The following is a 72089-nucleotide window of genomic DNA, read 5'->3' on the forward strand; positions in this document are numbered from 1 at the left end:
ATAATGTACAAAAGAACATCAAAATAAAATTGATATAGTCATTATCCAAATTGAATAATACAACATTATCAATAAAGTTGAAAACACTGATATACTCTTCCAGAATTGAATCTCTCTCCTTGTTTTGGGTGAACTAGTACCCTGATTCTAGGCTCTTAATTTTATTCCACTGGTCTGTTTGTCTATACCTGTGCCTATAGTATATTGTTATACTGTCTATATTTTTATATTAAACCTAGATACTTGGCATTTAAATCATCTAATTATCTTCTTTTTCCCACAAATTTTGGCTATTTTTGGTACTTAAATTAAGTTTTTTTATAAGTTTAATAAATTTTATTGTAAATCCTTTTGAGATTATGTTTGGAACTTCATTGAACCTATAGTTTGCAGAAAACTGACACCTTTATGATATATTAAGACATTGTATACATGATATGTTAGGTCTATTTTTTGATGACTTCTTCCTTAAAGGAAATGTGTGCCTTTTTAGACTTATTTCTAGGTACTAAATTCTTTTATTGTTACTATAATCAGTATTTGTTTTTTAATTACAATTATTTTTAAAATATATGTTGCAGAGTATAGTAATAAAATTGGTTTTATATTGTGCTAATATTCAGAAACTTGTTAAATTCCTTCATTAAATCTAAAAAATTAAGTTCAAAAAATCCTGGGTTTTTAAAAATGTGAACAATATGCAATCATATTATCTATACATAATGGGAAGTTAGAATATTTTAGAATATTGAAACAGCTTGAGTTCCTGAAGTAAATTCAGCTTGGTCATAATGTACATAATTTTTAGTACTTTACTGGATTTTACCAGCCAATATTGTTTTAAGTATTTATATACACATGAAAATGAAATTTGCGCAGAATATTGTTTTTAACTGCCTTTAAACAATTATAGTACTAAAACAATTCTAGATTCTTTAAATTATTTAGGAAATATATTTTTCCCTATTCTCAGGGAATTTGTATAATATTGATATTTTATTTTCCATGAAATTTTGGTGGAACTTACCTGTAAAACTAGATTGTTACTTTTAATGAGTTAGCTTTTGGATAATAATTTAACTTCTTAAGTGATTATAATTTTGTCTGGTTTTGTCTTTCTTACATATCAGTTTTGTTGTTATATTTTTCAGAAATATGTCTGTAGTTATTACATTTCAAATTTATTATCATAGATTTTTTGGTATTACTCACTTGCTCTTAAAGATAACTCATATTGTCTGTAACTGTATTACCTTAAATTTTCATACTATTTTTGCCTTCTATTTTTTAAAAAATCAATCTTGACAAATATTGGGTATTAACTAATCTTTGCCTTCAATTAATTTTTGGCTTTTTGGATTATCTCTTCTATTTTTGCCTTCAATTTTTTCCCCTTAATTCTAATGTCTTTGGACTAATTTTTGTTCTTTCTCCAATTTTTTTGAGTTGGATGGTTAGCTCATATACTTTATATTCCTTCTTCCTTTTTTACTATAAGCATTTAAGAATATATAATAATAATAAGTAATATTTTATAAGGCTTTTAAAATACCACTATAATTTTATTATACAAACCTTGGATTTAGTATCATTTTATAATTATTACTATCTATGTATATATTTTCAAAATTTTATTAATGTAACATCTTAATCTGTGAGTTATTTAATGAAAAAATATTCCATATATTTGGAGAGTTGTTTCTTAATTCAATATTAATTCCACTGTGTTGAGAAAATGTGGTTTGTTCCTTTTACATTATATTTACGGTCATTACTAATATTTAAAATTAGCTTTAATCATATTATCTTATGCTTTGTATTTGTCTTATTTTCCTTATTTTGCTTCTAAATTTTTTGGTCTTATTTTTATTATTATTTTCCTAAATTCCATTTTTTTTTCTTCTGGAAATTATATTGCTAGTCGCATTTCTTCAGTGCGTGTTCTTAACCTTCTATCATGCACACACAACGTCTAACATTAATCATTGTAAACAACCTGGCCTATGAGGTTAAGGAAAACAAGCAAACTGATGCTACCCAAAGAGATGTACATTTTTACTTGGCTGTCATCATATAACATTTATTGTAAAGGCAAGTGTATAAAAACATGAGTATAAGTCCTTCTTCTACAATCTGATGTATCCTCCTACCCTAAGTGCAAGTTTGCACATGAGAAGACCCGTAACAGAAAACACATCGTGCTCTTGAGCACAAGAAGACTTTCTCCTGACCCCTCTTCCTACGTTAGAGATGCTGTCATTTGCAGTGTTTTGTCTATTTTGTTTAGTTTTTATCATCATTAGCTTTTGCCTTACTCCTAAAATTGAGTATTATGACAATCCTTTGCATATCAGCAATTACTAAAGCAAATTTTTCTTCCCTTAGAAAAGTTTATATTGCACTGCCCTTAGGCAAACAAACATTTTCAAACATTGTACAGTGGTGCCTCATGTACCATCAGTTACACAGTTGAGTTCCAGTTGTTCTGCACCCTCCCCAGTATTTGATATTGGAGTCTTTGTTTTTTACTTAATAGTAAATATTCAAGTAGATGTTTAGAAGGATCTTATTTTAATTTTAATTTGCATTTCCTTAGTGCTAATGTTGTATAATATTTTTATATGATTAATCATCATTACTGTTTACTATATACCTTCTTTGGTGAAGTATCTGTTTAATTTATTTAATTAGGTTCTTTGTTTTTCTATTGTTGAGTTTGAGAGTTCTTTATATATTTTACATACAAGGCCTATATCAGAAATGTAATTTGCAAACTTTCTGTTTAATTAAATATCTTACAATAATTCAATCAAATATGCTGAGAACTAAACCTTAAATCCAGTCTTTAAAACAATGAAATTTTTGCTCACTGCAAAAGTGAGAGAAACAATGGATCACATTTCCCAGCTTCTCAGTAGAAATCCAGGCACTAATGAGAAAATTCAAATAGAACACGCTTTATCATAGCTTCGATATCTGTTTTTCTCTGTATTTTTTTGGCAAGGGAGAATTGCAAGAAAATAATAGTTTTCAGATAGTTTCAAAGGCTTCAGTTAATTAACTTCATCTTCCCCATTTAGAATTCAATTGAAGTCGCTACAACTGGTGCCTACATCTCATTGAAAATCAGCTGGATTGAAAGATGAGCTATCTGCTATAATATAAAAGTGCCCTGTGCACTGCACATCTAATAACTCTTTTCATTCCTTTTGAGCTACCAATATCATTGGAACAGTTTCTTATAGGACATGAAAATGTTATTCCCGTTCCTTCTAATATCATCATCAGTGTTTTTATTTTCTTCTTTGCAATTGTGTAGTTCCTATGTTTTTCAAGGTCTAATTCTGCGTAAATTTATGAATACTGGAATGATAAAATGGCAGACAGATGTAACCTCAGAGATATTCAGATTTCCTTCTTTCCTTTGATGGGAGATGAAACAGACCCTAGTAGGGGAATGCATTGCCTGAAATCAGAAACAGGTATCTGGAATCATTATCTGATTTTGTTCCATTCCAACATACAAATCGTTCTAAATAATTTTCGGTGATCCCCAACAGACAGAAATTGTTGGCATGACTTGTCATAAGTGGCCCCAGGAAGTGAGAATATACTAAAAATGTACAGGGTGTCAGTAGAGATTGGACCTTCAGATTTTTGTAGCTGGAAAGTTGCCGGTTAAAAAGTTTCAAGCAGCTTCTGCCTTCCCGGTCATGGGTTGGCATTGTACTTTGAAGAAGCTGACTCCTTGTTTGGGGAAGACAGAATTGAGTGTTCCTTTTGGCAGTGAAGATTTAAGCATATCTTAAACTTGTCAGGGACCTGGGTTTATGAACTGTCCATGCACACGGCAAATGGCCCTCCAACCCAACGTTTGCCTCTTGTTTCGCACAGGTATGTACCCGAGAGCAACAGACTCATGTGGGAGCAGAGTGCCCTGACACTGATGTCTTCTTGTGATGAAAAGATACTAGGGCACACCTAAGGGCCAGTAGCTCCCATGAAGACCATATGACAGGGAAGGAAAACCAGAGAACCCATAGGAAAAATTCCTTAAGCGAAAGAGGAAACCAGGAACAGGCCAGGGAGAGAGAAACTGGTTCTTTGCACATTTTTGCTTTATTGATGCTGGACCCTGACACTACTTGACCTCTCCTTGCTGTGTTTGGAAATGTTCTGGAGAAAATGCTGTGTCCAGGTATACCGATAGTACCCTGTGCAGCACTAAAAACTGTGAAGCTTGCTTCCCCTGCTGTTTTGCTGTGGGACACACCTAAGTGAACATGGATTTGAAAGGAAAATGCTCTCACTCTGAGTCTGGGTGAGCTGGCAGCATCTGCAGAGGTGATCAGGTAGAGAGCAGGACATATTGTCAGCAAGAGCCAGCCGGCAGCTGGCCAGACCCTGCCTGAGGAAGACCCCCAGCTTCAACATGGCTGTCATGACCTCAGGGTCCACAGCCCAGTGTCGCGTGAGTGGGAGAAATGGTAGTGGAGGCCAGCCACGTGGTTTGCTGAGCTCAGCCATTGTGGAGCCCACCTAGCTCCTGCTTCACTGACTGACATTGGCTGGTACTCAAAAATGAATTCATGAACAAGTTTAAGTAATCCTTGTGATCTGGGAAAGGAAGATCCTGGATAAAAACTGGATTTCCAGCTCATTTATAAGATGAGAATGATTATCATAATATTTTTAGTTCTCAAGAGGAAAGTGATTTTATTGCCTTCTCACCTTGGGTAATAAAGCCTCAGATGTGTATTATAGAGCACAATGAATTTTCGCATATAATAATTTTTCTTACGGCATCTTTACCACAGGTGAACAACACCACGCACACAGGCTGCCCCCTGACGCAGAAAAAGCTCTTTCTTCAGCACAGATATCTACCTGTAAAAATTGGAAATTTGGAAACAGATCCGAAGCAAATAGCTATTGACCCTGCCTCACGCAAGCTATGAATGTGCTTAGGTTACATGAAGGCACAGAAGACACCAGTTCCCAGTCTGGTGGAGACCGTTTAACTGCTCACAAACATTTACTGCTCTTTCTATGGGCGGATCACACTTCCCACTCCACAGTGAGGGGTTTACTGTGATCTCCTCTCCATGGCATCTGAGGTCAGGGTAGCGTGATAAGCAATGAGTCGCCATTAGTTTCCATCTCTGGTTGACATTAATGAGCACAGTCTAGGGCTTCCCTGGTGGCGCAGCGGTTGAGAGTCCGCCTGCCGATGCAGGGGACGCGGGTTCGTGCCCCGGTCCGGGAGGATCCCACGTGCCGCGGAGCGGCTGGGCCCGTGAGCCGTGGTCGCTGAGCCTGCGCGTCCGGAGCCTGTGCTCCGCAACGGGAGAGGCCACAACAGTGAGAGGCCCGCGTACCGCAAAAAAAAAGAGCACAGTCTCCTTACTTGATTTTCCTGCAGGAAAAGAAACATGAGTTGAAAGATGCTGAGATGTTGATGCTCCTTGTTTCCACAGCGTTTCCTGATTGAGGCGCTCTCAAAGTGGAGATGACGCTTTAGCAGATATACACGTGACAGCAGGAAAGTGAAAAGCTAAATATGAATAAACAGAAGTTGATCAGGTAATGCGGATCCGAAACGGGGCAGGAGAAAAGCGGGTTTGCAATTGCAAATAAGGGGCACTCATGGTAGGCCCGGTAGGAAGGTTAGGTTGAGTAAAACTTTTTCTTCTAGGGTTTAAGTAGAGCTGTGTTACCGCCATCCCTAAATGTTCGGTTATACCATCGTATTTTAAACTCAGTGTTCTGTTTTTCTCCTCTTACTTGCCTATCCTTTTTGTCCAAATCAAATACACGTTGGACATCTACCAAGGGTCCAGCTGACGATGTGCCAGGCTTTGGGGATGATGGACGAGACAGACAGGAACCGTGTGGTCCCAGCTGAGGGCCAGAAGCTGGAGCAGCTGTTCTCAGGCGGGCTCCATTGCATGGGATGCTGAGGTCTGTTTCCAATCCCTGGTCACTCAGGGACTCTGACAGCTGCTCCAGTCCGTGTCCCCCATCACCATCTGGTCCTCAAGACTTAATTTTTAATTGAATAAAACACCCCCGTGGTGACTAGGCAAGAGTCACCCTGGCTTTGCTCTAGTGAGTCTGAGTGTAGACGCTGCTCTGCCTTTCAGTTCTGTCTCAGGCAGCCTCATCTAAACATAGGCCTTCAACATCTGCCCTGGAATTCGTTACTGGTCACGTTCTTATTCACAGTTCACACCTACACAACCCACGTGGAAGAGAATAGCCAAGTGCTCCGATGTTCCAGGAGTGAACTTGATTTTACTTCCTGCATGCATTCTGCTTGGTGGCAGAAACATAATCGCAATTTAGTCCCTTCTCTGGGGATTTTATATAATCCTTTCGCTGTCCCCCAGGCAGGCTGGGACCCCGGGAATCTCCTGAGGCTCTTTCAGGCTTGTTGACTAAACCGTTAGTCAATAGGCACAGCTGTCTTCAGGAGCAAGACAGGTGAGGTGGGCATGTGACGTAGCAAGGATGGGTGGTGAGGATGTCAGGGGGGAGGGGACAGAGCGAGAAGGAGGCTGCAGACCCGAACGGGGCCAAAATCAAGATGAAACACGATCATTGCTAGTATACAAAAACACAGCTGATATTGTACATTGATCTGGGATCCTGCCACAGTGCTGAAGCCCATTATTAGTTCAGATAGTTGTTTGTGTTTGTTTACATGTTTGTTTTGTATGTATTTCTTTGGATTTTCTATATCCAAAATCATACAAATAAAGATAGTTTTATTATTTTTTACATTCCTTAAAAAAAAAAAAATCAAGATTAAACAAACAGATACTTTCAGTCCAGGGGCTGAAACCAGGAACGCTGGTGCCTCCTGACAACAAAGCCATTTCTGCTGTGAGTCTTGCTACGTGCTCAGAACCCTTCTCTGAGGAAGGGCCCGCAAGGTCCATCAGCGCTACAATTCCTGGACCGACCTGGGCTGCCGCCCTCCCATCCCTTCCCTCAGGGTTCCGTCTGGTTGGAGACGCCAGGGTGCCGGGCCATCTCTCAAGCATGTTAGGATCCGCACATTTCTAATCCCCTTCAGACGTTCTTCCTCCTCAACCCTGGGACCCACTTGCCCTTTGTCTCGTGTGTATGAGGCACGTAGGGTATTGCAGGGAGCCTCGTGGGCAGCCCTGCCCTGACTCTAGATCTAACTCCTAAAATGTGTACCCAAACCTGACAGTCTCCATAATTCTCTCTGAATTTCTGCTGATCCTTCCCTTCCCCAAGGAAATGAATGCACGATTCCCCATCCAGATTTTACAGAGTGTGAGCCAAGTATCATGTGTGATACTAAACAGCTTCAGGAAGGGATTCAGACTCAAGGCATTAGGTAGCAGCCAATCACATTGAGGAAAAATCATTCTTTTTCGCTTCTCTATCATTCCTGATTACATCAAAGCGAAAAGTTTTCTCCTCGTACCCTAATGTTCAAAAACTCACCTGGATACACACACGACCACTCTTTTTAACAGAGGTTAGGGGCACGCTCCGGCTTTCGCAGGGAATAGAATTTAGACAGAGCTTAAGAGGTTCAACTTCGTTTTCCTGTTGTGTATTGTACGCTTCACTTCTCCTTATAGCAATGTGAGATGAGCTTACCCTTTCAGTTTGGGTTAAAAAGTTTCCTGTTTGAAATAATTTTCCATGAAATTATTTATTAAAAAATACATTGGATGTAGAAAACAAACTTATGGTTACCAGGGGATGGGGCGGGGGAGAATTAAATTGAGAAATTGGAACTGACATATACACACTACGATATATGAAATAGACAACTAATAAGAACCTGCTGTAGGGCTTCCCTGGTGGCGCAGTGGTTGAGAGTCCGCCTGCCGATGCGGGGGACGCAGGTTCGTGCCCCGGTCCAGGAAGATCCCACGTGCCGCAGAGCAGCTGGGCCCGTGAGCCGTGGCCACTGAGCCTGCGCGTCCCGAGCATGTGCTCCGCAGCGGGAGAGGCCACAACAGTGAGAGGCTCGCGTACCGCAAAAAAAAAAAAAAAAAAAGAACCTGCTGTAGAGCACAGGGAACTCTACTCAATACTCTGTAATGGTCTATGTGGGAAAAGAATCTAAAAAAAGAGTGGATACATGTATATGTATAACAGATTCACTTTGCTGTACACCTGAAACTAACACAACATTGTAAATCAACTATACTTCAGTAAACATTTTTTTTTAATTTTAAAAATAAATAAAATAAAATATTAATGGGTGTATTTACATTCTATGCAACACCATATTATTTTGGGGGTTATAGTGTTATATTTGTTAAACGTCAAAATGAGCTTACAAGAAAAATATGGGGAAAAAAAATACATCAATAAGTGTATAGGTTGTTCACCAAGATGGTAAAAAATAACGTATGTGAGGAGGAAATGACTAATGTTCGGGCAATGCTGCCCCAACTGCCTATCTTGGGGAAGGCAAGCAATGGAAGGAACTTCAGGGATCTATACCTGCAACAGCATTTCAAAATAGTACCTCTCCACAAGAATAAAAGCAAATTTCCTTTCTTTGAGAAGGGAAATATTTTAAACTATTAAGACTTTCAAAAAATTCTTTTTTTGTTATTCAGAAAACTTTTACTTATCCTCGGCCAGCTCCTCCACAAATTTGCTCAGAGATTGTTCCAGACCTTCAACATTTGCTTCAAACTCACCTTACAACTCACGTTAACCCAGTCCTAACCAACTCTTCCATCATTAAGGAAAGCAGAGCTGACCAGACCTGGTGCCCCCCAACTCCCCCTGCTCAAACTGACAGTACATATACCTGCCCAGCCCTTCCACCAGCCGAACACAGAGATTCTTTCTTCTTTCCCTTCCCCCAGTATTTGATTTCACGTTTGCTAGGAAGTTAATTAATTAAATATTCTCTCATTCTTTTAGTTTTTTATCCTGTCTCTGCCTCTTGGTTATTTTCCATCAGTCCATGCTTACATTCAAATAACCATTAACCTGGTGGATGCCTTCCTGTGACGGTGCGTACCCTCAGAACAACGACCTGATTTTCTCCTCTCCTGCTCAGTCTAACTTCCTAGAAGATTTATCTGTATCCACTCTCTCCCCTCCCTGAAAAGGCATTTTTACACAATTAGGAATGGTGAGAAACATTAATATAGAATCTACAGGAAGACATACAGGCAGAAAAACTTCATGGGGAAAACATTGGAAAGATAATAACTATATACCTACAAACACTCACACTGGAAAACAAGAAACATGTCAGATTGATTCAGAATCGCACATTAATAGTCTCTATACACAGAATAGAGGTTAAAGTAGGAGGCTTGGTTTATCTAGAAACAGATGCAATAGCTAAAATAAATGCTCAGTATTCACAATAAAGCTCTAGAGAATAAAGAATATAGAACAAAACAAAACAAACATAAAGCAAACAAAACAAGGTGGGAAGAATTTGACCTTTGATGGACAGTTCTTATTCTGTGAATTGAGTATTGATTCACTGAAAATACCAGAAAATATTTTTAAAATGTTCCTGCTACTAGCTGTGTGACAGGAAAATCTTCCTAAATTATCTGAATCTTTTTTGTCTTAAATTTAAAAAAAATCTCCTTCAAGGGTAAGTTCTCAGGGATACATAGAACATATATATCATGTACTGTCAGGAAGCATCACTCAGAGTTAATTCTTACTGTAGTTTAATGACGGAGAGTGAAAAGAAAAAATCAGAAATCTCATACCTTTCAAAACTAATCTGGCAAAAAAAAACCCTTTGCATTTAATACAGAGTGTAGCAGACTTTTTCTGTAAGGAGCCAGTTAGAAATATTTTTGGTTTTGAAGGCTATATGGCCGGTCATAATTATACTATTCTGCCATTGTAGGACAAGAGCAGCCAATGTGTATATGAACAGGCATGGCTGTGTTCCAATAAAACTTTAATTTACAAACCAGGCCAGGGGCCATATTTGGCCTGCAGGCTATAGTTTTCAAACCTCTGATTTAGTAGATTAGAAGGTACAAATGTGATTCAGACTTTTTGCAAGAGAAATTCTTACATTCTCTTTCTTTTGGTTTAATAAAACTTAGCATCCTATTGGTAATTTTTTTTCAGATAGGTTACTGCCCGTAGTTTGGAAATAAAGTCACATGCTCTTTCAGTATATTTCTAGAGAGAATCATGAGTTTAAGTGACTCCTATAAAAATCAGTTGTCTCACCTAGAGGGGTGGGATAAGGAGGGTGGGAGGGAGGGTGACAAAAGAGGGAAGAGTTATGGGAACATATGTATATGTATAACTGATTCACTTTGTTGTAAAAGAGAAACTAACACACTATTGTAAAACAGTTATACTCAAATAAAGATGTTAAAAAAAAAAAAATCAGTTGTCTTTTGTTCCAAACGTTGTGTCTACATAAACATTCAAAATGAATGAAAATTAAGGTCATACGTGTTAGGAAAACAGAATTCTGGCTTTGACTGGTCATCACTATTTTTCTCTAGGGAACTAAGAGCTGGAAAGAAAAGGAAAGATAGGCAAATTCCAATAATTCCATAGCTTGGAAAGGCAAATAGTTTATATTGATCAATAGTTTCCAAATTCAATAAGAAACATCCAGCAAACCTTAAGTAAACATCCAGTGATTAACTTAACCTTACGTCATCTACCACAAAGAAACATTAAGTGTGTTATGTATTTTTTTCTGCTTATTTGCCACCAAAAGGAAAAAAAAATAGTAGTTTAAAACTTTTAAACTATTCGCTCATTTTTTTATGTATCATCTTTCATTTAACATTTTGTTTTGTTTTGTTTTTCTCTTATTCTAAGGAAACATTGCTTACCTCTCTGACTCTGGAATTGGAGTCTTGTGCCTCTGACCTATAGCACATATATGTGATGAAACACGTCATTCTTCCAGAGTAAAAAGCAGCCTATAAGGACTAGTTAGCTTTTAATAATTCCCCTTAGGACAATTCTCACATGTTTCCTTCATACAGTTTCCTTCCACTACTCCATTTTTCCAGGAGGAAACCATCCACAATATTTTTTTCCATCTAAATTATTTAGAGGCATTGTCCTTATTATTCCCCACAAAGGACCTTCTAATTAGAATTTGTCACAATGGTTCCCCCTGAAATCTGTCAGATTAAGGATTTCTTCTTTCTCAGAGTGAGAGTCTCGGGCTGACAGACAGTAGAACCACATCCATTGTGCATTTTTATTCCTCTTCGAGCCTGAACATTTAGGTCATCTATTTTTTCTTGTCTCTAGGGCTTTCCTTCTTAACCTCTCAGCAATAACTACATTCATGTTTTCTCTAGTACATGTTACAACATCACATTCCTTGAAATTTAAAGACCTTGAAACTTAAGTTATTACAGAAATCCACATGAGAAAAGGAGGTCAGAGAATTTCCTCATTCAAGTGAATAAATATAAAAATATTTGATATTTATCTAAGGGGATGGAACCCACTAAGAAAGACTAGATGATCCTGAGTCTCTTTTCCTGATAATGACACCAAACTCCTCCTTCTAATAGTAATTTTTGTTTTTAAAGAACTTTAAGGTGTTTGCCCCCTTTTCAGTTGTGTTTTAGGCTAGGGAAGTGGGCCCAAAAGACTTTCATTCCCACAAATACACTCTTTAATGAAAATTTCCCATAGATCTAACTGCTCTCCTTTTGGATCCTGTTTCAGGGGCAGTTTTTAAGGTGTGGTTTGTTCACTTAATTTTCACAAGGTGAAAAATCAACTTGGAATATAGGTTTTATGAATGTAAGTTACATTTTTTTCCATATTTCTTCAATTCATGACTCATCTCTTATTTTCCTTTTATTGACTTCTGTAATCAAACTAGTAGGTAACATTTAAAATATTCATCTAACTACACTTTTCCTAAATATTATTCCTGTTGTTTTTTTTTCTGGGTCAAGCCAGATACAAATACTGGATATGAATAGCTTTTGTGATAACAATAATCATTTCTTCTAACTTTTCAGCTGAGTCACTAAGAAGATTGAAAACTTGAAATCACATGCAAATTTTAGTGGTATAAAACCTATTTAACTGACCACACATTGCTTAAGGACAAAATATAAAATACAAGACCCCTGGACATCAAACGCTTGAAAATTCTAGGGCCAAAATAAGAAGATTCAAGAAGGAGTGTGTATTTTAATGTCTCTGAGGCAATGAGCAAAATTACACTTGCTGTTAAACATACAAATAGATAGTTTGCTTACGTGGGTAAAATGCTTACTCTCAGGAGAGAAGATGAATTTCAGAAAGCATCCTCCGCTTCCCTTTCCTATTACTGTGAGCTTAATATATGGGGAATATTATTCTGGATATGAGAAATCATGCACATCTTTATACAACAGCCACAAGTGTGATCCACTTTTATTACAGGATTATTAGATCAAGATACGAGAACTTGGATTGTGTTTTAAGAAATATATGAATTAATTTTTAAATTGTAGTCTTAGGCTAAAATCCCAGAAATGAACAAAATGATCTAATCCACAGCAAATGTAAAAAACAAAACAAAACAGAAGAAGAAAAGGTTTTAAAGTCAAATTGGGAAAATGTAAATGACAAAAAAAAAAAATCCATCATTTTAAATGAATATCTGACATCTTCATACATTTGAAAAAAATAGCCATACACTCACGTGGAAATTACCAATACTTTAGCCAATTTACCTAAAGTGTGCCTGTCCCAATGCTCATTGAAATATTAGTGGAATAAATGGGCAGAACGCTTCGTGGATTTGTGTCAGCAACCTCCTCTTCACCAAATTAACTCTTAGCTAAGAATCCCCTCCCCCAAGTTCAGTGGTCTGAACTCACTTTTTGTGACAACCGACATCCACGAGCAAAATAAAGAGCATCTCAGAAACGCAGGACGAGCACCGAAACCGCATATTCCGAGGCAAAAAGGAACAAACCTTTGGTGTTTGCTTCCCAGAAGGTGCCATTCCGGAGCTGAAGCTGCACTGCTCTCCTGGTGTTAATTTTCCAGATCCCCGATCTTTCATGTCATAGCTGATCGAATATAAATACGTTTCTATAACTAGATTGCTTGGAACTTGCTCAAGATTGACCTGTGACCTTCATTTATGAAAAATGGATATGCTTGATTTCTCCCCACTGACACTGAGCATATTCAATTAATGCTTACATTATAAAGAATGTGCAAACAACACAAATGGAAATTAAACCCTTTTCACTGTCTGTCCGCGTCTGAGCATTCATAAATTGAGGTAAGTGTGAAAGAGCTGTCCTCAATCAATTTCAGCTCCACTCCCTGACCTGATTAAGCTATGTGTATCAATATACATTCCCTTAATTAAATGTGGTTCGGTGAGCATTAATGGTATTAAAAAGAGAGAGAGAATGGGGCCTAATTTTACTACCCATCATTTTGTTGGGGAAAATAATAGAGAGACTGATGAAGAGGAAAGTTGACAGAAGAAAAAGCTGTTCTGTACATTATCATAATTATCCCCTATGCTAAGTGATTTCAAAGCAAGACACTAAGAATATCACTTGTTTTTGCTCAGGCGTCTCTCATGAGGTCTAAGGATTACAGGAAGACGCAGAGGCACTGCATCCTTCTGAGAAATTCCGTCCTGTTTTTGGTGTGCTCACAATTCATTCCCTGCTTATTTTGACACTGCTGCAAACACTGCTAAGCCTTTTCTGACACTCCACGTAAGCCATACAAGAAAGTGACTTGATACGGTTCAGCTTTCTTCCTAAAGCATTAAAAATAAATGGTCTCTCACTGGGCTGTTAAGCAAGATTCAATGTGCGCCTCTCCTCTCTGATTGCTGTCTCATTTCCTTCTTTCCTGTCTTCTTTGTCCTCTGCAGAGCCAGCAGAATGTCTCCCATGGAAGACGGTCGTTGATGGGACTTTAGCCTGCAGGGACTCCGTGGTTTCCTGGGTGATTCTGAGAGTGGTGGCCCTCTACTGACTGCCGCTTTCATCCTGTGATATGCCGAGAATGTTGCTAATTAAAGGTTCTCACAGGGATAGCTTTTTACTCATTTTACTTCGGAGCCTAAAAGATCAAGAGCTGACAGACTAGAAGACTCACAGATGGACTCAGAGGAAGCACGGGGAGACGAGCAGAATACAACTTCTTGGGCTGGGATTACAGTCATGCCACAGAAGATCTTACTGCAGCACCAGCTGATGTAGCTGCCTGTGGATTACGTTGCCTTTGATACCATTTGCAATAAAGAGCTACCGTGTATGACAGGTAAGTCTTGAAGACTAGGGAAGACTTACAGGGGCGTGAGAATTGATTACATATTAAAGTATTGGCATCAGAAAATGAGCCAGGTTGCCTGTGAATACAAGAAAAATGACAGATACCTGCTTCTCCTAACTCCTGGGAGTTAAGTCCTGAGGTAGAGAATTAGAGTCTAATGAAGCTTTCAGTTTACATCATGAATCTGCTGGCCTTGCTTGATCCTGAATGTTGTTCTGACCAGAAAGACACTTGGGGGCGCAGAGCCAAGCACCTGGTTACTCACCATACATGTCTTTTAAGAAAATGGCCCAGTGCTCCTGGAGCTCCAGAATTAGGTATTTTCTATCCCTTAAGGAAACTCAGAACTAAAGAAAACCCAGATTTTGGGCGAATAGACCAACTGACTTTGGTTAAACTAGTTTTAATTGACTGTGGATGATTTTTATCCCGTTACTTTCTATGTTTCTGATAATGTCAGCTCAGGTGAAGAACACAGGGCATGCAAAGACCATCATCCATAGTCTCTGTCATCCTTGAATCAACTTAGTTCTTTCCAGTATCTTCAGTTTCAAGTTCTCTCTCTCTATTAGTGTTCCTTTCTATCAACTTTTAAATGTGTTCGAATCTCCTCCTACTTAAAGAACAACAAAACCAATACATATCCAAAAGGAAAAGAGGAGGAAGAGAAGAAAATAACCTCTGAGTTGACGTAATGCTGATCTTTCTCCCTTTCGCTGTCTGTAGCCCTCTCCTCCTCTGCTCCACAGCTAAGCTTGTTAAGAGATCTGCCTACAATTGTCCTCTCCACATGATTACATCCCACTCACACCGAAATTTATCTTCTATGTCCACAATTCCACCAAAAGTGTTCTCACCAAATCACCAACAACACTGTGGTTAAATCCAAAAGACACTTTCAGTCTCGATCTTACTCATCCTCAGCAGCATCCAAAACAGTCAGTCTCTCCCTCTAAGCATCTTAACTCCCATGATGCTTCACTCCCCCAGGGTTGGTACCACTCATCTTTGGCCACTCCTCCAACTTCCCTTGCAGGCTTCTTGCCCTGGGCTGCCTCTAGCTATCAGTGTTAATATCTGAGTGTTATCTCCCCCTTTCCACTCCCTGCATCATCTCATACATATCCATGGTTCCAATGATCAATTTTATATTAATGATTCTTAAATCTTTATTACTAGCCCAGATTGCTTTTTTGAGGTCCCAATTTATTTGTCAGAATCCTCACTGGGTATCTGAACTTGGATACCTCACCTGTGCCAAAGTTACACATGTTAGGGAGCAAACATAATTTTTCCTTAAAAATAAACTCTGCTTTCCTGTGGTTGAAATGACCATCAACTCAGTTTTTGCAAACCAAAGCCCTGAGACTCAGTTTTGACTTTCCTCTGTCCTCAACTGCCTACTCACCACCAAGTTCTCTGACTGTGCTTCTCTGAATTGGTCTACTCATCTATATCCTCACTTTAGACTCCTTACATGGGCCAAGACCAATGCCGTTTGCCATTAGCACTACTGAAACTTCCTCCTTTTACACTCTCACTTTTCTGGATGCAGTCTTGCCCAATTTCTACCCTCAGCTGCTCCTCTAAAAGTCCTGCTCGTTTGTGTCACTCCAGGCTTCCTCTTGGCTCTCCTACCTCTCCAACCCGATCTCTGGCCACTTTGCTCTGCTTGGTGCTTTCCGTGCATCATGAATAATTCTTTCACATTTAGGCATTTGGACTCTGCCTAAATGATACTCACCCTATGTGTTGCCAAAGTTATCCCTTCTCATTTTCCGGAATTGTATTTAAATCACACTTTTTTCTAAGAAAATCTTAAAATCTCTGAATCTCCACCACAAACTAATATATTGGCCTTTGTTATATACTGCTATGATTCCTTTAATATTTCTTAGCTTTATTATAAATATTTGCTTTATTGCCTATCAAATTTCTTAAAAGAAAGCAAGATCAGTGATTATTAACAGGCAAAATCATGATTAAGGTTGAATATTAAGAGCTTCTTAAGAAAAACCTCCATTATTATTAATTAAATTGACTCAGAGTGGTCTTTTCAGGAAAAGACTTATCCACGGGGCTTTGGAAAAACAATCAGCAGCAATTGTTTACCATCGTGGATGCCTGAGCCTGCAATACCAGCTTGGGCAAAAAAGAGCCTGGAAAGAAAATTAAAAGAAACATCTGTCAATTGAGCTGTCCACCAAGGGCTTTGAAAAGCTGTGACTATTAGAGTTAATAAAGAATGTCAGAGTATTTCAGGATAAAGATCATTTTATAAAAAATAACTGTATTTGTATACATTAGTGAACAACATGAAAGTAAAATTAGCAAAACGTTCAATTCACAATATATTAAAAAATAGAATACTTGGATAAATTTAACCAAAAAGTTCATACTTGTGCTCTAAAGACTACAAACATGGTTGAATTTAAAGAAAATCTAAATAAATGAAAAGATATCTCATATTCATGAATCAGAAGACATCCTTGTTAAATGGCAACTCTCTCTCAAATTTACCTACAATTCAATATAGTTCCTACTGAATTCCCAGCTTGCTTTTTTCATAGAAGTTGACAAACTAATTCTATATGGTAGTACAATCACCTAGAATAGCTAAAACAATCTCAAAAAAGACAAAATTGGAGGACTCACAATTCTTGATTTCAAAACTTATTGTAAAGAACCTGTGGTCATTGCTCCAGTTCATGAGTATATAATTACAATAAATATACCAAACTGGCGGAAATCCCATATTGACTCCTTGACCTAGGTAGCAAGGAATATTTAGAAGCGTAAGTGGGCACCCCTGGAGCCTCTAAACCTCTCAAAATAATAAATCAAAAGCAATATATTTTAGCCCATCAAAATATGTCTTATTTCAAAAAAGTTTTGCCTAAACTACCTATAGTGGATTATACTGTCAACAGTTGAGATTCCTAACTACTTACAAGCAGCTATCTCTGAGTAGTGGAATTAAAGTAAGATTATTTTATGGTTTTAACTTCTCTTTTAAAATTAATATATGTTCATTGTGTAAGAAAGGTAGTAAAATGTTAATAGTGTTTTCCTAAGTGAGCTTTGGAAAGCCCACTATAGTTGATTAGGGTCCAGTATTGCCTTCTGGGATGGATTCTCTGCATCTTTGATTTCTCCCTTAGAACCTTCCTTTTCTAAGCAAGTAACTGGGTAGTTCTCTTACCCTGCTTCCTACCCGTAGTGGTTTGGGGTCTTTTATGTATTTATAGTAAGACAGCAGGTGGAGCTGGAACAGCTGGGAGCTGGAAAAGCCTCTCTCTCCCTCTGTCTCTCTGTTCAGGAAGTCTCCGGACTTTTCTAAATGGTTTCTCTGAACGAGCATGTTTGGATTATCATGTAGCTGAGTGGGTTCAGAGAAGTCAGACTCCCTACCATGTGATTTTAGGTCACCACAATGAGAATTCCAAACACCAGGGTAAATGTTGCAGCCCCTTTCCTCAGCAATACTACACCATCACTTCTACCATAAGCTATTATTTTAAGTAAGTCATAAGCCCAGATTCAAAGGTAAGTGACATAGACCCCTCCTCTTAATGGAAGGAGGGTCATGGTTACATTGTTGAATAGCTTATGGGATGGGATTTGTTATTGGGTTATTTTTTGAAAGGACAATGTACCACAGAAAGTAACATCATAATATTGATTAACTTTTTATATATGATCTCTCAACAATTCAATTGAATTCAGTAGAGTTTTAAGTGTTATTTAAGTGGAACGTTGCTGTGGCTGTCTCTCAGTATATAACACAATTTTCAGTTCCATATCGGAGAGGGTAAACCCTCCAAATTGGGACCATTTGTAAAACAAAAAGGATGTTTTACACAAATGTAACTTCACATCACATTTCTTGAAGAGATATGTTAGAACCCTTAAAAGCTGGGTTAAGGAAATTAAACTCCAGGATTTTCAGAGATGGAGGTATCTGGAAACATGTCTTGTCAGGTTATTTGCCTAAATTATAATTTAATATCTGCTCCTGTCCCATCAAATGATAGTCAATATTATATCATATCAGTTATTGTCATCTACAATTTAGAATGTCAAAACCTAATTTGGTGAATCTTTGGAGTTAAAGAAAACAACCTAGAAATACTGTGGAAATATAAATAGTTATAGGAAATGTTTAAGGACAGCAAATTCTTAAAAAGAAGCTCACCAAGTAAGATTAGGGGCATAGCAGTTATCCTGTGATAGCTAAGATTATAGGTAGTAGAGAGCATAAGAGACATGTGATTATATTAATATTATTATTTTACTGCCAACTCAAATTTCTTTTACTTTGCTAATGAAATAATTGCTAGATGATGAACTAGTACATATTCTAACTTACTGTTGTTCTTTTTTTGGCGGGGGTGGGGGGGTGCTCGGTCAGAAGTAATTGCCAATGTAATGGGAAGTATCCAGTAATTGATTTCGAAATTTTCTCCTTGCAGAATGCTCACTCTGTCCAAAAGTAGAGAGTAAGGCTTTTCTTGATTAAACAGTTCAGGTTTGACCTTTCTGGCTGGGATTTTATGACTGGTGCTCGCAAGATCTTGCAGCAGCCCAAGGATATACATAGTTTGTTCATGCTGGAACCGCCTTATAATATGCTGAGGGAATTACCAGCCTATAATGAAATGTAAATTAATTCCACATTCTTTGAGGTTCAAATAAAGTTCAGTGAGAAAGACTTCTCAGTACTTGTTATACTGAAATAAGCCTCACTCCATCATATAGATTCATAAATTTTCTACAATTTTTCACTATTTAAAATAAATAACACTCCCACTCTCTCCCAAGTGGTTATGGGCTTAAGACACATTCCCCAAATAAACTCAGATGACAAACAAAATCAATAATCCAATAAGGCTGGAGGAGTGCCAGTGCACTCCAGTTTCTTTTGGGGCCTGTTTCCTGTTTGGTTTCTATAATCATTCAAGGTGTTTCCTTTAAGTTATGAAGCTCCACCGGCTGATAGCCTTGCTAATCCATTACCAGTCACCCTCTCTGTATGCTTGGTTCACTCTGAGAGTAGATCAGAGCAACCCAGCTGACATTCAAGGATGTAGGTAGCCCTTGTCTTAATCATTCTTATGCACGGCACTGATGCTGGTGGGAAATGTGGTAGAGAAAACATTTTAAATACAAACCTGTCAGGTATGAAACAGATGGACGGTAAAGAAACGTAGGCAGTCTCTCGGTGTTAAAATTATCCTTCCTCCTCCAAACCAAGTGATTTTAACATTCTTATGATTCTTATTTCTTTCATCTCCTCGTCTATCTCTTTTGGGGAAAACCCACACACGTGTGTCTTCAGAAAATCCACCCAGAGTTCTCCTAAAGATACACTTTTCCCTATTTAAGTTTGATGAAATCAACCTCTTTTGTAATATTCAGTTATTTTAGACCTATGGCTTCATTCCTCTGAGGAACAGAGAATGAAAGGAACTCAATTTGTACAGGATATTAAAACTACACGTCTATGAATCGAACGCTTTAAGTATTGTGCGTGAACAGTGTGATTTTAAGAATATATAGCTGCTGGACCATACCTGCCTCCATAAACATCATACTCAGACCTTAATTTACAAAGCTAAAGGGAATTCAGAAAAATTTAATGGAGCTCAAATAAAAGAAGTGCTACACATTTTAAAAGATAACAAAATCAGCATCTTTTTAGAAAAAATCTGAGTTTCGTGAATGGGTACTTATGAGGGATCCAGATGCACCAAAATGGCAATCTGTTATTACTTGAGCACATTTCCCTGATGTCTTTCTGAGCAGAAAGATACATGCAGAAAGTAACTCTTTAGACTTTCATTTGAATCACCATGAGATGCATATTTGAGACTGCTTATTTTTGTTTCAGTTGTGATTTAGTTTTGCTTTTGAAATGTAAGCAAACAGTCATTGAATAAAATGAGTGATTTGGTGTCCAGCTATCTAACATGTACCCATAGTCAAACTTAGATGCCTTTTGTTGTTTGTACTTTAATAGCACTTCAAACACTGTTCCAGGAAAACAGAACCAATAGGAGATGATAGATAGATAGATAGATGATAGACAGACAGATAGATAGATTGATAGATAGATAGATGGATAGATAGATGGATGAAGGATAGACAGAGATATATGATGAGGGATTGGCTCATGCAATATGTAGGCTGAGAAGTCCCATCGTTTCTTGACTGCCAGCTGGAGGCCCAGGAAAGCCAGTGGTGTGGTTTCCGTCCAAGCCCAAAGACCTGAGACCAAGGATGCTGATGATGTATGTCCCAGTCTGAGTCCAAAGGTCTGAGGACCAGGAGCACCAATGTCCCAGGGCAGGAGAAGACTGATGTCTCAGCTGAAGCAGAGAGAACAAATTGGTCCTTCCTCCATCTTTTGTTTTTGTTCAAGCCCTCAGTGGCTTGGATGTTGACAACCCACTTGGTGAGGGCGATCTTTACTGACCCTATAGATTTAAATGCTAATCTCTTCCCAAAGCACTGTCACAGACACAACTAGAGAAGATATTTGACCAGCTCTCCGGGCATCCCTTGACCCAGTGAAGATGATCCATGAAAGTGACCATCCCAGTACCTGGTCTTTCTCTATTTATTCCACTGTTTTAAACACAGGAACAGGCAAACTCTAGACACTAAAATGCACCTGGACAGGACCTATGTATTCAACTATTCACTCATCCCACTGTGCTTAGCACAGTAATAGCAAATTCCAAACCATAACGTTTACCCGAGTGAGTCCAACCATCGTTCAGCCATTGACATGAATGTGTTGACACAAAGTATTTTCCTCAAATCAATCAATTTTTTTTCTTGCATTCTTTAAAGAATTAAAGTGTTTTGCTTACATATCTATCAAGGTGGTTTTCTGTCCTCCAAATCTCTCTTCCTGTCCAACAATCACATGCTATAATGATTAGCACAATGACAGTTATTTTGCTGCTCAAAGACATACAATGACTCACTACTGCCTGTAATAATATTATAGAAATACTCAGCCTGGCTCTGAGTTGTTCTGCTATGTGCATCTCTAAACTTTTTCTTTTTACTTATTATCCATTACTTTTTTTTTTTTTGGCCACTCCATGCAGCATGCGAGATCTTAGTTCTCCAACCAGAAAGTGAACCCATGCCCCAGCATTGGGAACATGGAGTCTTAAGCACTGGACTGTCAGGGAAATCCTTATTATCCATTACTTTAAACTTATTACCTGTATTATTATTATCATCCTGCACTTACTGAGAAAATTACCAACCTGATTAGTGAACATATGAGCTCACAGTCAATAGGGGATAGAGATATGTGAATAGATACTTCTAATACAATGAAATGGGCACGAACATAGAGGAAAAAGTCACATGAGAGCATTAAGAATGAGAAAACCTAGATGAGTAGAGGGTAAGTTCCCAGAGGACACATATCAGATGAGCTGTTGACAATGAGTAGGAGTTTATCAAACAGATAAGGAGCAAAAGGGTTTTTAAGAAGGAAAGAAATAGTGAGCAAAATTTGGAAGCATTAAGCCATATGCCAAGTTCAGGGAATGATCCATAGCATGACTATAGATTAGTGTGTGTCCAGGAAAGGAGTGGTCAGAAATAAGCCTGTGGAAGAACATTACAACCAGACAGGAATCTCATGTTGGGAACCATCAAAGGTCCTCAAATTGAGGAATTTCATGGTCTGATTTGTATATTATAAAATAAAGCAGTAAGTAGAATAGAAGATTGTCCAGAAAAAGTACTAACTAAAAGTAGAGATTCTAGTTAAAAGGGATTGAAATCACTTTTTTTTTTGCCTCTATGAGAGAGGTAATAACTGGAGTGGCTGGTTTACTAGAGAAGAGGAAAATATCCTGAGATAATTCTGAAATATTTTTATGGGACTCGATGGCTACTCAGATATGACACCTGAGAAAGAATATGGAACAATTGATGACGACTGTCACCTTCTAGACTGGGAAACAAAGTCAAAGATAATGAAATTATATAAGATAAACTCAGCAAAAAAGAATTGGCTCTGGGTTTGAAGGAAAAAAAGTAATTAATTTTGTTTGGTACATTTTGTGTTTGAAATGTTTTTGCTGCTGTTAGATAATTTGTCTAGCAATAAGTTAAAATTATGGCTTTAACGCTTTCTCAACTAAAGATCAAGATTTGAGAAGCGCTACAATGATGGTAGTTGAAGCTGAGGGAGGGCGTGCGTACTATTTCAGAAAAGGAGATGGATACTTAGAAAAAGAAAAGAGCCATAACTGCCAAAATTTGGAAGCAACCAAGATGTCCTTCAGTAGGTGAATGAATAAAAACAAACTGTGGTACATTTACACAAGGGACTATTATTCAGCAAAAAAGAGAAATACGTTGTCAAGCCATGAAAAGATGTGGAAGAAGAGTGAAGGCATATTACTAAGTGAAAGAAACCAATCTGTAAAAGCTGTATGACTTTACAGCACATATGACTTTACAGCACATATGACTCCAGCACATATGAAATTCTGGAAAAGGCAAAACTATAAAGACAGTGAAAAGAACACTGGTTGCCAGGGGTTGGAGAGGGGCAGTTAGGGCAATGAAACTCTTCTGTACGAAATTGTAAGAGTGGTATATGTCATTATCTATTTGTCCAAACGCATAACAGGTACAACACCAAGAGTGAAACCTAATATAAACTATGGAACTTAGGTGATAATGATGTATAGGTTCATCATGCATAACAAATGTCCCACTGTGGTGGGGAATGTTGATAATGGGGGAGGTTATACACTTGTGGGGTGAGGATTATAAAGGGCATCTCTGTACCTGCCCCTCAATTTTGCTGTGAATCCAAAACTGCTCAAAATAAATGGTGTCTTTAAAAAGGGAAAGGTAAAAAGAGAGAGCCTATGCAAGACCAACATGTAGGGCAAAGTGTAGCCCACTATGGATAAAAACCCCAAGAAGAGAGAATTCTAAAAATACTGAGTTTTCAATGCAACTGAATAATTCAAAGTCATTAAATAAGAGAGTGAATGAAACGTATCTAATGGATTTACCAAGAATGTCGCTGATGCTATGAGCCAGAATTCCATATATTATCAGTAGAGTTACCGGGATATAGGTTTGATTGTAGTCATTTAAAAGAAAAGGAGAAGTGAAAAAATCGAGACTGCAAAGATAGAGTCATCTTTCACAAAATTAGCAATGAACTTAGCAACAGACACATAACCTTAAGTGTGCCAGGACACACAGTTGACCAAAGGAGTGGCTGAAGACCAAAAGATACCATTTACCATTCACAATACTAGAATACAATATGAATGATACCTCTGGGAGTTGTGTAATGTAGTGGCTAGTGCAACAGGGTACACTGTAATAAAATGTACTGAGATAAAAATTGGGGAAGGAAAAGATTTGCACAGGTTTAATAATTCTACTTTGAACATATTAAATCCAAAGGAGCTACAAGATGGAAATGAAATTCAGTTGTTTCTCCTGATCTGACTCTGGACATCAATTCAGATTGATTTTATTTAAAGTTAATGGAATAGGTAAGATCACTCAGTGAAAAGATGCAGAAGGAAAAAGAAGAGGTCCCATGATTGCATGCAAAAGAACTCCAAACTTTAGAGAGAAAATAGAGAAGAAGAATCCAGAAAAGAAAGATAAGAAGGAATAACCAGGAAGGTACAAGGGCAATGAGGAGAATATAGGGCCATAAAAGCCCAAAGCTGAAAGGATTTCAGCAAGTCAATGGCTAACTAATTCTAAAGGCATTGATATGTTGAATAGATGAGGAGAGAAAGTATTCATTGCCCTTGCTAATGTGAAAGATGAATGATGACCTCAAGGAAGGCAATTATGGTGAGAATTTAAATCTTCTATGTGGCTAACTGCATACATTAACATGATTTTAATATATCACTCTCTTCAACAACATAGCTTGGCTATTCCAGGAAACTTTTCCCAGGAAGAGAAAAGTTGCAAATAACTTCACTGGTTATTCCATACATTTCTGGACAGATCCATCAACTTTCAAGAAAACATAGAATGAATCATAACCCAAGATTCTTTGAACTCTTTATCCCCAAACCTTGTCTTGCTCTATTCACCGATCCTATTATATCATGATGCTTATTTGATCCTAACAAAGCTTCTACATTGAAAGATTACCACACAGCAAAGTGTCCGTGAATGTCCCAACTCTGGTCACCCCCCTCCCAGGGGTGTTAGTAAGCCTGAAGACAGTGTTCTTCCTTACCGTGGTTAGAAAAAGAGTCAGCTTTGTTTGAGCAGTAGGTTGCTTTGGTGATATTTGGGGGGCCCCCGCAATTGACAATGGTAAACACAGCAGGAAGAAAAAAAAAACTGTACGGATGCCTTGCAGAATAGTGGGAGGTGAAAAGTAGAATCACTATGTATATACAACCATTTTGAATCACTTAGCTATAAGAAGGTAGGTAGCTGGACAGAGACATAAGGTCAAAAAATGGGTTGTTTTATTTGATATTTTGGGAATGGGAAAACGAGAGGATAGATGTTTACTGAAAGGAATAATCTTGAGGAGAGGTAGAATTGAAGATGCATAGAACAGAGGGCATTAAATAGGTACAGGGATGGAATCTGGGCACATGAGTGAAGATAAGTTTTGATGAGAGAAAGTCACTTCCTTCATTACCCCAAGAGAAAGAGTACCGATGCAGATGAATGATAGATTTGTTGGCTTAAAGGTAAAGAAATCTTTTGTTACTGTTTCTTCAACTGAGTTTAAGTCAAGGAATTCATGAGGAGAGTGTGGGGGAAGTTTTGAAAAGCCAAGAAGTATAAAAAATTCACTTCTAAAATATAAATGCAAGTGGGGAACTGTGGAGAATGTATAGGAGGTCTGCAGTCAAGCCTGTGAAATAAATGAAGGCTAATAAAGCTGTTGAGTGGTTTTGCAAAATGAACGGAGAACATTCTCATTGTTGACAGGAATAGAAAGTCTTCTGAGAGAAGAGGAATATTTGGGCCACGATGTCAGGGAGAGCCTGACCAGAGGGACGTCTACAGATTCCTAGGACAGCTGTGGAAGCACAATGTCCCCAATTAATTTTTTAACAGATTTCACTGAAAAGTTCCGAGTAAGGAATAGAGATTTCCCATATACCCTCCACCTCACAAATGCACAGCCTGCCCACTTATCAACATCCCCCATCAGAGGGTGCGTTTGTCAGGGCTGATGAAACCTATACTGACATGTCATTAACACCCAAAGTCCATAATTTACATTAGCGTTCACCATAGGTGTTGTACATTCTGTGGGTTTGGACAAATGCATAATGGCCTGTACCCACCATTGGAATTATCATACAGAACAGTTCCATCGCCTTTAACTTCTTCTGTGCTTTGTCTATTTATTCCTCCCTCCTTCATCGTCCCTGGCAACAACTGATCTTTTCGATGTCTCCTTTTCCAGAATGTCATATAGTTGGAATTCTATACCCATACAGCCCTTTCCGACTGGCTTCTTCCACTTACCCCTGATTGATTTTGAAGTAGCTGAAAGAGACCAACTTATGTCCATCTTGAAAGCTGAAAATGAGTGAATAACAATACATCTTTTTGTGTGCTTTGAGAACTCAGAAAAATTTCAAGTATGTGTTTATGTTAATTATGATACCAGCCTTGCTCTTTCTGTCCATACAATGATCTAGATCTTCCATTGACTGTGAGGAGTTCATCTTTGGGGCCAACCAGGGAAATACTGCATAGCAAATATTTCAGACATATTATTTTACGCTTTCCATTGGCTACTTAAATTATACCCTCCATTGTGAAGTTCACTTTATTCAAATTTGCCAAAGCTGATGCAGTGTTTATGTTCAGGGGAAAAATAAATAAATAAAAACAGTAACCTGTTTTCTAAGCTCTTGTTCCAAATATTCTACAGTTTAAGGATAGAACCTCAATATTAAAAAGCAGTGGTGATGTTTCATTTTGTGGAGCAGAAACATAGACTTGAAGCAATGATTTGAAGAACATGGTAAATCTAGACTTTTTCGTTGTCCTTTCTGACATCCTTTGCCTATAATTTACTACCAATTAGATGATTCACTTCCTTCTGCATGGTTCCATGTCCCTTTAGAAATTTCTGTAAAGAGTTCAATGCTTTTTAATTGTGTTATACGGACCACCTTATGTCAGTGAAGCCTGTTTTGGTGGGCATTTCAGCTGTGAGGATATGGTCATTTGAATTCTACACTTGAGATATTTAATTTGGTGTGAACCAATTAAGCGTGACTGTTAAATATTTTATATCTTCTCTTTCTTTCTAGTTATTTTAAATACTGTACCCTAAAAGCACAATTTTGGGTATCTCTTGTTTGTAGTTACTCAAGAGGTCCTATCTTAAATCTCCCTGACATATCTTGTATATGAAAAAAGTTTGGCATTGCACACATATATATGTCATCATTCCACCAAACTGACACAGTCAAGAAATCCATCTGAGAGGCGGATTTGAAGGAAATCAACACATGCCCATAGAATGTCAATTAACAGGGGAATAATAATTAGAATGATATAATTTTTAAATTACAGTGCATAAGAAAATAAAAGGAAATAAAAATTCTAGTTATTGAGGGTCATAAATATTAATTATAGCAAACTCTATACTTCGCTGTGGAGTGAATATTTCCAACTTTATTAATGCACTGCCTGAGGTTTTTGTGTTTGTTTTTCACTCTTATGCATAAGATTTAGTTCAGTAAGATGTTCACATTCCATAAATAAAGCCTACGTGCATAACATTTCAAGTATAACATTATACGGGGCATTCATTCAGTTCTGGTGTGGTACAATTAAGACTCATGGATATAGTAATTTTCATCACAATCACAATGAGCCATTCCATTACCTTATGAAAACAGAGTTTTGCTAAACATTCTGATTATTAACATGGAACAGAAGGTCCAGGATGATTGGATTCATCCTCTCAATTTTCTCACTTTTATTCTTTCCTGTATTCTTTGTGCGGCAGCTGTTGAACTTTGGCCAAAGTTTACCAGGTTTCCCTTTACAGCATATGCTGTTTTTAGTCACAATGTTGGTTGAGGGAGATAGGTGAACTCATCTTCACCACCTTTATGAGAATTCATAAAGTCTCAGTCAGATTTTATATAGATTTTTTTCAAATCTACCAGGGAAAAACAAAATGACCTTGTCCTCTGATACGATGCAATGAAAGGGTAAATCTGAAAAGCAAGAGTTTGTAGGAATGTCAACACTGAGAAACACCTTAAATGTTGGTATCTCACCCAAGGTCTGAGGATGGTTTTCCCTGAAATTTCCTGTTGCAAGGGACCACATTTTTTGCTAAAATCTTTTTTTTTTTTTTTCTTGTGAAGACTTAAATTTCAGTCTCAATTATATATTACAAAAGGAGAGTTCATTGGCTTATAAAAATATGACCACATATTTTAAACTCTTATGGGTACTAAATACTGTGGAACTCAAAAGATGCAGTCACTAATATTATGAAGTTTAAAACCTGGGTTTAAAAAAAGATGTACATATGATGACAATTAATAAAAAATATTAGATGGGGCAGTATTATATAAAAGAAACACACCACATTTGAAAGAAATCAGAGGCAGAGGAGACCCTCTTGACTGGAGTATTCAAAACAAGGTTTCAGGAAGCAGGTGGCAGTGGAGGCCAGCCTTGGGTGTGGGATTAAAATTTGCGTCAATAGGGAAGACCCAGAGAGGTCATTCTGCTGGTGGAAAGCACACAAGCAGAGATGAAAAAACAAAGCAAAACATAGCGCATGCTCTGTGGATAGAAAGCAGGCCTGAGCCGATCTGAGAGTTCTTTGCGGCACTCGTAGGACCTCAGTCTGAAAATGAGACTAGGACAGACGTGACTTTCTAGTCTAAAGAGATTTGACTCTACCCTCTGGACAGTTAGAGATATCCTGAAGGTTTCTGAGACACAGGAGTCACTTGATGAAATTCAAGTTTGAGAGATAATGCCAGTGTGGGTAGAGAGGAAAATATTGAAACAACTGGATTATTAGGAGACATGAATTAAAAATCTGGCAATAGGAGTGAAAAAAATGGAGAATTTGACCAAAAAAAGACAGAAAGGATTACTGCAATGTTGGAGTGATCTTCTGGGAGAGCGGTGCTGGGTATAATTCTAATATCTGAACGTTGTGCCTTTGGGAGGCTTGGAGAAAGGTGGTACCGATGCCAGTCAATGTGAAATCAGGAAGGAGTGACTGAAAGAAGAGCAAATCATTCGGTTTTAGATTCATCCTTGAGGTGAGAGCAAGGGACCTAAGTGGAAAGGGCCACGAGGCATGCGTAAGGTTTGAGTGCAGTGGATTCAACTCTCACACATTTGAAGAATTTCTTCTCCGGTCACGTCACAGTACAAATAATTATTCAACTCCCTGGTCCCTGCTGATTAGTCAGTGGGTCAAATCAGTCACCGCAGACATTCCTAATCAGTTACCTTTAGGTCTCATATCTAAAAAGCCCCGGACTTCTTCCTTTCCTTGAAGCAGAATTTAGAAGCATAAAGAGCAGGGGAGACTTCAGCTCCAGAGATCATTTAGAATAAACACGGTGCATAAAATCTCCCCACATCTCTTCCGTTCACCCAGTGGAAAGAAACTATCGCACTTTGCACCTCACTGCTATTCCAGCTATTGCTATTTCAGCTCAATTTATGAGGAGAAAGATGAATTTACATGAGACCTGCCAGGAAAAAAAGAAAATCAAGCTTGCAGCTAGGCCAGTCCGTAAGGAAGGCCCCTTTTTTACCCTACTTCCATCACATTAGGAAACAACTACTTTTTTGACCTGTTCATTGTCTGATGAGAAAATGCCTCAAGTTTTCTATTTTTTTCCCTCTCAGTGTCCTCATCGAATTTTGAATATTTTGTTTTCCATCAACAACTTAATGGGAAGCATGTTCTACCCCTGTCTCTGTGATACTTCCTTTATAGATAAGACACTCCCACACCGCCCCCCATGAGCACTGCCCCAGAAGCGGGGTGACAAGCAGGGCTCTAGCTTCACATCCGCCACTCACAGATGTAGGATCCTCAACAAAAGACAGTGAAATCCCGATTTTATTTGTTTCTGCAAAATGTGGACTTTAATTTTTCAGGAAATCACAGGATTTCTATCACTACTTTTTTTTTTTCAAGATTCTCTCTTCTTGGTAAGACCAAACTATTCACTTTCTTGGGATCTGCAGCATTGCAGAGAAAACTACACATTTATGCATATTAATGGAGTTGTAATTTATGATTTACATCTGAAATAGGAACTCAACTCTGCTTGGCAAACTTTCCGTATGTTTCAATTATTTTGTGTTCCCACAGGCTGCAAGGACTCCTCAAGTCTCAGAGTTTACACTCAACACAGCCCAAAATGCTCAGCAGAGAAATAGGAATAGCAGCCACCAGAGGATAACAGCCACAAACAGACACTCCCCCTGCGCGCAGACACCAAGAAGTTCCTTTCGGCTTCTTGTTAAATGGAGCGTCGCCCCTCCTGGAAAGATCAAACCCTTCACGTACGCCCCATCCCCCACCCGCCCCAACCTCTCCTCCCCTTTACATGGCTCCCACATTCATGACACCATCACTTTCTACATCTCTGGAGGATTCTTATTGTCATTATGCAAAATGTTATGGTTATGCCTCATCTTAAATAGAATTCTTCCTCTGGTCAAATCCATGCACAGCCACCACCGATTTTTCTGCTTGCTTTCACAGCCAAATATCCAGACACAAATACACATATACCACACACCACACACATGCATACACACATACAAACACAGGCACGCACACAAGCACACTGCTGCCAAGACCACCGCATCGTCCCCGGGACCAGGTCTAGAGGGTACTTTGACTGGCTTCACTTTGTTCTCTCAGCAGGACTGAGCTGATCGCTCTTCGGCCCTGACACCCAGTCTTTCCCCGGTGCTTGTGAGAAATCACAGTCACCTATTTTCCTCTTCTTCCCTCTCTGGGTATTTTCTTCTCAGCCTATTCTGCCACTTCTTATCCTCTAAATGATGGCATTTCTTGGAGTTTAATTATGGACCCATTTCTCTGCTATTTTTATATTTAGTCTCTTGGAGGATACTTACTGGTTCATCGGACTTTACTAGCATTTGTATGCTGGTGATTCCAGATTTGTATATTCAGTTGTCTACCTGACATCCCCCCTTGACTGTGTCACTGACAACTCACACTTTATGAAGTGCTATCTCTCAGAGAAGCTGCCCAAACTACTAAGCTGTGTGTATATTTCTCTCCATCTCCAGGCCCCTGGTGTTTCTTCATTACTCTTACCAGCAGTTCTATTACATTTGGGGCACTATTTTTAAGGCGTCTGATTGTTCGTTTCGTTTATGTTGGTCTGTCTCCATTACAAAGCAAAGGTGATTCAAGTGGACAAAGAACATCTCTTTGCCTAAAAATGATGTACATCCAGTGCCTAGGAGATTGGATAACACACACTAGACACTCGATGGATATTTGTGCGTCCTGTGGATGTCAGAAACGAGACACTACCCATTCAGGGGCCATCTCCGTTCCCTAGATCAATGTAAAACACGTGCGATGTCAGATAGGAGCTTCCCATTGCAGAGAGTTCCCCATATAGTCACTACAGATAAGTGCAGCGAACATAATGCGAAAAGAATTGATATCCAGGTAAATCAATCAAGTGCAGCCACAGCTCCTAATCTCCCATCAACTGCACCTCGGAGGAAGCCTCCCTGGTACAGGTGACACTCCTCCCCTGCGGGCGATTCCTGGCCACCCTGGTGCTAATACCATCCATTTTCTCCCATTTCAGAAAGCTTTTCAGAATGTTTATGAGATCACTTAAAAATCTGAATCTGTTCTAATGTATAACTTCATGCATCAATCATTCCCAAATATCTGCATCTATGAAAACAGATCACTTGTGACACACTTCACAGCAGATCTACACACGGAGACTGAAGCGATCTTTTAAAATACCCAGTAGAGGGCTTCCCTGGTGGCGCAGTGGTTGAGAGTCCGCCTGCCGATGCAGGGGACACGGGTTCGTGCCCCGGTCCGGGAGGATCCCACATGCCGCGGAGCGGCTGGGCCCGTGAGCCGTGGCCGCTGAGCCTGCGCATCCGGAGCCTGTGCGCCGCAACGGGAGGGGCCACAACAGTGAGAGGCCCGCGTACCGCAAAAACAACAACAAAACCCAGTTATCAGTATCCTCACTTATGAGTATTAACTTTAAAATATATAAATACCTCAGTGCAGCAATCCTTAGCAAGTCGGTTTTGATGCAACTCTTGAGCTGTTTTTGTCATAGTAACTGTTGAGGCAAAATAACCCTTTCTTATTTATTCTTTTTTTTTATTATTTTTTAAATTTTTTTTGCGGTACGCGGGCCTCTCACTGCTGTGGCCCCTCCCGTTGCAGAGCACAGGCTCCGGACGCGCAGGCTCAGCGGCCACGGCTCACGCGCCCAGCCGCTCCGCGGCACGTGGGATCCTCCCGGACCGGGGCACGAACCCGCGTCCCCTGAATCGGCAGGCGGACTCTCAACCACTGCGCCACCAGGGAAGCCCTATTCTTTTATTTTTAGTCTTTATTTTTTCCCTCTGTGGGAGGCCCAATGTCATTGAAACAGCCCCATTTTTAATCTTAGAAACTCTATTTTTAGGTAATCAAGTAATGAATACAACATTAGTTTGAATTTTTTCCAAAATCTTTTCACTGACTTAATTGGCCCATGAGTAATAAGAGCTGTCAGTGGCCTCTGTCCCTGATTATATTAATTAACTCACTTTCTCTGCACATTTCATGTAGAGCAAGCATTTTCTCTAAACTTGAAAATTTTACTAGAGGTTCAAAAGTTACACAATTTTAATAAAACAAGAGTAACATAATTAGCCTTCCCTATTTCTTATCAGGAATGTTAATTTTGGAACAATTTCCCAGGTCTCATTTCTATTGTCAGGCAAAGGATTGCTCCTTCCATGCCTTTTTCTTTTCCTATTACCATCCAGGAGCGAATCAGGCAGAGGAAGAGGGGATGGCACAGAAAAGCAATGGAGAGTATCTATCCTGCCTTACACCTCCGCGTACTGCACTAGTTTTTAATGAAAAGAGACTTTCCATTTGAAGTCAGCCTCCTTATCCTCACGATCGGTCCCCCTCCGTTTGAAACCTGCCACAGGGCTGGCAGCTGAATTCAAATGGGCTAAATATTGCCGCCACGTGAGCGCTCAGAAGCCCCTTCTGCACGGAGGCCCCGGGGTGATGCGTCCTCTGTGCTGGATGCCCAGGTCAGCCTGGGGTGCCTTAGCTCTGGGCCTCTCTGTGCCCGCACTGGGAAGGACTCAGCAGAATCTTGGCGGAGATGAAGACATTATTTGCATCTGCAGCTTTTGGGGCTGTGCAAAAGAGGCCCCAAGTTCGGCTTGCCCAGGAGAAAACTGACCTAACAGACTCCCTATTTCTGGCAGTACTTTAAACCCCTGGCCAAATGTGATCCGATTACCAGACCGTGTACCAAGGTAACTCAAAAGATTTTTTTTTTTTTTTTGGCATGTGGGAACATGGCATTTAAACATGTTCTAATTGCTTTATGAATCTCATTATTGTCTCTGCTTTGCTTGTGAGCAACTGGTTCAGAGGAAATATCTGCATCTTCCTTTTTTTTTTTTTTTTTTTTTTTTTTGCGGTACGCGGGCCTCTCACTGCTGTGGCCTCTCCCGCTGCGGAGCACAGGCTCCGGACGCGCAGGCTCAGCGGCCACGGCTCACGGGCCCAGCCGCTCCGCGGCACGTGGGATCCTCCCGGACCGGGGCACGAACCCGCGTCCCCTGCATCGGCAGGCGGACTCTCAACCACTGCGCCACCAGGGAAGCCCTACATCTTCCTTTTGTTCCTGCAGTCCCTGGCACAGGACTCAATGCACAGTGGTCATTATTATTATTATTATTATTATCATATATTATTATTATATTATAATATTATTATTATATTATAATATTATATATTATTATATTATAATATTATTATTACATTATAATATTATATATTATATATATTATTATTATTATATATTATTATTATCCCAGTGGCCTGGGATAGATTTCTGTAAAGCATTTACATACATCATCTCCAACAGTCTCCAAGTCCTCTATGTGAAGTGTCGGCTCGCTCATACAGAGGCAGGCGAATCCCCTGCCTGTTCTCACAGAGCTCCCAGACGGGGTGGGGAAAGTCTTCCTGAAATCTGTCGGACTCCAGGCAGGGGCTGAGGGCCGAGGTGGGAGTGGGCAAACTGGTTTCTCCCAGCCGTCGTTTTTCTCATTATCTTCTTCTCCAGAATTTTCCCCTTTCGCAGTTCATCTTCTACACGTACTGACCATTTTTCATGAGTCATCAGGCATTGAACGCCTATGTGGCTGCTGAAGTGCCACCACCTTGATTTGGAGGGGTGAGATAGCCGGGGGTTGAGTCGCAGGCCTTGCAGCTCAGCAGAATCATGCCCCGAGTCAGGGGCACTGCCTCTCAGTGGCCCTTTCTTGCTTCCTGCTGCAGGAGCTGCTTATCGGTCCTGCTACCATGCCTGGCTGCCACCGTGTTGCCGGGCCCTCATTTTACCCTTCCTGGACCTCCCCCTGTTTGTGGGCAAGACCCCTAAACCCCCAGTCCCCAGAGTGGTGACCATTTTTCACCAGGAGCAGTTTAACTGTCTCTTCCTCTCACTCCCAGCCCATCCAGCTCTTGGTGCATCAGGTGCTTTACTAAAGGGAGACATTGCTCTTTCCTGGCAGGTGCCCTGGGGCTTGCTCTTAAGCACATTCTTTTTCTGCTTCTGCATTTTATTAACTACAAGATACGGAGAAAGGCCATAAAAATTACATCACTGACTGTAAACAAGCACAAGTTCATTAGGGAAAATATACAAAATAAAGGCAAGAGAGAACAGGAAGATCAAGAGCTCCCACAGTCCTATCACATACCCCCAATCCTTTTGACTATTTTGGTGTGTCATCTTCCAATCATATAAGTTGCTTGTAGTATGTATGTATAATTCTGCTAGTAAGTAAGGATTATAAGAAATATACAGGTTTATTTGGAGTTTTCCCTTAATATTATATTGACCCTTTATCTTAATTTTAAAAATTAAAAATCTCAACTTCTTAAATTTTATTCTATGGAAACAAAATAATTTTTAAATATTCTCTTGTAATTTGACTCAGTTTCTCCCTGCCCCGCCATTTTTTCTATTATAGTAATGTTGGTGTCGATATTTTTTATTAATACTCTATTTTTCCTTACAATATATCTTCTAGGATGTTGTATTAGGGTACTGACTAAGCTTGTGTAAAAACTCTCCCCAAAGTACAGTGCCTTAAACGAGATAAAAGTTTACTTCTCTCTCACCTGAGTGCAGAGATGGTGGTTCTAGAGGGGCAGGCAGATCTGTGAGAACAGGGTTTCTGTTCTGTGTCTTCACTGGCTGTTCCGTTTGTCGTCACGTCACATGGTAAGAGGGCATGGAGGACCCAGGCCTTCCTTTCCTAAGAATGTGTCCCGTCACTTTCATATGCCATTTCTGTTTCTATCCAATGAGCCAGAATTTCGTTTTATGACCACTCCACCCAAGTGAGGCTGCGGAATGCGGTCTATGGGTGGTGGCCGTGTGCCCTATTGAAACTGGCCCTGCTGGTGGATGATTCTGCTATTAAAAAGGGAGTTGGGACAGTGGACCTGAGACCCATTAGCAGACTCTCATGTGGCAGGATGGCTGGGTCAGTGTACAGGATGATTTTTCTAATTCTTGAAATCTACTGCATAAATTTTGTACATTTCCCTGGATCCTTATTGTTTTGTTTTACTTTTTTTTTTTTTTTTTTTTTTTGGTACGCGGGCCTCTCACTGTTGTGGCCTCTCCCGTTGCGGAGCACAGGCTCCGGACGCACAGGCTCAGCGGCCACGGCTCACGGGCCGAGCTGCTCCGCGGCACGTGGGATCTTCCCGGACCGGGGCACGAACCCGCGTCCCCGGCATCGGCAGGCGGATTCTCAACCGCTGCGCCACCAGGGAAGCCCTGGTTTACATTTTTATTAAGAACATTGAACCTATTTTCACATTTATTAGTCATCTGTATCTCTTCTTTTGTTTGTGTCATTTTTCCGTTAAGCTACATGTCTTTTCCTGAGTCCTATATAAGTTCTTCTCTGGTTCTCTTTTCCTATGCATTTATTACATAATAAGAAATTAATCATTTCACTGTGAAATGTCTTGAAAAAAATTTCAGTGAGTTATTTGTCCTTTAAATTGGTAAATGCATTTTAACATTTGGAATTTTAAAACTATTATGTATTGTGTATTCCTTTTTTATACATTATTCCATGATTTTTATCATTAGAAAGCCCTCCATTCTTAAATACAAATTACTGATATCTTTAAACTGTTACAAGGTGTTTTTTAAGTACATTCTTTTTGAACGTATTTTATCTCTTTTGCAACTTAAGGATTAATTATACTTCAGATACAACATAACTTTTTTTTTTTTTTTTTTTTTTTTTTTTTTGTGGTACGCGGGCCTCTCACTGCTGTGGCCTCTCCCGTTGCGGAGCACAGGCTCCGGACGCGCAGGCGCAGCGGCCACGGCTCACGGGCCCAGCCACTCCGCGGGACGTGGGATCTTCCCGGACCGGGGCACGAACCCGCGTCCCCTGCATCGGCAGGCGGATTCTCAACCACTGCGCCACCAGGGAAGCCCCAACATAACTTTGATTGAAATATTTACTGAATAAGCCCTCTATTTTTCCAGGGATTTATCTTCACACCTTTATCATGTTGTAAATTCTTAAACTGTTACTGGATATCTGTTACATTTCTTGACTATTTTATCAAGACTACTTGTACGTAATCAAAACTATAATAATTTTTTTGCCTGAAAAGAAATGTCCCCATACCTTGTTCTTCATTAAAAAGAATAAGAGAAAGAAAAGGCTACTATTAACTTTCCATTCTTTTCAATTAACTTTAAAATTTTCATCAAGTTCCAAAACTAAACAACAAAACAGTCTTCACAGAGATTTTGACTGAAATTGCAACAAAACTGTTACTTTCAGAATTAAATTATATTAATCTCTATCTTTTTATAGCCCACTATAGAGTTTTATAATTTTTAAAAAACTACACATTTTACATAGGTGTCTCTGCATTTATCCTCAATTTTTGTACATATATCTTTCTTTCCCTCCTTCCTTCTCTGTTTTCAAGAAAACAAAAATATCTTTCTTTCTGACTTCTTCATGTCTTCCTTGCTAGTGTCTTCTCTGTTTTCCTTCTATCTCTTCTCTCTCCCCCCTCCATTTTATATTACTATAGACTAATAAGTAGTTTTTACTTTATTTTATTTGGTTTTATGTTGTTCTGTTCTACCACCTTCAAGGGGTAATATGTATCGTTTCCTTCTTTGAAAGTCTGTAAAGTGACTAGGTTTTCATTTGCTTGCTTTGGTCTATTGCACTGTTTTGAACCAACTTATTCTGCTCCTCCTATGGCCTTTATTCTAATAATGTGTCTACGTGTATCTCCCTTAATGAATGAGTCATTGGACATTTATTTGAAAAGCCTCAATAATAACAGAAGTTCATAAAAAAATAGTCTATTGTTTTAAATAAGTGCTAAGTGTGTATCAAGGTATGTGTTTTGGATCATTGTGATAAGAAAGGATTCTAGGTTCAAAAAGTATTTGGAAAACATTATAAATATTCTCCTTTTCTTGGAGATATACAGAGCACATTAGCATATTCGTGTATTGCAAACACTAGAAAGTCTTGTAGTAAAATTATTATTACCTCTTTATTTACAATTCTAAAAGATTTTTTACTTTGTATATATTTGTATGTGAATATATATTTACATATATATGTATACACACACACACACATACTTGCATGTTGTTGGACTGTACCCCACAGGCCTACAAGCCCTATACTTGCCCAGCCTCAAGACCTAAGAAAGAGGCTGTAGTCAACAACAGAGACACTAATGGTTTAATGGATGGGGGAGCTTACACGTCTGAAGCCAGTTCCTGGAGCAACACCCTTTACATGTCTGAAGATCAGAATAATTACAGCTGGGGCCAGGAGCAAGATATGTAGGCAGTTCCAGATTAGGTGCTCTGACTAAGAGAGAAGGTCAATCATGTGAGCAGGTGTAGGTGAAGCAGGGACTGGTCGGGCAGGGGATGTACAAAGAGCCAGAGAACAGCCATCTTGGGTGGCCTGAGCATACGTATGTGAAACATATATATACTTGCATCCAAATAGCTGATGTGTCTGAGTAATCTTTGGAACTGCATGTCTCCAGAAATGTGCTCTCCTCTTCCACCACCTTTGTTTTTGCTCTGCATGTCTGTGTGCCTAGATTTCTGACTGATGCCTACTGACACAAACCAGGAGATCTGCTCCACTTGACCATGGCTCCAACATTCCATGTCTGACTGTCCTCCTTTTATTTAGTACTGGCTGGGATCTTCCCAAACAGATGGATGACTTAAGATCACTTGGAGGGGCTTCCCTGGTGGCGCAGCGGTTGAGAGTCCGCCTGCCGATGCAGGGGACGCGGGTTCGTGCCCCGGTCCGGGAGGATCCCATGTGCTGCGGAGCGGCTGGGCCCGTGAGCCGTGGCCGCTGAGCCTGCGCGTCCGGAGCCTGTGCTCCGCAACGGAAGAGGCCACAAAAGTGAGAGGCCTGCGTACCACCAAAAAAAAAAAAAAAAAGGTCACTTGGAGATGCCAGTTTTCTTTCACCTGGAAATGCCTGTTCAGTGAAAAAGATCAGGCATCTTAAGGAGTAAATCTGTAACAAATCAAGAAGAGTTTGTGGCTTCCAGTTGGAAGGTGAAGTTGTATTGCCAGATAACTGCCTTGGACGTCCATAATCCAGCTGGTCCTGTAATTTGCTAGACTAATGGCTACCTGTTTCTAGCTTCCTCTTCTTCATCACTGATTATCATTTAGGATACTTAAGTATACTCAAGTCTTCCTGAGAATCCTATGAAGTAGGCAGGGCAGATAATATTAATTCCTTAGACAGAAGTGAGGCTCAGACAGGTTAAGGGACTTTTTCAGGTGAGAGATATTGACTTGAAACCTGTTCTTCTGCTTCCATACCTTTTCACTGAATAATGCAGATGATAGGATTTAGCTAAAGAGAACTCTATCCCCAATGACAAGGATTCCATTCATTCTTTTTACAATTAAAGTCAATAATAAGATGGGAATAGGGTCCATTAATTTCTACATACCAAGATGTATTCTGGACCAGTGTTGTACAATAGAACTTTCCATGGTGATATAAACATTATTTTCAATAAATAGCTGCTATTCACATGTGGATACTGGGAAACTGAACTTTAAAATTTATTTAATTCTAACTAATTTAAATTAAAATATCACAGGTAGATACTAGCTACTGTATTGAACAGCACATTTCCAGATTCTTAAGATTATGAAGATATAGCTGATGAATCAACAAAAAAATCAGTCTTAGTGCCCAGGAATATTTGCAACAATTTAGTTGAAGCAAATGACCTTGGATTATCACTTAAAAATAAACTTAAGCCCAAGAATAAAATTGTGTATATATAAAACTTTCTGGGAAAACACACAGTTGTTCATGTGATGGTAGAACCCAGTATTAATATGACATGATGTCAACCCTAAAGGCTGGTAAGATCCACCACTTCTGGTTACTGCACTTGCAAAGTACCAGAGAATGATTAAATCTGACACATAAAATAACAAGACAACAAAGTCAAATGCCAGCTGCAAATATCACATTTTATTGTACACTCTTTACTTTGTGACAGAGCTATTTTTCAGCGATAGTTGGATCTAGGGCAAATGCCAATCATGTCACACATTCTCTGATGACACAGTGGAGAGTCCATGGGGTGAGGAGGAGATATCTCTGCAGGAATTTGTCTCCTTTGAATGGCTTCCATCTTTAGACCTTGGACACTCTCTTCTTCCCAACTCTTTTCCTGGCTTCAGCTGTGACTGAAACATTGATTTTCACAGAAATCCAGTTGGCTGACACTTTCCAGTAAACCCCAAGAATGATGACTTGAGACCCAGACTCTATATGAAATAATAGAACAAGAATTTGGAACAAAAGGCAAAGCAAGGGTGAAAGCAGTTAAAAGGTTGATCACACAGCAATTAACATCTCCTTGAGAAGTGTTAAAGGCAGGTATTTCAACTGCATAACAAAAGTAAAATGGAAAGAAAATCATTCTGTATTTGTCTAACATGCATATAACTGAACACTGGTGAATTTCAACTCATTCCAAGCTATATCATTAGACAATTTTAGTTTCTTTGGAATGGTCCATAACAATTGAGGGGAATTTCCCCAATATTTCAGAAGCCCGGCAAAGATAAATACGTCTATTATTTATCACATGAAATTCACCATGGAAATACCACAATAACTATTAGCAGATGCGTATTTTTGGAAAGAATTGTTTATGTAACTTATACAGTTCCCAACTGTGGCCATTATGGTTTATCTTAATTGTACTAAGCCATTTAGCACCATGCCTCATGACGTATTTGTATGCCAAATTGAATATCTATATATATAACTGGTTGAAGAGCTATATTCAAAGTGTGTAGATTGATGAATCATTTCTAACTTAGAAGGAAATCACTTCCATTTTTCTCAAACTTGGCACAGAATAAACAATATAATGTTGGTAGGGATAGCTATTACAGATATGAGGCTATAATGCAAAATACATTGATCAAGTATAACAATACTCTCATAGAGCAGGATAAAATTTAATAGGCTCTAAGTTTCTATAGATCAAAATCAAAAGCTCTTTTGATTGGAGGTATCTTGGCTTCAAAACAAAGATCTAGAAGTTCTTTTAAAACTAATATTGAATGATGAGAACAGATCTGTTAAAAACGCTAATGCATGTGCTTTCCAAGGACATTAATACAACATGTGGAGATTTTTCCTTTGTGTTTGTTCTCTTCAGCCCATACAGAATTATGTTCAGCTCACGTCCAGGAGGAGGGGGCTAAGATCATGAAGGCTCTGGAAGCGCAGGCCTTTCCCTGAACAAACTCCCAGTGTTGAAGAGTTAGAGAGGGTCCATACTGATGGCTGAAACAGTCATGGATGGGGGGGAAACAAAATTAAGGGAGTTCACCAAAATTCAGTTTTCTAATCCACATTGTTTTGCTAAGTGGCAATTAGATTTAGCAGTATGAATTTGAGGTTGAATATGTGATTTTTCACTTGAGGTAAATTTTAGTTCTCTATTCAACTTCCTTTGATGTATCTAGGATAGATAATGTTAATGTTAGATGGCCCCAAGCTGAACTTGGAATGATGCATGATCTCCTAAATAACAGGAATCAGTTTGCTCATATCTTACTAAGGATTTTTTGTCTACATTTATAAAAATTCAGATTTGTAGTCTCTCTGTATATTTATAGTTTTAGAATAATACTGACCTCAAAACCTTCTATTTTCTGAAAGATTTTCTTTAGCTATCATTTTATTTACCCTTTAAACATTTGGTAGAAAAGAAACAGTGAAGCCATGGGGCCCTGAAATTTTCTTTATCACGAGGTTTTGGATTATTTTTAATGTTTTAAATATATATAAAGAGATTCTACTTTTCTTTTTCTTCTTGAGTTGTTCTGGTAAACTGTTGTTAAGGAATCTGTCCATTTCATCTGTCTTCAAATTTGCTGCATAAAGTTTTTAAAATAATATTCTTTTATTGCTCCATTAATGGATATAATATTCTCTGATTACTCCATTAATTCTTATTATTCTCTTAATATTCTCTTATTATTCTACTAATGAATGCATTATTCTATTCATCTCTTATCCCTAATATTGGCAATTCTTTTCTTATTTTTGCTCTTAATGTTCTTGCTAAAGTTTTATTTCTATATTGGTATTCTGTAAGAATTCATTTTTCATTTCATTAGTTTTCTCTGTTATTATCTATTTACTCTTTCAATATTTCAGCTGTTATATCTAAACTTCTATTTACTTTAGGTTCAATTTGCTGCTCTTTCTTAGCTTCTAACTCTGGAAGATTGTATCGTTGCTTTAAAATATGTTTTCATTCTTGATATAAACTTGTAAAGCAGTAAATTAACCTTAAAACATATCTCAAGTTTTTGGTATGATACTTTTTATTTTTATTCAATTCCAAAATGTTCTAATTTTCCTTATTTATTTTTAATTCCTGGCTTATTCAGAGTGGTTGTTATTTTTTACTGTAATTTTCAAATATTTGAAGATCTTTCAAATGTATTCATATTATTGATAACTGACTAAATTCTGTTGTGGTCAGAGAATACGCTTGGATAATATTGATATTTTATATGTCTTGAAGGTGTTTTATTGTACAGCATATAGTCTACCTTGGTGAATGTTCCATGTACCCTTGGAAAGAATGACTATAACGTTCTGTGTTTCTTGGATAGTTCTACATATATAAATTAAGTCAGATTTGTTGATAATTTTCTCTAAACCTTGTAGACATTTCCTGATTTTTTTACCTGCTTGTTTTATTAATTATGAACAAGTGCCAACAGCCTCCAAATATAGTTGTGGATTTGTTTCTCTTTTCAAGTCTATGAGATTTTGCTTCATGTGTTTTGAAGCTTTTTAGTTAGGTTCATATAATTTTAGGATATGTATTTCCTTTAAATAATATGGATCCAGTTCTAGACACAGATGTGGATCTAGATCTAATTCTAGATATGGATATAGATGTATTCTTTAGTTTTTAAAAGAATACATATTTGATACGGTAAGGGTACTTGCTAAAATGGCCACAGTGTAAATGTCAAAGGGTCAAGTCTGAGACATAAAAGAAATAATCATTCTGAATCTGGGTGATAAATACATTTTAATATTTTTGCTTATCCTTACAATATTCTTCACAGGGAAAAAGGAAATTGGAAATTCTTTTGAAAGAGAAAGATACTGTACACGTAAAACACACTGCATTTCATATTATGGGAAAACAGCTACTTATAAATAACCATCCCCGATTATCACTTATTTTCACAGTTTGAGGGTGAGGTACAGTTAGGATTAATGGTTCTCAATGACAGTTTTCTTGGAAAAAGTCATTCTCCAATGCTTTTATTCAGTGTACTGGTCTTCAAAGACAGAAAATTTACTGATACCATACTGCAAAATAAATAAAACTAAACACACAATAGCATAAACACAGAGGATATTTACCACCTCCACTGGAATTATTTGAAAAACACTTGAGCATGTCCTTACATAATATGTTACATTACAGACACCTGACACAATGTGTCATTCAAAGGCTTCACCTCTCTCAGTTATCAAGTATTTCTCTAAGTGCCATTTATGTAGGATTACACAATGCTGTCTAATATTTCTGTGTGCATAAGCTTTATTGGACTTACTTGACTGTAATCTCTTTTGCGGCTGGATAATGCTCTATTCAATTTTTTCCTAACCACACTGCTTGCTAAAGGGCCTTGCACATAGGACATGCTTGAGTTGGGTTTCCTAGATTTTATTAATTTTGTGTGACAATTCGGACCATCATGATAAAATCAGTTCTAACACTTTCCTCTAAGCAGTTGTGTTCATCATTCTTTTTTCACACAACACTTCTTGGCTAATATGTCATGCATTCCATCCTGTGAACAGCTGGCATGATATCCAGAATAGATGTAGTGCATTCATTGATTCTCGACACAGGGGAGTTACCAGCTGGCATAGATAAATGGGCAACTAAGAAGTATAGCAGATACAGTTGTCTCTGCCTCATCTCAAAGGAGACCCTCATAATTTTCCTTTTTGAATTTATCCAGATTCTAACATATTTTAAAAGAGTTCCTGGAAATACTCTCTATAACTAATAAAAGCATTGAGGATTTGTCTTTTTGTATCTTACTGCTTAGCCCATTCAAAAACATCTGTGGGGCTTCCCTGGTGGCGCAGTGGTTGAGAATCCGCCTGCCGATGCAGGAGACACGGGTTCGTGCCCTGGTCCGGGAGGATCCCACATGCCGCGGAGCAACTAAGCCCGTGAGCCATGGCCGCTGAGCCTGCGCGTCCGGAGCCTGTGCTCCGCAACGGGAGAGGCCACAACAGTGAGAGGCCCGCGTACCGCAAAAAAAAAAAAAAAAAAAACATCTGTGGTATGTAGATGAATAATGAAAGATTAAGTAACACTTGCAGATTTAAGATCAACTTATATAACATAGCATCTTTCCAAAATCAGTGAGGTGTCAGACTTATGATCAAGGCAGATTCTGCTGAATCGAGCATCCTGAGAGCAGATCATAATGAAGTCCTGGACATCACACTGAATGATCACAGATGGTAAAGACGGCACTGAAAGCTTTGACTGTGATGAGATTAAATACTATTTTTGATAAGCTTTGCTAACCTTATTTTCAGGAAGAGTTACGTATATATAGAATATGCTCTAGTAAACCAGACAGCTTTTGTTGCTTTCGAAATAAAAGAACATTTTGCATTACAGATAATGAATCTAAATCTCTACTGCATATGTATTTTTAAATAGGCTTATCTATTTGAATACATAATATTATATTCTTTCTCAACAATCAGAGTGCCTTAGTAAAGAAAATTATATACAATCTGGCACTGCAAAAGCACATCTGCAAAAGAATTACTTTCAAAAAAGAGAAAATTAATGATTAGCTGTATGAAACACAATCATAGAATAATATTATTTTAGGTATCATCTAGTTTAATACCCTTAATTTACACATGAGATAATCAAGGCCTAAGCTCACAAAGATAATTTAATGACAGGGCTAAGAACTTGAGTCCTCTACATTTCGGATCAGATGTCTTTTCTTTCAAGTCATCTTGGAAAACCACTGTAGACCGATATTCATGTAACCCTCCTATGATGACTGCACCGAAAACCAGGAATAAAAAATACATGTGGTTCTGCAATTTTATGTATTGACATTATCGCAGCCTTAAAGCTACTCAAGTTGAATTTGAAGATTTTCTATCCTGATAATAGAGTACAACAAAATAAAAGTAACCAAGGGCAAATTATCAATAGTAAAGGACATACACCTGTAGGAAATGTATGCCAAAATGTGTTGCAACGATCTCTAAAGAAAATACAAATAGTTGTAAGTGAACATACACTAGTATATGTCCAAGAGAAGCTTTAAGGTGAAAGGAAAAACAAAAGGAGCGCACATACCAAGCCTCCTCCTCCAAAACAACACAATGAAACAGGTTGCAGTACAGAATCTATCTCGCTGAGGCACAAAATGTTGGATGGATAGACTGTCATGAAACTAGAAGGGTAAACGCCAAGTGTTTACCTGTAATTACTACTGTGAAGTGGGATTAATGAGATGTGGAGGTACTTTTCTGTAATTATTTTTATTTTACATTTCTGTATTTTTAACATTATTCATGTCCGCACATTACTTTTCTAATACTGTTTATTCCAAAATGGAGCTGCAATTTAAATATTTAATATAAGGAAGTCAATTTCATAAGGAAATATTTTTGTGTACCTCTGTTTCAAGCATTACCTGAATGTCATAAAATGTGTCAGAAAGATTAGAAAAAAAGTGATAGGCTTCTAATAAGAAGCAACATAGCGGGCTTCCCTGGTGGCGCAGTGGTTGAGAGTCTGCCTGCCGATATAGGGTACACGGGTTCGTGCCCCGGTCCGGGAAGATTCCACGTGCCGCAGAGCGGCTGGGCCCATGAGCCATGGCCGCTGAGCCTGTGCGTCCGGAGCCTGTGCTCCACAACGGGAGAGGCCACAACAGTGAGAGGCCTGCGTACCGCAAAAAAAAAAAAAAAAAAAAAAAAAAAAAAGCAACATACCAACAATTATCCCAAAAGGAGCACAGGCTCAAAGCAATTACTTTGGAATGAGGGAAAATTTTTATCCTCCATAATTGCAAAATATCTTTAAAATGTTTAATATTAATGATTATGTGTTACCACTTGTCTGTGTAAACTTCCTTAAACAGTCTGTCCTAGACAACTGTAAATTCACCCCAATATATGTAACCAAATATCTGAGGAGGCATTGTCTTATTTACATGAATATTGTGAAAACATTAATTTGTAAGCACACTCCTCTATCTCCCCGGTGACAAATGCTTTGTCTCCCTGGGTCTCAAGTGAGCACTAAATTGTCAGATTGGGATTGGTTTGCATAACAATTTTTTAAATGTCTTCTTACCTAAGTCTTCTGAAACTCTAACATAAATACACTGTGGCTTTCAGTGACTTCTAGAGGCATCGACTTCAACAGGGCCACCAATTAATTACAAAGAGTAGTGAGAACTGTTATTAGTTGTAATATATTTTCCTTCAATTAGATAAAAATGTTCCTAAGGACTGATTATTAAGAGCACTGAGTTAGAAATCAGCTAATCTAAATTCCATTTCTATCTTGGTCCTTATTAAATGTATGGACTTGGATTAGAAACTTAATATTCCTTTGTTTTAGTAACTGCTTTTGGAGAAACCATTATAAGAAATCTGAAATAAAATGAATTTAGCTTTCAACTTCCATTTCCAACACAACCATCAGTGAATTCTATACATTCAAAGATTGTTTTTGAGAAATTGGCCTGAATGATTATTGAAGTGATTAAATATGATTAAAATAGGATCTAATAAAGTCACTTACCTGAATCTAATATTTTCCCAAATATTTATTGTATAGTGAATCTTTAGATAGTAGAAGTCATCAATATGTTAAATTAGAAAAACAGTAATTCATTCCTAACACATACAAAAAAGTAAAAAACAACACTTTTTTTCTAAAATATCTAAAACTCTCAAAGAAGTGTATAACTGTTAATTAAAATGTTTTTTTCTTTCTTTATAAAAAATAAAATGTAAGGATATAGAGTAATAATTATCCAATGAGTATTTGTGATCTTCATTTTTCCCTATTTTCTGAACAATGATAAGATGCCAAGTTTAAAGAGCTACTTGAGAGTATATTCTTTGCTGTATAATGCTTAAATTTGTTCATTTTTACTGAGCACTTCAAGAGAGCTGCCCTTACAATACTGTTTGTGTTTTATTATTCACTTCCTCAGAAGTTTGGAAGTCAGGACAAAAATGGAGGTCCAGTTTATTCCACATTCTATTTACTGTTATAATACTTTATTTTCAGGGACTTCCCTGGCTGTCCAGTGATTAAGACTTCACCTCCCAGTGCTGGAGGTGCAGGTTTGATCCCTGGTCCGGGAGCTAAGATTCCCACATCCCTTGAGGCCAAACAAAACAAAACAAAAAACAAAACATAAAACAGAAGCAATATTGTAACAAATTCAATAAAGACTTTAAAAAATGGTCCACATCAAACACATTTTTAAAAAGTACTTTATTTGCAAAACTGAGTAACGAAGAAAATGATTTCTTGATGTCAAAGATTTTCTACAAATCCGTCATCAAAGGAGTGCAGTCTGCTTTAGCACCCCAAGCAGGTCTAACTGCACCAACAAATGCACAATGTCTGGAAGTCATTGGTAAATCTTTGGTTCTATGGGCACCAACAACGAGGTGGGCTTGAGGAGTGCCAAGATCACTCATGGACTTTAGGTTTCTGGCTTTGATAAACCAAGAAAGTTTTCAACAGAAATATCATCCCCATATGCCCATCTGTACACAACATGAGCTGACTTTTGAATGCCTCATATCCTGGTTCTTCTTTTAAGAGTGAAAGTACTATATAGCACTTATTTAGAAAAAGACCCAACTTCATTCAGATTGAGGTTTTGCCTTGCAGGAAAACCATTCTGTCAATAGACTATTGCAACTCACCAAAGAAGACTGCTGGAAAATAATCACAAGTGATCTTCAAGTTATTCATTTTTACACAGTTTTAAGATTTCTCCACATACCCTAGCTTTGCTTAAAATACATTTTTTTAACCAAATCAGCTTCTTTGTCTATCGGCATCTTCATCAGATCTTTGACAATGACCAGTGCTTTCCATTGTATCTTATGGTCTCAAAGATAGCCATGCTGATTGGAGCCATCATTCCACCGTGGAAGGTATTCCTCTATTTATTCAAAGGTTACATGCCCTCTGGAAGCTTTCCAGAATCCACAAAACTTACATAATTCACTTAAATTTTTTAATCCTCAAAAATCCTCTACATGAATTCTGGTGAAATATGCATGGCAAGGTATGACTTTTCGGCATTCATCTCTTTCAATCACTCTATCACTTTCAGATTCTTTTGATGCATAGACTTTGCCAAGCCTATGAACTTGCCTGCTTTCCTAAGAGACCATGCCACTATTTTAGAAGATATTTTCTTTTAATAATGTGGGGAAGACATTATAGGTAATGCAGAACATGTCTAAAAATGAGGAAAACTAACTTTTTTTTTTTTTTTTTTTTTTTTGCGGTTCGCCGGCCTCTCACTGTTGTGGCCTCTCCCGTTGCGGAGCACAGGCTCCGGACGCGCAGGCCCAGCGGCCACGGCTCACGGGCCCAGCTGCTCCGCCACATGTGGGATCTTCCCGGACCGGGGCACGAACCCGTGTCCCTGCATCGGCAGGCGGACTCTCAACCACTGCGCCACCAGGGAAGCCTCCTAACTGTATTTTAATCAAAACAAATGCAGAGATATGACTTGATTCACTGTGTATCTTCCCACCGAGGCTTGTACACATCTGAAAGTTCCCCTGATCTGTGTATGCATATTTGTCATATGGGTTTTCAATTGAAATGATAAATTCTGGGGAAAAATGTACATTATTATAGTGTAATTCAGATTATGAGTTCAAATAATACAGGAATCTTGTATTATACATTCTGTTAAGATGTCATCATAGTCTTTACACTAACTATGAATTGGGTTCACTTATTTCACATAGATATTTTTAACAATACTTGAATGGAAATTACAAAAATAAACAGAACAGAATTCTACATACATCAGAAAGATTACATATAATTTAATACAGTTAATCTAGAGATGTATACATCTGTATGTGCATATAAAATTTGAATTATATATTGTACATAATCAGAATCTGAGATGAAGAATGAAATTATCAAATTGAGACCACGTTTTTAAAATATTAATAAGAAGCATAATTTATATAGAGATATAACTATTTATGATTCCACAGGACAGACTGGTATTCTTTTTTTTAAATATTTTATTTTATTTTATTTTTATTTATTTATGTTTGGTTGCGTTGGGTCTTTGTTGCTGTGCACAGGCTTCCTCTAGTTGCGGCGAGTGGAGGCTGCTCTTCATTGTGGTGCGCGGGCTTCTCATTGCGGTGGTTTCTCTTGTTGCGGAGCACGGGCTCTAGCCACGCGGGCTTCAGTAGTTGTGGCACACAGGCTCTAGGGCTCAGGCTCAGTAGTTGTGGCGCACGGGCTTAGTTACTCGGCGGCATGTGGGATCTTCCCCCCGACCAGGGATCGAACCCGTGTCCCCTGCATTGGCAGGCGGATTCTCAACCACTGCGCCACCAGGGAAGCCCCCAGACTGGTATTCTCTTAACTAAAAGTGACCAAGACAAATATGATCCAGGTTGCCCTTTTCCTTGCCATCTTCTTTGACCTGCTCATTCTGTTATCCGTGTAACAGTCACATACCTGTCACACACCTTCATGCCCTACTGACCCATGTCTTAGGTTCAAGGGTGATAAATAACTGAAATTCAAGGTGCAAACTAGAGAGTATTTTCCATCTTCAAAAATTCAAGTTATTTGTTCCTATTTTAAAAGTTACATATATAACTGGATCACTTTGCTGTATACCTGAAATTAACCAAACGTTTTTAGTCAACTATGCTCCAATATAAATTGAAAATTTTTTTAAAGTTATATAAAATAGTGATTAACAACAAGACTTTGAATCTCAACCCCATGACTTACATCGCTGTGACTTTGGCTGAATGCGTCAACTCACTCTGTCCAGATTACCAACTGTAGAATGGGCTTTACATCTACTCTCAAGGTCAGATGAGATATATATTACACATAAAGTGTTTCGCACAAATCCTGGCTCATAGAAAGTAACAAATATACAGGAGTTCTTGTAAGGGTTGCTGTATTCTATCATAAGGAGTTTTGCCTGTGGTTTCACTTGGGTTGCGTTTGATATTGATGCATACATTTCAAAGCTGTCTGATGCATCTGGCTGCTAATATCATAGAGTGACTGCTCCTTTCTGCTCCCTTGGTGAGCAATGCTCTATAGAAAGCTCTGAATAGTAAGGCAGAAACAACTTCAATATATCTTTCCAGTATGGTATACTTGCTCCTTATATCACAGCACAAAAAAACAATTTTTTTTCAAATAAAATTATGGCCAATTTATGCATCTAAGATGAGGAATTTAGGTTAGTAGATTAATAGGCCAACTGAAATAGATTCATGATATTAAGATAAAAATATGAAAGTCCCATTATATAGAAAATAAGGTAAAACTCCGAAAACGTAAGGTCAGCTTTGCAGCAGATTTTAAGGTGACTTTGATATAGGACTTCCACAGGACAGGTACAAAAATATGTGCATTACAGATTGTGCTTCAAGTGATTATTAAATCAATGTGATTTTTTAATGGTGTGTTTTGACAATATTCAGTCATAATTCAATATAATATTGCCAAATATATTGTGTGTGATTGTAAACTATGCTGGTCATACTGAGAATATGAAACAAAAGTGGCATAGCAACTTGCTCAGAGCTCAGGAGAAATTTAAAGCTGAGCTGGCACAAGGGAGCATCTGGGTGTGCTAGTGGGAGGCCAACAGGGACAAAAGTTTTGCTTGCAAATCTTTTTCCTTATTTTACTCAAAAACATGACAGTTCAGAAACCTCAGACCACTTATCTCAAGTGGACTTCTAAAGACTGCATGGGGCTTCCCTGGTGGCGCAGTGGTTGAGAGTCCGCCTGCCGATGCAGGCGACACGGGTTCGTGCCCCGGTCCGGGAAGATCCCACGTGCCGCGGAGCGGCTGGGCCCGTGAGCCATGGCCGCTGAGCCTGTGCTTCCGGAGCCTGTGCTCCGCAACGGGAGAGGCCCGCGTACCGCAAAAAAAAAAAAAAAAAAAGAATGCATGATTGTACGATGTTTACATCAAATGATACTGAGGCTGGAAATTGCAAACTTTCTGGAGTGAGTGATGATTTGATACTGTCGTCTGAGCAGAGTTCCTGTGCCTGGAGAGAGAAGCCCCAGGCAGTGGGGAGGGTATAGGAGCCTCTCCGTATACCCATGAAGGGATTGGTATGGGTGCTTCCATTCTCCCCTGCCCCACCAGACTTCTGTTCTCACGGGATTCAAATAAGTGTATGTACCTAAGAAAACTGAAAACATACGTTCACTCAAGAACTTGTACACATGATCATAGCAATGCTATTCACTCTTCACAGAAGTGGAAATACCCAAATGTCCATCAACTGATGAATACATAAACAAAATATGGTAATCCATACAGGGAAATATTACTTATCCATAAAAGGGAATGAAATACTGATACATGCTACAAAATGGGTAAACCTTGAAAACACTAAGTGAAAAGCCAGACGCAAATTGTATGATTCCATTTGAATTAAATGTCCCAAACAGGCAAATTTACAGAGACAGAAGGGAAATTAGTGGCTGCCAGGGACTGGAAAAAATGAGGGAATGGGAAGTGGCTGCTTAATGGATATACTTTCTTTTTAGGGCAATAAAAATATTTTGAAATTAGGTGGTGGTGATGGTCATTTAACATTGGGAATATACTAAAAAACAATTAACTGTACACTTTTAAATGGTTAAATAGGTGAATTCCATGTTATGAGGATTTTATCTCAATTAAAAAAATGTCATACATGGTATCAACTATGTATAAAATAGACCACTGATGAAAACATATGGTATAGCACAGGGAACTCTGCCTAATGCACTGTGGTAACCTAAATGGGAGGGGATATCTGTATGTGTATGACTGAATCATTTTGTTGTTCAGTTAAGGCTCACTCAACATTGTAAAGCAACCGCAGTCCAATGAAAATTAATAAAAAATATAAATAAACTTATGCTCTCAAAAAAACAAACAGACAAATAAATAAAGTGCCTTTGGGATGCTAAGCAATTTCCAGGAATCTGTGTGCAAAAACTCCTCCTTACAATTCTAAAGAAAGTCAAGCTACCATCTTTTTTCTTAAGGGGTTATATTCTGTTATGCATGTGAAAACAGTTTCCATCTGGAAAAAAACTCTTTCAATTGATTTCTTATTGGCAATTTCAGCTATTTACTATTTCATTAACATATCACATTAAGTTTATCTGTAATTTAATTACACATAGATGATTAGGAGAAATATTCATTCTGTGTCCTTGTGCTGTTTGTATTAAAATTTCTGAACAATTTAGGGGGTAATTCTTTCTAAAGCAATTTCCTTGTTTAAATTAGGCCATAAAATTGGATTACTTGATAGCAATGCAATAAAGCTGGACTGCTTTATAATCTTCCAGGTACTTTCACATCTAATATCGCATCTGAGTCCCATATTAACTCTGTAAGATAAGTATGCCAGGTATTGTTACCCCAGATCCGCAAAAGTAGCCACTGAAAGAGAGAAATCAAGCCATTTCATTTTTAACTCAGTTGCATACCAGTGACTAGAACTTACATTTTGAGATTCTTGCTGAAGAAGGGCTCTGTCTATACCAGCACTTATGCTTGCGTTAGCTATACCACGCTTGGTAACAAACATTCTACTGGGGTTGCTCAAACCTGATTGTGTATTAAAGTCACCAGGGAGTTTTGTGGGTTTTTTTCTGTTTTGTTTTGGGTTTTTTTTTGCGGTACACGGGACTCTCACTGTTGCGGCCTCTCCCACTGCGGAGCACAGGCTCCGGACGCGCAGGCTCGGCGGCCATGGCTCACGGGCCCAGCCGCTCCGCGGCATGTGGGCCCCTCCCGGACCAGGGCACAAACCCGCGTCCCCTGCATCGGCAGGCGGATTCTCAATCACTGCACCACCAGGGAAGCCCACACCAGGGAGTTTTTAAATCATGCTTGGGTTATACACATCCACACACATGCACACACACACACACACACACACACACATAAATGCATACACACATGCATACATGGATAACATGAAGAGATTTTTTAATATTGGAAAATCATCATAAATAAACATTTACATAAATTACTATACAAAATTAAAACACTCCAGTATACAAATGGATCAGTCTGATCTCTGCTTGAACTTGTCCAAAGTTTTTATATACATGCTTACTTTATGCTTGACAGTAATTTGTTGTAAAAATTTTAAATACGTGTAACCAGTGGAATTTAGAAATTTCACGATGAAATATGCCCCCCTTGTTGAGGTAACCAACACTATTTATATAATATATTTATGAGCTAACAGCCATGTATAGATGTTTCTACTCATTTATGCTCTTACAATTACATATACAATAAGAATTCTCAAATATGAAATTGAAGTCTTCTGTATTTGTGTCCTTTTTCCCTGCATGGTCTTCTAATTTCTGAAAGATCTGTGTTGTAAATTTACACCATAAATAAAGGATTCATTTTCTCCTTGAATTCTATCAGTTTTTGTCTTACATAAATCAAAGCTATATTTTAGGAGCCTAAAAGTCATGACTGTTGAATCTTGAAGAATTATACCTTTCAGCAAAGTAAATTTCCCTCACTTTACACAATTTTCACCTTGAATGTTATTTTATTGTTTATTACCATTGTCAGTGTGCTAGCATGTAGCTCGTATCTTTTACATGCCTTTATTTATTTATTTTATTATTCCTATATTTATTTACAGATTCTTATGTCATTGAGATTTCGGTGTGCTTCACTGAAGAAGATTCTTCTGCGAATCTGTCTTTAATAAATGACTTTAATACTTTCATATTTATTGTTGTGACATATATATTTCTAATTTTTCCTTCCATATGTTTTCCTATGATCTATTGACCATGCTTTTTCATCATTTACTTTGTTTTCTTTTACCTTATATTTGTTGAAGGTGTCAAGATTTCTATCGTCCATTTTTTTAAGTAAATATTTATCATTGTACAATCTACCTAAATTTTTTGATGGTTACTCTGAAAATTGTAGCTTTTATTTAAAATTTGAAATTTCTAACAATATCTGATGCTAATCAAGAGATACAGCTTAACATATTTACACCTTTCTAGTTTCCCTCCTCACTTCTGAGATGATATGATCTGCAATTTTGATCAATAATATAATTTATTAACTTTTATTCAATTTTTATTTTATTATTTTCTTTCCCATTATTGATGCCTTATAGATGCCTGTTCTTTCTGACTCATTTACTTTTTCTTGCAAAAATATACCCTCCAGAGATTTTTTAAAAAAGAATCTACAAAGAGCAAAATTATCTTTACATTTCTAAAAATGTTATATCACTCTCATGCTTGAATGATAGTTTGACATTGATAGGAGTCTAGATAAGGCTTATTTTCTCTCATATTTTAAAGATACTTCTCTTTCTATATTTGTATCTATTTTTACTGACAAGATGCCTGATGCCAATGTGGCTGACATTTATTCATAAGTAATCTCTACTTTTATCTTTGGAGAACTTAAGGTTTTGTGGTTTTTAGTTTTTATTATTTAATGCAAAAAATATTTTACTGTGGTGTGTCTAGGCATATTTGTGTATAAGTGTGTGTGTGTGTGTGTGTGTGTGTGTGTGTGTGTGTGTGTGTTCACTTAGGTAGTTCCTTGACTTATTTTTTATACTCCCTGTTCAATAGGCTCTTTCAATCTGATCCTTATGTTATCTTTAATTTCTAATAAGTTTTCTTAACTTTTTCTTTCAGTTTTTCTTCTTCATTGTGACAACTATCAGTTTATTAATTCTCAGCTCCAAATCCATCCCCATTACCTGCCTTGGGAAAGTATAGCTGGGTTCTTTAAATATTTTTCCTTTGCTAGTTTGCAGATGGTATCCTCGGTCAGTCGAGAGCAGGGACATTGAAGGAGGAAGCGTTTTTCTCCTCCTGGTTCTGGGCTGCCCCTCTGTCGACTCCTGCAGTATGTGTGGAGTTTCCTTCTATACTGGGAAACCAGCAGCACCTGGCCTCTTCCTATTGCAGCTGCTGGCAGCATCCTCTCAGGTAGCCTGGTAGCAACGTGCCATCTTCAGTGGACTTCCTGTGACCATTCTCAGCACATGGCCCTCAAGCCCCTGTGCAGTGGAGTGCTGGATTGGACACTTCCTCATGACTCATTTTCCTGGCAGCCCCTCTCCAGTGTTGAGCCACTGTCTGCATGCCTTCCTTTGGACACCTCACCAGGGACTTCCTCGACAGTTTTCAGTAAGTTTCAGGGCGTGAACCCTCCTATGGGTGGAGCCACAGGATTCCAGAAAGCAAGTCCACAGTCCCAACAGAGCAGGACCTAGAGAACTTCTCCAGTATCTATTCTCTATGGCCGCACCCTCCCAGTAAGCTCTGGGTCTCAGCCCTGGTGGAAGCATCTTGTTTCTAGTGCTCTATCAGCCTTAGGCATGGCTACTCCATATGCCTCCTAGTCTTATAGTCCTTATTGGGCAACCCCCTGTCATTTTAGTTTCCTGTTAATAATTATTTATATTAAGATTTCCATATTCATATTACTCTATGGTTTTTCTCTCCTCATTGGATCCTAATTAATGCAGAATTAGCATCAGGGACTGTCCCGTGAGATTGATCATAAAGATGGAATTTCAGAATTGGTTTGGCCATGCTCTGAGGATGAACGCAGAGCTGAACTCTTTGGGAAATTGGAAGCTAGTAGTCCATGGTGCATGCTGGCATCATAATTAATCAAGTTATCACCTCAGGTTAATTGTGATGAAGTGACAGCTACAGAAAATGCCCTGGGACTCCAAGTGGCCGTTACCCTTGACTATTGTGGCAGTAGTGGTGACTATGTAAAGAGTGTGGGATGGAGTCTTTTGAGTGCACTTGGGCGATTCCACGTAGAATATGACAAATTCAGACTCTTCTAAGTATCAGCTTGCATCAAGGTCTGAGCGCCAGAGTTCCCATCACAACCCTGAAAGAATCTCTTATTTATTTTATCCAAATGGTTGATGCTGCTAAAATCAAACACAGAATTCAATAACGTGGGTGGCTGAAGTGCAATAGCAGTTGAACGCAGTCTTGCCAATGTTCTCCTGTGAAAGACCTTTGAGGAAGAATGCGATCCTGAAATTTAGACTAGGAATACATGTCTGAACCCGATTAAATGGGCAACACTGCATCTTCAAGTCACTCTGTCTCTTTTGTCGGTGGAAGGAGTTGGCCCTTTGTATCTGAAAGTCCTGTGGTCACCTCCCTTGGGCAGGGGACTTAAGAGGATGCTACCCAGTAGCACTGCCTCCTAGCGGGCATTGGGATTGTACAGGTGTTATGGTAAGTGGGGAGGAAGATAACACTAGATAAGGCTGAATTCACTGGTGTGGGCACACTTGCAGGATGTTCTGGACACGTCACATTACTTCATTCAGCTGGAGATGCTTCACTGGAACTTGTACTCAACAATGACCTCCATTTAAGGAGGCTGAGATGGCCAGAGGTTCCTGGTGTGATATAGAAGAGGGAACCCAAAGGGAGAGAGAAATGTTGTACTGGATTTACAGAGTTAAAGCTCAACCTTGTACTGCTTTAAGAGATAAACCTTAAATATGAGGACACAAAATCGTTGAAAGTTTAAAACTGGAAAATAAAAGATACACTATGCAAACACTAAACAAATTCTAGATAGTTACCCTGATGTCAGTCACAGTAAACTTTAAAGCAAGAAGCATCACTTGCAATAAAAAGGATCTTGCAAAATGATGCAATGGTCATTTGACTAGGAAAATATAACCAATATAAAATAAAATTAATTTATATAATTGTAATGCAACCTGAAAATAGATAAAGTTAGGAAATTATTGAATTAAAAGAAGTACACAAGTCATAGCAGAAAAAACTTGTGCTCGTTAGACATTGATTTGATTGCTTGTATATAGAACATTCCACAGATATTTAACATTATTAACACAAATGATCATTTGTAGAGTCTATATCAAACCAGAAACATTTAAAATTACTGGCATGTGTATCAGTGTTCATTCAGATGTAGAAAATAGAAAGCTATGAACAGTGACTTAACAAAAGATTTTGTTCACCTCACTTCTTTTTGGTGTCACCACAGTCTAAGGAGTCTGGGTTCACGTTTTTTTACTTTCTTTGCACTCCCCTGACCCCAACTCATGGTCACAAAATGGCTGCCTCAGCTCTAAACATTGCTTCTGTAGTCAGTTCAAGAAAAAGAAAAAAAGATTCATTAAGATCTATTTTCTTTGAAAAAAAAAGTTAAAGCATTTCTTGAATCCCCAGAATATGTTTCCCTTTATAAAACTGGTAAGCAAGCATGACTTTTCAGCCTCTGTAATGGGAGGCAGCAGGGGAGGTGGAGTTAGGAGTAGCTATTCCATTAGAAAATTGACAGCTCCAGGTACAGTATATGTGTTTATTTATATGATATTATATTTTCTACCAATGATTGCACCTAACATACCTACTTATGGAATTTCAAATTGCTGGTAGGTAGGGGCCATGCCATAGAGTTCATCTGTTTTTCTCCAGAACATGTAAAGAAAAAAAAAAAATCTTCCTACATATTTGATTAACCAATCCTCATTGAGACATTTTCTCACATGACTGAGAACCTAATTAAAGACCTATCAGCCATGCTCTGAGCCCAAATGAGTCTACAAAGCCCTAAGAACAGCACTGATTTATGCAGTGAAGTATTCCAGGGGGTGATGGTACCCAGCCTTGCAGTGCTCAAGCATAGCTATTATCAAAGAACATTTAAACACAGATTTCACAATTAGATGACATCTGAGCTTCTTTCCAACACTTAGTTTTTATGAAAAAAAAAGTTTGAATTTTCCCTTGAAAAAGAAAAATGTAATCTGTAGTCTGACACTTTGGCATTCTCATTTTTCAATTATGGAGCCCTGACTTCAAGAAATATAATGTCTTATGTCAAATAAAAAATGGATTCTGACCTTCTATTTTCTGCCATAGGAAATGGACTGACTGAAGAGAAAATTAAATGTGACGTACTTAGGAAGAAAACATGAAAGTTTTACTGAAGTAGGAACATGGTCTGTCTCCAACTTACTACATGGCATTGAATTGAGAATTCTTTGGATTCCACCCTCTGTGTGGTGCAGATTTTAATACTGATTGTGTTTCTTCATTAAATATATCAGAAATTTAGCATACTATCAATTTAAGTTATGCATCATAATTACTAGGGATGAATTGTTAGTGTGAGCTAAGCAAGTTCCCACAGTATTAAAATTTTCCATAGCTGCCAGTTTTTGCCATCAATAACTGCACAATCCTTTTCTATTCTGGTCAGTCATCTTCACCCTAGACTATACTTAGGATACATAGGCAAAATAGCTCAAAATGTCGTGTCAATCTATTTACTTCAGTTTTATTCATTAACTCTATTATCAGGATGCATGGGACTTTGGAGATGGCGCACAGTGATTCTGAAGATGAGGGTTATGCAGAAGATACCTCTACATTTCACATGAGCAGACTTGGCCTCATGTCATAACATTTTCAGGAGATGGCCCAAGAAAGTTACATTCACGCAAACTGTCTTCCACTTGTGTCCTATTTTGAAATATATATTATTCTACTAGGGTTGCTAGTCCAAATGTAATACAATGGAGTTATTTTTTCAATTAATGACCATCTCACTCTTTGATTGCTATATAATTGCTCTTAATAAAGTTATCTGAGTTACTTTCTCCAAAGGTGTTATGATGTAATTTTTTTTGTGTTATAAGTTCTACTCAACTTGTGTGAAACTCATAGGGATTCAGGGATGTCAAGTAATTCAAGATGGAGTCACAGTGGCCAATGTGAACTTCCATATTAGTTGTTTTGAAATGTTGGATATAGGATGGTCAATCTCAGCACGATAAATCAAGAATGTTACTTTAGATAAGAAATGTGTTTGGGTAACATCCTTGGAAAGACTTTGCTGGAATTGAAAGAGCAAATGATAGAGGCAAGAACCCCTGGGACATAACCCTTATACCTTACTGACAGTCTCCTTTGAAATGAGACCACTGAGCCAGGAGACTTGGAGGCTCTTTGCTGGAGGATCCAACTCCAGGCTGGCAAGAGCTGTTCCAGACAGATGCTTCCAGAGGCCCTGTAGGAGTAGAGGATGACTTCCTGCTCATGTTTGACCTGAGACTTGTTGCTGGACCAGAGATACAGCTTCTGCTAAGAAGTCTCCTTCCTGGACTGCTTGGAGTGGTTTGTTGCTACTTATTCTGGTTCTACAAGTTTGACTAACTTGTGGGCTAATTGTGTGCATTAAACTGAGTAATTCCTGAATCGGATTTTGGCTACGTTTCGTACACCTCCAATCCTGGGATTCTTACCTTGGCCCCACTGTTGGCCCTGCGACAGAACAAAATCAATGCAGAGCAAAAAACTTGCATCACCAACCTGAAAAGTTCTCAACATATTAGACACCATAAAACAGAGAGTTATATTTGTAAATGCCTAATGCTTATGTATAATAAATTGCTACAGAGAGTAATACTTTTGTATTGGTTTCAGAACTAAAATAGTAGTTTCAGATGAAAAATATAATTTTTGACTTAGGAATTTCTAGCATTTTCAGACTGTCCTTCCACATTATAGGTAGAACATCACTCTACTTGTTGAATCACTAATGGTTCCTGGTTCCAAAATTCTGCATGTAAACGTCATGCCTATATTCAAATTTGTGAAGCTAATTAGAAGCTGTGTAGTTCAGGTATTCATCATCTGAAATATTCCAGAGTTAAACCAGAGTCTAAAAGACTAGTGAAGAAATAAGATTTCCTAAGAAAAGGTTTCTAATAAATTCTAAATATAGTGCAATTCCAAGACATGTGGTATAGGGCTTGTAATAAAGTTAAATAAATATTAGTAGAGAGTGATTTCAAAGCTGTTTATTTAAGCAGAATATTCTACATTTATTAGGTATGTATTATTTTTATAGAGGTATAATTGACATATGTTTCAGGTGTACAATGTAATGATTAAAGATCTGTATACTTTATGAAATGATCACCACAAGGAGTTTAGTTAACACTTGTCATTACCCATAGTTACAGATTTTTTTTCTTGTGATAAGGGCTTTTAATATCTACTCTTTAGGCATCTTTCAAATATACAATACAGTATTATTAACTATGGTCACCATGCTGCATATTACATTCCCATGACTTTATTATTTTGTAACTTGAAGTTACTACCTTTTAACCCTCTTCACCTACTTCTCCTACTCTCCGTGCCCCTCCTCCGGCAACTACCAATGTGTTATCTGTATCTGTAAGTTTGGTTCTTGTTATTGTTGTTGTTTTTAATCCCACATATAAGTGAGATCATATAATATTTGTGTTTCTCTCTGACTTATTTCACTTAGCATAATGCCCTCAAGAATCAACCATGATGGGCTTCCCTGGTGGCGCAGTGGTTGAGAATCCGCCTGCCAATGCAGGAGACACGGGTTCGTGCCCTGGTCCGGGAAGATCCCACATGCCGCGGAGCAACTAAGCCCGTGAGCCATGGCCGCTAGGCCTGCGCATCCGGAGCCTGTGCTCCGCAATGGGAGAGGCCACAACAGTGAGAGGCCCGCATACCGCAAAAAAAAAAAAAAAAAAAAGAATCAACCATGTTGTCTCAAATGGTAAAATATCACTCTTTTTTATGGCTGAATAATATTCCATTGATCCCATCTTGTTTATCCATTCATCCATCAATAAATACTTAGGTTGTTTTCCATGTCTTGGCTACTGTGAATAATGCTGCAGTGAACATGGAGGAGCATATATCTTTTCAGTTAGTGTTTCCATTTTCTTCGGATAAATACCCAGAAGTGGAATTGCTGGATCATATTGTAGTTACATTTTTAATTGTTTGAGGAGCCTTCAGACTGTTTTCCATAGTGCCTGCACCAATTTACCTTCCCACCAACAGTGCACAAGGGCTCTCTTTTCTCCACATCCTCACCAACACTTGTTATGTCTTGATTCTGTGATAGTCGCCATTCTAACAGAGGTGAGGAAATAGCTCATTGTGGTTTGATTTTCATTTTCCTGACAATAAATAATGTTGAGCATCTAGTTTATTTACCTTTTGGTCATCTGTATTTCTTCTTTGGAAAAATGTCTATTCAGATCCTTTGCCCATTTTTTTAATCGGATTGTTTAGGTTTTTTTGCTATTGCATTGTCTGAGTTCTTTCTATATTTTTGATATTAACCCCTTATTAAATATATGATTTGAACATATTTTTTCCCATTCAGTAGGTTGCATTTTCATTTTGTTGATGATTTCCTTTGCTGTAAAGAAGGTTTTTATTTTGATGTTTTTTAAATTACTTTTTAAAAAGACACTTCTATTCCTCTCAAATATTTGCCTCAAATTTGCTAGGAGGTTTAGGCCATGAAAAAAATCCCTTAGCTTTAATGTTTCAATATTTATACTTGAAGATGAACAATATTAAATAATGGTCAATACTTCTGAAACTAATTTGTACTTAAAACTAAAATGACAGAAATGTTACAAATGAAAACACATTCCATATTTATGCAGTGTACTTTTCAATTTTTCTAGGTTTTTGGTATTACAGAGGCATTCATAGCTTAAAATAAATAAAATCAGAATGCACAAGCAACTTAGCTTAGTTTAGTTATTCTATTCTAAACTAATAGAATACTATAATATTTTATTATAAATATTTCATTCAATGGTACATAATCTTGATATTTATTCCTCTAATGGCTACATAGTAAGTCATTAATTTGATTCACTGAATTTTTCTTATTCATTTCTCTTTTGTGAAGATTTTGTTATTGTACACATGTCCACATGCAAAAACATCTGGAAGTATGTTAACTAAGCATTAGAGAGGTTATTCCTACATAGTAGCAAGTTCATCTTTTTTTATTGTATTTTTCTAATATTCCAAGTTTTCTAGATTTTTTATTATATACACTTTTTAAAAGTAAGCTGAAGTGTACAACAGAAAAGTTGGCAACTAATGCTGAGGTAAATAATGGTGATGTAAATACAGTGCCCCAAAACTTTTGGAAAACAATATGCTGATGTATAGCAAGAGACATAAAATACTTAACATTTGATCCAGTGATTATACTGCTGAACATTCATCATAAGGAAACAATTCAATATGAGCAAAATGGTGTATGAACAAAGGTATTGGTTGAAAGAAACTAAATAAGACTTATATTTTCAAAATTAAAGTTTCGGCATGAGAAGTTATGACATGTCAGTAAAAAGGAGCATTATGTAGTTAATCACTAGTGCAGTTTGTGGAAATATCACTTACCAAATTTATTTCTGAAAAACAATTTATAAATTTGAGTTAGAAATTTTAACATGTGCATAAACATTGACCCACCAAACTGATTTGCAGAAATGTACTTATAGCAAAAATATGCCATTTGCACTAAGATGTTGGTACAAAGGTATTTACAGTAAGAAAATCTGTAAATAACTCAAGTGGTGTTTCCATAATATTTTGTAGAATAGACATGGCCTAATTAAAAAAAAGAATCCTTCTTGATCAGTATTTATACTATCTGTTATTCTTTCTCATTCTAAAAGGGATCATAATATACAACATAAATTTCATGAATTTTGGAGGGTAAAATATTTAATTTAGACAGTATTTTCCATATTAGTAGATTGTCATCATTTTGGTAATACTTTTTTTTGTCTTTTTAAAATAAATAAATACATATTTTTTGTCTTTTTAAATTTTAGGTAACTTCTTTAATCATTGCAGGTACTAATATGTTCCCAGTTATACAAGCTCTAACTCTTTTCCCTAGTCATTCACTTATCTTTCATTTATGTTGGCTTCCATGATATCTAAGTTTCTAATTTGTATGTAACCAAACCAATTAAACTTTTCTGCTTCTGAGATTTGGGCCGTCCAAAGCCAAACACCCTTATAACAATGTCACAAAAATAGTCTCATTTTTTTTCGAATACATGTATAAATTTAAAGAACATTTATATCTTTTAAACAGTAAGAATTAAATTTTGTACATGATAAAAGAAAGCATCTAATTTTTTTAAGTTGTGGAGAACTGTCTTTTCTCTACTGATTTGAAATGTCACCTTTATCATAGATTAAATACATATATATATGGATCTATTTCCACACTTATTTTTTCTAAGTTATTGACCAATATTTTGAGTCAATACCACCATTATTGTAACAAATTATAGTATATTTTGAGATATACATGTACAAAATATTTGTAACAGGTGTTATTTTTGCTTAAACTTCCTATTCTTTCTTGAATAATTTTTGATAATTTATATTTTTCAACATTTTCAATTCTTTTGTTATACAATAAGTGATATTTTCTTACGATTTTCAGTCACCTTTGTGTCTTTTTTTTCTCTTTCCTCATGCAATGTGTGTAGCTATATTATCACACTTAAGTTTTTTCTATTGATTATTTTCAGAGGTCCAGTTTTTAGGTTCATTAATCAGGCTAACTACTGTGTTTTGCATTTAATTAACTTCTTTGATTTTTATTAATTCCTTCACTGTAAAATTAAATTTATTATGTTTTTATCTTCCATGATTTGAATATATAGATTATTTTCAATCTTTTTATTTTATAATAAAAGCATGTCAAACTATAAATTTTTCTTTTTAATTTGTAATCAATTATATTATGATATTGTGTTATTTATAACTTTTTGACTTACTGAGACTCCTTGCAGCCTAATGTACAATAAATTTTTTATAATTTCCAGATTTCTTGTAAAATATTTTTATTCTCTGTTTATTGCATACCCTGTATTGTGTGTGTGTGTGTGTGTGTGTGTGTGTGTGTGTGTGTGTGTGTGTGTGTGTGGCGGGGTATGTGTATAAACTCAAGGATACTTATTGTACTATACCAATACCTCACATTCTTGCTTATTTTTGCCCGATTTTTTATTAAATTAGAGGCAAAAATTTGTTATTGCCTCTAAGGATAAATAACTGAATATTAATATGCAGCTATATACTCTCTTCCCTTTCTTCTTTCTCTGCTCTCTTTTCTGCATCTAGAAATACTTCAAGCTTCACTCTGTTTCCTTTTTTCCCAAGCTCTAATCTCTCTCCAGCCAACCACCTAACTCTGTTTACACAGCTAAGTGGGGAAATGGCTCTGCTGCCTGCTGCCCTTTGCAAGTTCAAGGCCAAAGAAGATCACTGTCCTTGTTGGATTAAATGTGGTTTTTAAAGTAAGTAAACCCAGGTAATTCCCCAAATGCTTCCCTCCTCCGTTGGAGCTTGTATTGATTCATCCTTCACTTAGGTCCCCTGGCCTTTACTGTAGCATTTGCCCAAGAATTTTTGGAGCTGTAGCTTCTCACCTTGCATTTGTCTTCCAGCCTGGTGATTTAGCTTTCCACCTTTGAGACATTACTCAGAAATTCTAGTTTGCTAATTATACTCCTTCTTTTGTCCAGGTTTGCAACATATTTTCAATTATTTCAGATTTGGGATAGAAAGTTGTCAAAGGATGTTGAAACATGATATCTTGGTAAAATTTACCCTTCAATCAGATGCCTAAATATTTAAAATTTTAATTATCTGAAGCTATTTTCTATATTAGAAACTAGTAAGGCTTAATTTTCTGTATTTTTGATAACTGTCTAGTATAATTTAAATTATTAAAATAACATGCATAAATGCAAGAAAATTGAAATAGAAGACATCGTAATCCTTTTTATGTTGAAAAGGCAATCTTGTTTTCAGGTGTTGAAACTCCAGATGTGATGGCAAAGAAATTCAAACGTATCCACTCCTTTTCTTAAGTTAGCAAAAATATTTTAGGTGCCATTTTTGTTGTTATTTCTGACTTCAGGAGTTTGATTTTAACTGGATTTTGGATGGTGAAAGTACAACTCTTATGAGATCCTACCACTAAATTAGAATCATAGAGTAATATTAGTTACTCTTAGAAAAGAAGATTGTTGAAAATAATTAAAAGTCTTACCTCTAAAAAGAAAATGAGGTCCTCCAATAACCTTACTGTTGCTCTGGGCTCTAGAATATACTATGGAAAAAATAGCAAATATTAAGGACACTGAAAAATTCTCCATATCTAAAACATTATCAAATTCCTCCCTGCCTACTGCACTGTCACCATTTTAGTCAAAGCCAGCATCTACTCTAGACTGTTAACTGCAAGATTCTCCTTCCTGGTTTGACCAGGCCACCTCTACCCCTTTCCAATATATTTTCTACTGATACATGACAGCCAAGATGATCTTTGCAAAACACAAATCTGATTCTGTCATTCAAGGGCATGGAACTCTTCAATGGCTCCTTGCAACCCTCAAGAAAAAGATGACAGTTCTCAAATAGGTGTAAGGCCCTGCCCATCAGGTTTGGGAATGCAACACCACTTAGCTGCAGCTCTGTGCTTGCCTCTCGAGGTAGCTTGTCCAAGGTACACGGGTTCCGTTTATTGCCCTGAACATAGCCTTCTATTTCTGCCAATATGACAAGTTTTACTTGGATAAATCTACCCCTTTAAAACCAGATGGATAAATATTTTGAAACAGTTTTCAAATAGCACAAAGTCTGGCAAAATAAGGAGTCACAACAACGGTTTAAGTGAAGGTCGGAGGCCACAGAGGTAGGTGACACTCTGCAGTTACCTCTACCAGGAGTGCCCCTGCTGCCCTGGGTACATCTGCAGGTAACTTTAACAGTTTTAGAGGGTCATAGCTCATGCTTAGATCCTCGGGATGGGGCGTCTACCGGGCCAGTTCCACTGTTTTGCTTTCTGATGGTGTCCTTTATTTCTTTTTTGCAACACCAGTCACATGCATAATTAAATAATTTGTTGCACAATTACTGAGATATCTCCCTTATCCCATAAGATCAGCTTCCTTGCTTGTTTTATTACACTACTCCCTTCCCTAGAATTTATTCTTGCAAATGTAGAATTCTGGTAAGTAGCTGTTGAACAAATGCAAATTAGTGTGGGAATTAATTACTTCACCTCTAAATTCAGTCGGTGGTAGTTATCCTTCAAAACTACCCAAAGAAATGTATATCTGGAACTTCATTTATTTTTATGTTGCCCTACAGTAACTTGATATTTCAATCACAGGTTATCTTGACTAGGGGTCCCACTCATGGCTGGTTTGCCTTGCTTAGATTAGAAAAACAGCATGCACGGACAAGTTATTTTTAGGCGCCTTCTAGGCTCAACTCAGAACTCCAGGTACACGTGAGCAGAGATCACTTAAGTGAGATGCTTCAGAAAGAGCAACAGACAGGCAGGGGTTGACCTTTCCATGAAAAGAAAGGAAGAGTTCATATGGCATTTTACTAGGGTAGTTCCAAGAAACCCTCTATCTTGTGTAGGTGCAGTAATTATACATCAGTCATTAACACTAGGAGTTGCCCCTCCCCCTTCAGGAACATTGCAGCTTCAGTGTTATATACGTGAGTGTTGCTTACAGTGATTCCTGCACAGGGATATTACACTAATGTAAACTTGAGTTCTACAAATAAAATAAAACCTAGAAACTTGACAAAAGCATCAATTTATTACAAGTTTCTACAAACATTTATTTATGTATCTGTCATAGCTAAAGGTCTGATTATCTGTTATGGTCATGGAAAGGGAATAGCTATGGCTAAATAGGAAATCTCTATCTACGCACGATTACGTTCAAGTCGGGACAGGGTTACAGTTAATTTCCTTATTGTTCTCTGGTGAAAAATCATCCTTTTTTTGGCTAGAAAATACAATTGGGTGTTCGTGATATTTTAGAAATCCACATATATCTTCTTTTAATTTAGACAAACATTTTGAACAGATTCTGTATACCAACACTGTGTTATTGTTGATTCAGAAATGAATGAGACCCACTCCTAGTCCTTAAGAAGTTCCTAAATTTGTCTCTTCCACAGATGGTAAATTCCTTTACTTATTCATTCCTTTGATGATAATCAAACACGGTGTATTTACGATACTCCAGCTTCCCAGTGTATGAGGATGAAGTCCAAACCCCTTGCTGCAGCTCACAAGGTAGTTTTCATATAAAGTTTGCTGCTGTCTCTCTTCCATTGCAGCATCTCATCTCTACAGACATCCTGCAGAATTACGACTTGCTCCTCCCTAACTTGCTACCCACCACTCCTGTTGGCCTTTATGTCTCTCAAACAAGTCAACCTTGTTTCTGCCTCAGTGTCTCTGCCCTCGCCGTTCTCTTCGCACAGAATGCCCTTCTCTGTCACCTGGGCAAGGCTTGTTCACTCTCATCATTCAGCTCTTACTCTAATATCACCTCCTCAGAAAAGCCCTCCCGGAATGACCCGTTCCGCAGCAATCCAGCCTCTCCCTCCCTGACCTAGTCACATCGTCACATTTACCATCATCATTATCACCATCGGGGATCATGTTTTGCCTCCTAGCTTCTACTATTATTTCCTGTCATTCTCAACTCAAAGATAAGTTCCAGGAGAGCAGGTTCTACATCTGCTCTGTTCGCTGCTCTAGCCACAAAATCCAGAAGAGTGCCAGACATATAATAGCTGCTCAATACACATTTGTTGAAGTAACAAATGTTTGGACAGTGTTTTCCTCTTTCCGTTCTGCTAACGATCTAAGTGGGCAGGTTTCCTTAGAAGATTTCAGAGAAATGAGAACTGTTAAAATATTCCTGCCTATTAGCAATCTCAACATTGCAACAAATGCAGGTTCCCAGGCTACGCTAACTCAGATCAGGAGTGCTGTGTCTTTGATTTCTCCAGCCTTCTCCAGTCTGGCTCTCAGAAAACACAGGGATATTGCCTGTGATTCCCCAGAGTGTGAGAAGCTCCACACGCAGCACACAGGTTTGCACCTTTCTTACACTTGGATGCCTTTCTTTATAGGCTGTGAAGGCTGGCATTGGCTCCCGGAGAGTGGACACCAGCCCTCATTATGCCTCAGCCTGTCGACCTAAAGAACTCTTCTCCCGGTACGGATCCCTGCTTGAAACACACCATAGTGAAAGCATGTAGGGTTTTCTGATACAACCTCTCAGTGGTCAGGTTCACAACCCCTGAAAACACCCCTGATCTGATACCGTGCTCTTGTATGTAGTGGAGTATGGAGTGACATACTGCTGATTCATCTTCGGCTGATTTGAAATGGAGATTATTCTTTGAGATCAGAATATTTGAACATTCTTGGAATCGCCCATGTGTAGTTGCTTCCCCTTCCCACCTATTTCACACATTCTGCCTTCTCTGTGATTACAAATGATTCAGATAAACGTTGTTCACTATTTCAGAAATTACAGCCCAAATAAAACATTTTCTGCCACCCATAGGAAAGCAAAGGGCGCTCTTCATTTCTAGGCAGAGCATTTTGTAAATTGGAAACATATCAGTGACAATTATCAAGGAAGAGTTTTCCAAATGCACTCCTTTCCACAGAGCCTAGCAATTCTTCTTTCAGAAAGACATTAAGCAAAAGCAATGCTCTGAACATGTCATTTGGAGCCTGCAATCGAATTAATTTGTTTTATGATATTTTACAGTTAGTCATGTAAAAGACTTTCACTTTGTTTCGTCTGCTCATTTAGATAATGCTTTAACTGCCATACCTCCCAGGGATGGTTATGAAGAGACCGCATGAGAATACCCACATCTTCTAAATATAGCATGGCCATAACAAGCTGAGCTGACTATGCATTTTATCTTTCATGCAGGCACTTGGCTGCCACTTCAAATATGAAGCCTTCTCCTTTTCAGGTAACACTATTATTGTGTAATTAATATTACAGATGAAATAATAAAGGAAAACCTGTTATAAACTTGCTAGGACAAAGTATATAAAGACCCTCTCAATAAAGGTGCATTTGAAAGTTCTTAACTGAAAAGTCAAACCAAAATCTTAATTATCTCTACTGTAGGAGATAGGGTGCATGAATTTATACTGAGTATTGTTCACAGTGTCTTGATTTGGGGGGCAGGGGAATATGAACATTTTTCTAAATACTTAAAACTTGGGCTAGGTACATGGATATATTGAGACTTTTCCCCACAAAGTAATAGCATCAAGTATAGACGCTTTCTACTTAGCATTTTCCACAGACAGTCGGTTCCAAACTTCCTTCTAAATATTACTTCCATCAGTGTGAATAATCAAGCTTTAAGATAGTGTAGATTACTCTAGAAATTATTAGCCAGATGTCTGGAAAGCTGGTGATGGGTCCTGTCCTCACTTTCGGGAGTATCCTTCAAGTGGCTTCTTGGTGAAATGATCTTGTCTGGGAAAGACAGTGTCCCCAGCCTGATAGGCTGAATATCGTAGCTCACTGTGGGTATTTTTCTTAGGAAAATAAAGATAACTTCTAACTATGATTTAATAAAAAATGGATGCCTTTGTTTCTTAGTTTAATTTTTCTCTCTAGGTCAATCTAACTTTTATATTCACTGGAATCTAAGCATAGAGCTTATTTATATTTAGATCAGCAGTTCTGAAATATCATATGAATTATGTCACTTCAGTGTTCTCTTGACTATTTTACTAATTATTATACAAATATCCAAATTTGTGTAGAATTCCAAAGAAATTTTGATATTAAAAATATCTGCTTGGGGCTTCCCTGGTGGCGCAGTGGTTGAGAATCCGCCTGCCGATGCAGGGGACACGGGTTCGTGCCCCGGTCCGGGAGGATCCCACGTGCCGCGGAGCGGCTGGGCCCGTGAGCCGTGGCCGCCGAGCCTGCGCGTCCGGAGCCTGTGCTCCACAATGGGAGAGGCCGGCTGCAGCGGTGAGAGGCCCGCGTACCACCAAAAAAAAAAAAAATATCTGCTTGTTATTCATTTATTTTTAGTTATTTACATACTACATCTTGGAACCTAGGATTCTAAGATGTCTGGATATTCTTTAAAAATCACATTTAAGTTTTTAAAGACTATGTCTCATGGAAACAGTCTGATTTGTGGCTTAACTGGAGATATCGTTTCCTTACCCATAACTTTTCTCTGAGTTTCATGCCATGATGCCCATCCAGAGCCTTCCCTATGCTAAATGGTAAAGAAAGAAAGAATCACTCACAGTGTCCATCTACTGTTTACAAGTGCCAATCTCAGAGGACGCAGCAGGTTAATTTCTCCTTTTACGAGAACTCATTGCACTCTGTACTTCTCTTTCGATAGAACTAAACTTATCTAACTGTTTGCTGTGTGAAGTTGACACATCTTTGTGGTCTGTAATCTCCATAGTGTCAGGGACTATATTCATTGTCATTTCTATGTTCCCAAGACCTAGTGCAATCTATCATTACACCGGTAGCACGCTGTTTCACTCCTGCAACAAGTATTTGTTCACTGTCTGTTATGTGCCTGCTATTGCTGGACGTGATTGTAAATAATAGAGATTGTTTAGCAGTGAACAAAAAAGGCAAAAAACCCCGTCTTCATAAAACTGACATTTTAATGATGAGTGTTATTACTGATATTTTAACAATTTCCATGTTTCTTAGCTGTCTTTGGATCTTTATTTTCCTATATATATTTCAGAATAAGATTCTTGAGATCTTCAAAATAATTCAGCTGAAATTTTAATTAACATAGCATCAAATTTCTAAATTAATTTGGAGTAAATCGATATTTATATGTCATCTCACTGATTTATTTAGATCTTTCCTGATCCTCTTCTCAGGTCGTCTTTTATGCCTTAGTGCATATTTAATCATTATTAGGCATTTTCTTGTATGTTTAACATAAATATTTTATTTTCTATTATTTCACTACAGGCAAATTGTTAGGCATTTTATAATTTATTCATTTATTCAATAAATATGTTGAACTTTCTCAATTATCATAGTCCGATGATTATGTTTGTTGCATACGTAGATGAGAAAATCATAGACAAATCATAGTGTTTGTTTTTCTCTTACCTGAAAATCACTACCTTGCTTGTTTCATTCCTTTTTTCTTTCTTTTTTTTTTTTCTTACAGCATTGGCTAGGGACTCTATTCTCTATTGAACAGTAGTGTTGAAAATACACATGCTTGTCTTGTTCTGCCTTTTGGAGGAAACGAGTCTATAATTTTTCCATTAAGAATGATGTTTGGTGTAGATTTTTGATATGCAACATTTAGCAAGTTAAGAAAATTCTCTTTTATTTCTAATGTGCTGAGGGCTTTTGAAAGTCATAGATATTGAACATTATCAAATGCTTTTTCAGAATCTACTGAGATAATTTATCATTTTCTCTCTTAAATCTGGTGAATTGCATTGATAGATTATTTATTGCTTAACTGTTTTTCCATTCTTGGATAAACATTACTTGGTCATGATTTATGAATTTCATACACTGTTGGATTTGAACAGACAATATTTTACATATATCTGCACAGGTGAGTTAAATAGACCTGTAATTTTTTTTCTTATACTATCTTTACCTATTTTGAAATAAGATTCTATCATTCTTATAAAATCAGCTGATTAAAAATTTTGAGGATTGTTACAATTCATTGTTCAACCAGTTTTTCAGTTGGCAAATTGGTCAGTTGACCTATGTTTTGCTCTTACAAACTAAATGAAACTTCCAAATTTTATATATGTGTGTGTGTGTGTGTGTGTGTGTGTGTGTGTGTGTGTGTGTGTGTGTGTGTGTAAGTGACTACTGAGGAATAATTTCTTGGCAATAAAAACCCTGGGATAAAATTATGTAAATACAACCAAATACAATGAAAATAACCTCCAAAAAGCTTCACACTCCCACCAGCATATTTTGAGAGTTTCTGCTTCTCCCCTTGGGTCCAAGTATGAAGTATTAAAAATGCTCTTAATTTTCACAGCATATTTGTGAAGAGTGGACCCTGGAGCCAGTCCTGTTTGCATCTGAACCACGACTCTTAACGCTTATTCACTTTGGGAAGCTGGCCAGGTTCCTTATCTCATAGGGCTGATTAAATGAGTTAATAATGTAAAATGCTACAATGTGTGGGACATAATATTTATCATTAATTTGCAAATATTATTATTCCTAATATTTTTGCAGTGTGAAATATTTTTCATTTTGATCAGCATTTATTTTATTTCAAGTAAGATAAGATCAAAAATTGATTTATTTTTGACCTGTGTGTTTTTTTTTTTTGTAAATTGTCTATTCATTTAGTTAGCTTTTCCTACTGAGTAATACATCACCTAATGATGATATATATGGACTTTTTATAAATTGAGAAATCTGGTGCTTGCTATCACATTTAGGTTATGAACTATATTCTTAGTTATCCAATGGATATTTGACTTAAATTATCACATTTATGTTAAATTTAGTAACTTTAAATATTTATAAAATTAAACCTATCAATTTGTCTCTATAGCTTTTGACTTTTGTTTATACTTTTGCACATTACAATTATAAAAAATTCACATGCTTTTTTCTTAAATTGTCACTGTTGTATTGTTTACATTGAAACTCTTGATCAAACTGGAATGCTATTTGATTTAGTGATAAGGTAGACATCTAGCTTTATTTTTTTCCAAATCATGACGTATCCCAAACTAATTAATTTATGAAACATAATTCCTCTTCTCATACAAAATGAGACTTCATCATAA

The 72089-nt window shown here is 37.7% G+C and overlaps 1 long non-coding RNA gene across 3 annotated transcripts; it reads left to right on the forward strand.

The window, feature by feature from the left end:
• The first annotated feature begins 13516 nt into the window (after nt 1-13516).
• LOC136792433 (uncharacterized) lies at nt 13517-58215 on the forward strand. Of its 3 annotated transcripts, XR_010836223.1 has the most exons (4): nt 13517-13715; nt 13877-14268; nt 54342-54724; nt 57473-58215. It is a non-coding gene; the product is annotated as an uncharacterized lncRNA (long non-coding RNA). The 3 variants fall into 3 exon arrangements; XR_010836222.1 differs by having other exon boundaries at nt 13715-14268; nt 57473-58121; XR_010836224.1 differs by having other exon boundaries at nt 13715-14268; nt 57914-58121.
• The last annotated feature ends 13874 nt before the right edge of the window (nt 58216-72089 follow it).

The sequence above is a fragment of the Kogia breviceps genome, chromosome 13, assembly GCF_026419965.1.
Source record: "Kogia breviceps isolate mKogBre1 chromosome 13, mKogBre1 haplotype 1, whole genome shotgun sequence".
NCBI lineage: Eukaryota > Metazoa > Chordata > Mammalia > Artiodactyla > Physeteridae > Kogia > Kogia breviceps.